The following is a 70,603-nucleotide window of genomic DNA, read 5'->3' as shown; positions in this document are numbered from 1 at the left end:
CAGTTAGGTTAGGTCATCTAATTGGAATAAAGTTACGTCCTACCTGTTTCAAAAGAAGATAGAATTAGCGATGTGTTTTTATATATATATATATTTTTTTTTTAAAAGATGAGTGTTTCACCGCCGTTTTTATTTCGTAGCGATGAAACAACTGCTACATTGGACGCTTGTGGTCTGTGTCGTAGCATGCCCATCCCGTAGTATGCCTCTCATCAGATAGGCGAGAAGAGACACAATACTTCCCATTTAGGTGCTGGGTCAACACGAGAACACCAGAAAGTAACCAGTTGAAATATTTGCAATCGAAAAACGAGTACAAATTTTTGTCGATGGTGGGATTCGAACCCGGGACCTTCTGCATGGCAAGCAAGCGCGTTACCACTGGAGCAACCGTGCCGTGGTCTCGGGTTTGATTCCCGGGGCGAACTTTATCCTAATCGTCTAAGGTTCGTTTTCGGAACGACTGGCTTTCTCTTATCCAGATCCTATGCCTCTTCTCTTCAATTTCGGGACTCCATTGTTACTGTTCAAAGGTTTGACCTTTGAAAGAAAAAAAAAGTTTTAGGAAAATTTACTTGCCTTAGGTAGTCAATATCATCTCTGTCTCTGTGCTACCTATTTTTGTGAATAGCTGATTAGTTCTCAGTGAAGTCAACAAAGTATTACCTACTTGAATCCATTTTCACATGCAAATCACAAATGTTACCAAAACAACGAAGACTTCACCTTGTGTTAGTGCGTTATAGTGATAATGATTAGTTAGCCTGATATCTCTCACAAATTATAAAGATGACAAAGACCTCAATTGAAATCACTAGCTTGGGCTAATTTTCATAACTTCATTAATTCCGTCTACGTAATTATGTAGTTCTGTTTTAAACATAGCCTTCTGTTTGACAACTATAGTTCTTCAGGGAATTTGCGTGTGTGTAATGTCAAATTTATAATATTGCACTGGTGTGGGATTTCTAAGTTTGTAATCGTTCAAGTTCCTTTTAAAAAATATTGAGAACCAAGTTTAAACATTAGTTTTATGTGAGCACTGCTTTCAATTTATGTTACTAACTTTAACTATCAGGAAGGAAAATAACAAATAAATATAACACACCTATCATTAAAAGAACGGTTGTAAAATCGCAAAGTTACTAATCCAATTGCTTTCTTCTTGTTCACAGGTAAGTCAATTTCCCATAACAACTTATCGCTCGTGCTGATTTCTAAAATAGTAAGTGACCTTTGCATAAACTTCGTCAGGTTTCGTATTTCCAAAAAGGGTATAGAAATCTATTAACATCTTAATGAAAAACAAAAATCTCTGATCCACCCTATAAAAAACTTGACGAGTAAATAAATTAGACTTCAACTATCAGAAGATGGACCTCTCCAAATAGCTGATGGTCTAAAAAGTTAGTCCAAATAGCTGATGGGTGCTTAGATGTGCTCACAGATCTGTAATAGGACTCAAATAAATATGTAAATAAAGTGCGTGCGCCCAGATGGTCTTGTTTTTCGAGCTTGATTAGAGAATAGCACATTGTTTACTCGAAATAAAAGTATCCATTTATGTATTTCGAATACATATTTTAACATGAAAAGCCCATTCATAAATAAATAAAAAAAAATCCAGTCATAACACCTCTACCTGTCAAGTTATAGGAGGAGGACTTACTTTTTCAAGATGAGAATTTAGACTGAATTTCCTATCGTCTCATTCCAGTAAGCATTAACAGCCATGGAAATTTACCCAGTTTTTTGTTGTATGTTACCCAATATGTAAATCTCGTGAATTGTTTATGCGACTTCAAACCACCGGTCTCCAGATTAAAAGTCCCGATCCAAACCGCGAAACAGTTCGTTGGCCGTGCTACCTAAAATTCGTTTGAATATTCTCTTGTAAAAGATTATAAACCTCTCTTGGAAAGTCCCTCTATTGTCAAATTACCTTATCTTTAGATTTAGAATGATTGTAAAAGCCATGCCACCATGATGATATGCTTACATACATATGAGTGTATCCCGATATTTTCATTTTCTCCATTATAAATCTGAAACGCGTCAGCTTATACCACTGTTGAGACGAAGTAGCGTACTCACTAGGAAGCTAGAAACTATAACTATATGGATTCAGAGATATATATATATAATTATTACAGCATTAAACTTTCTGCGGACATACTCGAACAAAGCCGAAGGTTCTATTCTCATAACTTGTCAAGTTCTCTTAACCTTCACCCTTTCCCAATGGGTGACATAAAACGGTACATCAAATCTTCTCAATAATCTCTATAGAACGATGTCCACCTATGTCAAGCATAAATAAACTTACTCTATCGATCATTAAGCATATACGAAGTGCTGTCAACGTGTTAACTCCGTTGATAATGAGGCTTAACACACACACGTTCAGGTATTGTTTACACTATTGGATATTTAGACCATTAGAATCGAAGAAAATACCTTGTTAGAATGAGCTTAGAGAGGTCTATTGGAATTATTGTACGAATTAGGCCTAGAAGTAGTCGAAGGATATTATAGAAGCGTGTTATCACTAAGCCTGTTCCAATTGCCCCGTTATGACGATAAGGGCCTTGTTAAAATCTGGTCTCAACATTAAGAACATAATTCTCAAAAGTGTGACATGCGACTTGCATTAGAAGTTGAAAAATTTAACGTCAATTACTTAAACAAAAATATGAAAAGATGATTGAGGTTGAGAATCAACAGTATTAAGATGGCGGGTGTTAAGTAATGCAATATGATATCAGGAGAAAGATTAAAGTGATAGTTTTGTAGAAAAAGCAAGCTTCACCGAAATCGATTCTTGTCGTGGTTACAAAAAAAATTGATAGAACTGATAGAAGCGATCTGATTTTGCCTACTGTCACCAAGAAGCAGAGGATCTTGTAAGATCTTGTGACCATTGTGACAAAAGCATTATCTGTCATCTTTAAAATCCCATTAAATCTTGAAATGAAATAAATTGGCCCAAGCCAAATCGGCTTTGGCTCAGTCCAACAACTAGGCGAGCCTGAAAAAAATAGTAGAAAGATAGGTTCAAACTTGGCCCAAAAAGCAAAGCCTACAGAAAGAATAGAAAGCCAACAAAAAATGGTCATATACGCATTAGATAAATTCTAAACCAATCTAAAGGAAAAGAGCTCCTAAAGCAAATAAAGTAGGTAAAGTAATCAGTGGTAAAGTATTCGTCCAAAAACAACAACCTAACACCCCGCAAGACATAACTCACAGGGCGTATTTTCAACAACCAAATCTGACTTCCTCTTCCTTGGAAATAAATTTCGGCAGACAAGTCAAACAATTAGATGATAGCTAGATAGACGAATTTCGAGCACCTGTAAAAAAAGCACAAGAAATAAGCAATTTAATAATGACATTAACAAACAATCAGAAAAAAGAAGAAGAAGGAAAGAAGAAGAAATAATAGTAATAAAAATAAAGAATCATAAGAAGAAATTTGTTATTTATTACTTACTTCTTACTTTCTTTCTACTGACATCTGACCAAAAATCACCACCTATTCTATGTATGTGCCTAAGAGAGGGAAAACAATAATATTGTTCTAACATAAGAAGAAGAAACAACAATAAACAACATAATAACAGTGAGCGGGTGCGAATTAAAACTGAACCATTAAAAATAAAGCCCTAATTCCTTTTTGAGAGCAGTCTTCTCAGGATCAGCTGATTTTATCTGTGACAAAATCTGAAAATACATAGGTTCATTATACCTTATTTTATTGTAACATATGTTTTACTTAGCCTTAGTAAAATGGTCACAACAACATTGTTGATAAAATGGGACTTTTGTATTGGTAAAAAAACAAGCTGTCGAATTAATTTCAAGTTTAATTTATCTCGAAGCTGTCCCCCGGTCCAGAGTACTACTATTAATAGTACTACAAGTGGGCGGACTTGCGCCAAGACTTGCTGCAAGCCTAGATATAGAACCAGTTCCAAGGTTCATTGCACCTCGGGTGCCCTGTATGGGCGGACTTGCGCCAAGACTTGCTGCAAGTCTAGATATAGAACCAGTTCCAAGGTTCATTGCACCTCGGGTGCCCTGTAGGGGGGGGACCAGATTGGTCCACAAAAATATAGAAAGATATACAGTGTGACTGGGACATTGGGTGCCGAATTGGGCTGCTGGATATGCTGAGAAATACTTACCAATATCATTGTAAGGTGGGTCCACATTAATTTTTCTTCTATCCTGTCCTCTCTAGCTCTTCGATTTCGGGATGATGAGACCTCCTCTAACATCTTTCCAGAGGGTCCAGAGCATCATGAGCACGTTCAGGGTGATCAAACCTTCGTTGTTACGTCGTTTGTGTGAGAGATTTTTTCAAAATTAAATGACCATTTTTTTACTCAAGTAGGGGTCCACATTGTTGGAAATATCGGACGATGATGTTTACGACAATGTGTCCTAAATGTGGACATGATACGACAGTTTCCAATATTAAATTGACCAGCAAAGTTTGCTAGGAAGGTAGGGCGTCTGCCTTGTAAGTGCTGGTCGCGGGTTCAATGCCCGCCCGGGGCGAACATTATCCTGAAGTTTCGTTCCTGGAAAGTCAATTTTTCTTCTATCCTGTCCTCTCTAGCTCTTCGATTTCGGGATGATGAGAACTCCGTCTAACATCTTTCCATAAAATCAGTGGATATTTTTCCATTATGCACTCAGCCTCATATTGATCTATATGCTGATCTAATGATAAGATTAATAAGTAATAGTGATAATGAAATTGATAAGAAATACTTAGTACATAATAATAAAATTGATATGATGATAGTTATAAAATCTATTACATCCGATTCCAACCTATTGGTGATATTCTCAAGCGCATCCCATTATCATAATTATGTACAAGTGTTTACATAATATTACTCTACTATTATGTACAATAAAATTATTGTTTACATATAAGAACATATTACATCAGTATTAGTATTGTTTACATAATTCTACTCGACTATTATGTATTATGTACAATTGTTTACATAATATTGCCGTTGTTCACCGGTAAAATATTGATCAAATAAGAAAACCATCGGAGAGGCAATTAATAAAGAGAAGACGAAGAGAGATAAAACTAGAAGCTGATAGAGAAACAAAGGACTTGGCCATTAATTGCGCACTATATCTACCAACATGACTACTATATCTTACATGACTATATCTTGTAATAAATTAAGCGTAGTCTTTGCTTGGTTTAATAAATAATTGTGGAGTATGTAGCTGAAGATTATAAAAGTTACATATGTACTAGCTACAATCATTTTGCAGTGATAATAATTTACGTCTTTGGGTTTATACAGGGTGAGAAAAGAAGTTTCCTTCTGCATCCATGTAAAATCCATTCATCAGTATTCATCACTAAAGTTCATTCCGTCTGGGAATTCTGGGATTCGAACCCGCAACTTTTGACATCCCAAGTCTCTGTTGACTTTTCCATGATTTGTTCATTGTGCTTACAAATTTAAGTGAGATGTCCATATTGTCCATGATAACCTTAAAGTTGCTCTGAGAACAATAGCAAATTAGTTTGCTAGAGGCCATTTTATTCGTTTCTCGCCGACTTTAAGGGATCTGACCTACCCCCTACCCAAACTTTAAATGAAGCCCAAAACTACAACACGTTTTTACGAGAAGAAAAGTTAACTGTTCGTACGACTCGTATGTATAACGTACATTATACTTCGTACATATGTTACGAGAAGTACTATCCACGCGTTTAGTCTAAGTAAAGTATAAAGGACTACTACATAATTATGTGAAAAACTTTTATACTCCCTTTAGTGGCCATATTAAAGGGCGAGAATTAGAAGAGAAGGCTGGGATATTGAAAGAAGATCTTTAAGGTGATTATTATCTTGTAGAAAAAAGGAGACCAAGTATCCTATCTCGTCCATATTTATCATGAGGTTTTTTTCCTCCTCTTCTTCGTCTTCTTCCTCCTCCTCCTCTTCCTTCAGGACTTCCAGGAGTATTATTTTCCTAATTTCCCTAGTCTCTCCACGCTTGTTGTTACAAGTATCACATATATCACATATTGTGTTACACGTACCAGACCTCGTGGTACTTGAAACGATAGAAGAAGCTGTTGTTACTCTTGTAGTGCATGTCTCAAGATACTGTATCAGCTAACCCGTTCAAATCATTAGGGTCATTCTCCCAGAAGCTCCCAGATCGGGTCCAAAATTTCCTAGGCTTGTTGTGTTCGAAAACTTTTCCATATGTGTTTTTTCTAGAAGTTTGATAGAGGGAACGGAACAGTAACAGCAGAGCTCTTTATCGTCCCGAAATTGAAGAGAGGAAAGGGACGCACTGCTCGGAACAAAATTTATTTATTTATTTACGGGACTAACCCTTTTTACAAAAATGACAATAGAAAAAAATACACTAAAACTAAACAAACACAAACAACAATCAAATACAGTAGAAAAAAAAAAAAATAATAATAAAATGAAATATAAAAGGAAAGTAAAAAGTAATAAAGAGTAATAATTTCTCGTAAACAGATGAGATTCGATCTCAGAACGACTGGCTTTCTCCTATCCTGTCCTTTCTTCGAATTCGGGACGATAAGACCCCCGTTGGTACATTTCCCTCTATCAAACCTCTTTAAAGGAAAAATAAGAACTTGGAACTTGTTTCGTTCGATTTGGATTATGAAGGGGTTAATTTCTACTACACTGTTTATACTGGTGCAACTCCTTGGAACACGTGTGTTGGGTTAAAGAGAGAGAGAAGATAGGGTTTTACTAGCGGAGAAAGAGAGAAAGATGCTAGTTTCTTCAAGAAGAAAATACACTGAGATGGGATTTTACTAGAAGAGAAAGAGAGAAAGATGCTGGGTTCTTCGAGAAGAAAAGAGACAGAGATGAGAGTTTTACTAGCAGAGAAGGATAAAGAAGATGCTGTTCTTTGAAAAGAGAGACAGAATGATTGGGTTTTCACAGGAGAAAGAGAGAGAGAGAGGGGTAGTCTAGGAGCGCGGGAGATTCGGTCGTGTCCAAGGGGTTATCTTGGATCGTGTTAGAAAGAGATGGAAAAATTAGTAGTAGAAAAGGACAAAAAGAATTACACTATTAGAAAAGAACAGAAAGGATTAGACTACATTAGAAGATAGAAAAGGACAGAGAGGAGCTGAAGATGCTGAAGATTATAAAAGTTACATATGTACTAGCTACAATCATTTTGCAGTGATAATAATTTACGTCTTTGGGTTTATATAGGGTGAGAAAAGAAGTTTTCTTCTGCATCCATGTAAAATCCATTATTCACTAAAGTCCATTCCGGCTGGGATTCGAACCTGCAACTTTTGAGATCCCGAGTCTCTGTTTAAATACTCTGTTATTTGTTCATTGTGCTTACAAATTTAAGTGAGATGTCCATATTGTCCATGATAACCTTAAAGTTGCTCTGAGAACAAATAGAACAATAGCAAATTAGTTTGCTAGAGGCCATTTTATTCGTGTCTCGCCGACTTTAAGGGATCTGGCCTACCCAAACTTTAAATGAAGCCCAAAACTACAACACGTTGTTTGACTTTTTAAAAAAGCTCCGCTAATAAATACTGTCAGAAGGATCAAAAGTTTTTTTTTACAATACAATTTTACACGTTTGCCGACATTGCAAAAAAAAAAACTAAAAGTGCAGATATGCCGTTTCTTGCAATCAATTATGTATCAATGTGCGATACAAAAAATCATAAATCTTTTTCCACAATAGCGCTTATTAGCAGTTTAAGCCAGTCTTATCATATCATGTTCTTTGTCATATACAGGGTGGTCGTAATCGGATAATATGACAACATTGGAAGCAATGTGGCAAAAAACTAGCAACATTACAAACAAAACAGAAGTTAGGCTTAGCTTAGGAGATTTTTATTGTATTGTTTTTAAAGTTTGACCTTGAAATACTTCGTAATATTGTATAAATTGACTGTCATATAATATAAGAACATTCAATTCAATACTACACAAGCTAGGAACATTGAAAACAACAATAACAACACCATCAGCATTTATCCAGATCCTCACTGAAACCCTATGACACCCTGTAAAAAGTTCAATCCTAGGGTCTGGACCATCCATTCTCAATTAAATCTCCTAACACGGTTTGGTGAGCCGTGACCAAGTGGTTTTTTATGGTATCAATTAATCAACCAAAACTTAAACCTGGTACACTATATGGAGAATAATTATCATGAATAATTAATACGCACGGGGGATCTGAATCGTGGACCATCTACTTAATTTACTATGTACATATATTAACCTGGAAAACTGTGAAGACCTAATGGAACATAGAAGAAATAAAGAGAGCATGATGATATGGACCTACCATTTACCAGAACATACAAAGCTGTGGGTCTACATTTGAAAAGAAAAACTGAAAATAGTGAAAACTGAGATCAGAAAGTGTAGGAAATAAATATTTAATCTACCAAATATAAAAATTCGAGATATAGTTAAAGAAGAATATAAAATGAAACAACTTTAGAAGAAAAAGTGATAGCAAAAAACAATAGAGAATTGTTGAAAAAAGACAATGATTCCATAGAAGAACATGACTTTAGCACCTAATTTGCAAAGAGAAATCCGCACAAACATTAGGAAATGCAAATCTGGCATAGCCCATCCTTAAAAATAGTGTTCGACTTTCCAACTTTCCATAGATTACTGTCAATTCTTGTTAGGATTTCTTTTTACTGTATCTACAATTATTATACCTAAAGGGAATTTAGCTGAAAATTAAATTACAGCTTTAACCTGAAAAAAGACAATGATTCCATAGAAGAACATGACTTTAGCACCTAATTTGCAAAGAGAAATCCGCACAAACATTAGGAAATGCAAATGTGAAAATGGTATTTTCAGCACAAAGAATACTCGGGTGTTAACTTTTCCATGGAAATATTATTGTTTGTCTAACCTTGACCTAATGCATTTTAATACATTCTTGTGTTTGTTGTGAAATTTAATTTTATTCTTATCTTTGGTGAAATTTTTGTTTGATGACTCTTTGTTTCTTTCTCTTGCAAATATTAGCTATGTTATATAGGTTCCTGCCAACAATGCCAACTTACCATATGAGGTACTTGAGGAAGTCCCCAAAGTTCCTAAGTGCTACCTCCCTATCTGTTTCGTTTCTATTTACTATTCAACTAAAAGTTAAACTTTGGCATAGCCCATCCTTAAAAATAGTGTTCGACTTTCCAACTTTCCATAGATTACTGTCAATTCTTGTTAGGATTTCTTTTTACTGTACAATTATATACCTAAAGGGAATTTAGCTGAAAATTAAATTACAGTCAGCACAAAGAATACTCGGGTGTTAACTTTTCCGTGGAAATAATATTATTGTTTGTCTAACCTTGACCTAATGCATTTTCATACATTGTGTATGTTGTGAAATTTAATTTGATTCTTATCTTTGGTGAAATTTTCGTTTGATGACTAATAACTAGTAAAGCAAAATGTATTTCCATAGGAGTTATACTGGTAACTCTGTACTTTTTATTACATAACTATAAAGTGACGGCAAAAGTACTTCACTTTTTGCGGTTTTATTGACTCGAGTGACTGTCAATTACTAAGAGAGGAGGTGTATTCCACCATACAATAGCATCTAGGCGATTAATTAATAAAAGCAGAAAATAATTAACGTTGCATCAATGTAAATTTTAATTGATGAAGTGCCTCTCTCGAGTGCTTGTTGAGACTTCTATTGACAGTAACTAGTTTGACCTAGTAGTACATTAACCTATGATAAGTCCTAGGGTCATGTCATAACTGTTAGGCGGGGTCGGGTCGGGAGGTTATGTTGTCAAGCGTGTTCAGTAACATACTGCAAGGGTTAATGATGTAATAACTACATATGTAGTGATGTAGAGAATTAAAAAGAGATGTAATGATGGAGAAAGTGATGTATGAAGAAGAATTGATGTAATTATTGATATAATGATGAAGAAATTGATGTAATGACGAAGAAACGAAGAATATAATGATATAGAGAAGTAGAAAGTGATGTATGAAGAAGAAAGTGATGTTATGAATAAGAAAGTGATGTAGAGAAGTATAAAGTGATTCCTGAGTTCCGCGAAATCACCGAGATACTCAGCAATCGTAAGTGTGAACAATTGTGTTCAGAAGGGGTCTTGGAATTTAAAAGGTCACCTTAAAAAAAAGCATAGAAGTCGAAAAGAATAAAAACCACCAATTGTACATAGTAATAACATCACGTGCTTTTCCTGTTTTTAATATAAAAGGGTAGTTTAACGTCACTATCTAACTGCTAAGGATCAACCTCAGTGGTGTAGTATTTTTCACGGTGAGCTTTGAACTGGAGGTTGTTGGTTCGAGTCCAAGTCAGGTAGCGTAATATGTACATAAAATTTAGCGTAATATATCAAGCGGAGAACGACGTAGACATTTTGACGCTGTAATGTGGATGCTCCAAATTTTTGGAGCCTATCCTACAGTCAAGGAGAAAAACAGCGAGTACCCAGTCCACCTTTTGTCTCCTAAAGTCATAAAATAAATAAATAATCTGACGTTCTGACGAAGTTTATTTTTTTACCTAATGAATGAAGATCATTCAGCCAGCCTAGTTAGCTTGGTTCGTAGCGCGTCTGCCTTGTAAGCGCTAGGCCGTGGGGCGGATTTTATCCTTAACTGATAATGTTCGTTATCGGAACGGCTGGCTTTCTCCTATTTTACATAGGTTATTTATGGGAAACAGTTTCCCTTGAAAATGTCTATGAAATAGACGAAACTCCGAGTCGGGAGAAATAACCAACCCGTAAGTAACCATTTTCATAAATAACCCGAGAGGATAGACTAAACATTACATTCGGAGGATAGAAAAGGACAGAAAGTATAGACTTAACATTGGAAGGATAGAAAAGAAGAGAGATAGGATAATGTGTCCATATCATGTTCTTTGTCATATACAGGGTGGTCGTAATCGGATAATATGACAACATTGGAAGCAATATGGCAAAAAACTAGCAACATTACAAACAAAGCAGAAGTTAGGCTTAGCTTAGGAGATTTTTATTGTATTGTTTTCAAAGTTTGACCTTGAAATACTTCGTAATATTGTATAAATTTTTCAATATTCAATACTTCACATTCAATTCAATACTTCACAAGCTAGGAACATTGAAAACAATAACAACAACAACAACAGCATTTTATGAAGTGTGCCCCATGTATTACAGCTTGTTCTTCTAAAGTCCTCCTGTACTTGAACTAAGTTGTACTTGGTTCTCAGCACGTACCAGTGTACCTAATGTGTTTGCTTGTTAGTACTTAAAGATCTCTGTTTGACTTGTTTGAGTACTTGCTTTACTCGGAAACTGTGATATATCAGTTTTATGTGGCTTAAATGCAGGTTGATAGGTAAAAAACTTCGTAGAAGCATAACCCATCCTTTAGGGCTGTGGCTGTTTGCCCCTACACCTAAGCCTCGGAGTGGGCTTTAGGTTATGAACAAGGACTTGGAACCTTCTTCGTTCGTTCTTCACTTTTTAACAGAAATCCAATCCGGTATAAACTATCTATCATTTCTAGCACGCCCTTAAACAAGTAGCAATCGAAGCTATCTCCATTACAGTTAATATTATTACTTCAGTTAGTTCAGTTCATAACAAAGGTTCGTAAACTTTCTCAAGAACGGACTGAAAAAAGTAATGGGGAAAACTGCACTTAAGTACCTTACTTGACTATCTAAGTTCAAGTTAACCTTGGGAGCAAGTTTTAAAGTTTAGAGTGCAGATTAGAAAAGTGCATTTTTAAAAAAAATTCAATGTCGAAATTATAATGTCCACTGTGCATTTGTGCAATTTAAAGTTCATCTGTTTAGATAGAAGTGTCGGAGTATGGAAAATAAAATGGGGAATTTTATAATAACGTCTACTCACTAGTACGTAGCTCTTGTCAATGCCAATGTTATTCAATTAATAAATAAATCTATGCAACTAGGTATGAAATACTTGCAAATATGTAAAAAAAATCGTCCATTTAAATTTATTAATTATAAGACCTTCTCAGCACGTACCAGTGTACCTAATGTGTTTGCTTGTTAGTACTTAAAGATCTCTGTTTGACTTGTTTGAGTACTTGCTTTACTCGTAACTGTGATATGTCTGTTTTATGTGGCTTAAATGCAGGTTGATAGGTAAAAAACTTCGTAGAAGTATAACACATCCTTTAGGGCTGTGGCTGTTTGCCCCTACACCTAATCCTCGGAGTGGGCTTTAGTTTATGAACAAGGACTTGGAACTTTCTTCATTCGTTCTTCACTTTTTAACAGAAATCCAATCCGGTATAAACTCTCTATCATTTCTAGCACGCCCTTAAACAAGTAGCAATCGAAGCTATCTCCATTACAGTTAATATTATTGCTTCAGTTCACAACAAAGGTTCGTAAACTTTCTCAAGAAGGGACTGAAAAAAGTAATGGGGAAAACTGCACTTAAGTACCTTACTTGACTATCTAAGTTTAAGTTAACCTTGGGAGCAAGTTTTAAAGTTTAGAGTGCAGATTAGAAAAGTGCATTTTTAAAAAAATTCAATGTCGAAATTATAATGTCCACTGTGCATTTGTGCAATTTAAGGTTCTTCATCCTACAGGCATGTCGCGGTACCAAGTTAGACGGCGGGGTACGTCTAGTCTCTCGTGCCAACACAGAAACTGATGCCGGGGTCAACGCCTACAAGATACCCTCCTACGCTGACTTTCTCATTGCCTACAGCACCGTAGAAGGTAAGCCACACCCCTGTCTGTATGTTTATTAGATAAGCTCCGCCCCCTAATCTCCGTTATGTTCTATAGACTGTAAGCTCTGCCTCTATCCTGTAAGTTCCAACACTTGATACCCCTATATTCCGCAGACTGTAAGCGCCCTACCTCCTTTTCTGTAAGGTCCAACTTCTAATCTCCCTCCTATTATTCGGTAAGCTCCACCCACCAGAGTTTCTAATGTCCTGTGTTCTGTCCCTTAAAAGGATCTCTTTAATAAAATGTCTTTTAGATAATTCCTCTATTCCTCTTCTTTTTTTTTTTTCATACCTCTTTTGTGTATTGGTTAAAATATCTTAACCAAAACTTCATGGAGCTACCCATGTTCCTTGAAATCTATTCACGTAGGGGGCTATCTGCTTAGTTATATGTGTCTTTTACTTACGCTCTCTTCTCCAACTATATTTTTAATTTTCATACTTTAGGTAATAAGGTGGTTCACCAAAAGCAAAGAGGTTCACCATAAACTACTTTATCTTCCTCATTAATAACATCTGCCTTTTCATATTTATTTATAAAATGTCATTAAAAACAAAAAAATCGACCGTAAAAACCATACGGTGCATCATTTATAAGCTACTTTTTTAATTATTATTATAAATTTTTCCGACGATTATTTACAGAGGGAAACTTTAATTCCCCCCGCTTTTTTTTATTTGTTCTGTGTTCAGATGAGAAATTGTCTAAGATGAGAGAGTCTGAGACAGAGGAGGAGAGGGAGAGGGAGGGGTTCTGTCAGGTCTTGCTTCCCACCACCATGCCTCTACATACCCCGTACAAAATACCTACCATTGCCGATTTCCTTATTGCCTACAGCACTGCCGAAGGTAATACCATCGCACTGCAAACCAGTGCCTTTTTATATATTTTTGTACAGAAAAGGTGTATTTTCCTCTTGGGAAACTGATCGCTGACCATTGCTCCATTCAGTTTCTATCAATTCGCAGGCAATGTTCATGTACTAAAGAGTGAAATGTATTATGAGGAAACATTGGAGCAGTGGTCAGTTTCCAGAAAGGAAAATACACTCGAAAAAAATCCCCTTTCCCTCTCTCCCCTCTTGACTAATGTAACATTTTTTACCTCTTTGTATATGACTCCCCTAATTTAACGTTTAACATTTTTTAACTCTTTGTACATAACTCCTCACTTAAATTTAATTTTAAACCTTAAATTAATCGTCGATATAAATATATTTTTTTGCGTTAACCTTTTTTATCGATGATGAATTTCTTCTTCTAATAATCATTGCACACAGTCCCCTCTGTCTCACGCTCTCTCACTTTGCAGGCAATTTTCATGTACTAAAAACTAAAAAGTGAAATTTATATATTATTAGGGCGGTAATTGGTTGATTTTTTTCTAAAATTTTTATTTATAAAAAAATGAAATTTTTATTTTTTTTGGGGGGTAATTTTTTTTTTTTTTTTTTTTTTTTTTTTTTTTTTTTTTAATGTTCTTTTGATATTAGTTTTTTGTGTTGAAAATATATTGGTGAAGGATTCTCTTGCTAGCTTTTTTAGTTCACCATACACTCCACGATTAACTGTGCTTAACACTGGAGTAGCAAGATTCTCCTGAAGAAGCTCTTCCACCCAACCACTGACCTTTTCTTTCACTGTGAGCCCTATTATTTTACCAGGAAGATAGAAGGAAGATAAGATAGCAAGCGAGCCTTTACGAGAACGAACATTATCAGACCAGGATAAAATCCGCTCGGGCGGGAATCGAACCCGTCACAGCGCACTCGTCGTGTTTCTGACGTCATAGATTCTCTCAACACCAGCCTTAGTCCCACTAGTCCTCACTTCAAGCGCCACAGTCTAGCCGAGTTTCCGTTTCCATCCACCAGAGTGAGTGGCGGTACTCCGCCCGGATTACATCAGGTATGTCTTGTCCCTTTAAACATCAGGTAATAATCCTAGTGAGCTTGGATCTTCTTTATCCTGATCTGATAATGTTCGTTCTTCGCTTTGGGGACAGTAAAACCTCAGGAGTTACAATCCTCTCTTTAAAAATAATAATAATAAAACCACTGTTCTAACGATTCTGTTTCCATGTGAGCTTGGAGGGCAGCGCGTCTGCCTTGTAAGCGCTATGTTAAGGCGGTCTCTTCTTGATCCCTTGTGTGCCGCGTCCACTTTTGTTTAGGACTATTGCACTGTTATAAGCGCTAAGTCGCAGGTTCGATTCGTGTTCGGAAGAACTTTATCCTGAACAGATGAAGTTCATTCTCGAACAGCTGGTTTTCTCCTATCCTGTCTTCATTCTCTACTCGCTTTCAGGACGAAAAGACCTTCGCAGTTACAGTTTCCTCTCAAATAACCAATTGCTGTCTAAACCATGGTTTAAATGGCTTTCTCCTATCCTGTCCTTCTCTCTTCGGTTTCGTGACGATAAGGCTTTAGTTACAGTTCCCTCTAGAAAACCTCTTCAAGGGACAAGGACTCTGAGTGTTATAATTTCCCTCTGTAAATAACTCTCAATAAATCAAAAATAATAATAATCCCTCTTAGCTCTCGATATGGAAAGCTACAACGATCTGTTGTCATGGCAACATCAGCAGAAACAGGTAAGTGTTTTCTCTTCCTTGTCGGTGGTCAATACGCTCGCCTAGTAAACAGGAGGGTGTGGGTATGGAATTTTATCCTCGATAATTTGACCACAGTGATAGTACCTAGTAGCCTACTGTTGGAGGTCACAGTAATAGTAGTAGCCTACTGCTGGAGTAAAGGGACTTTTCAGTCCTATGAGAGCAGTATAAATATGCACTATCATTATTCCTTTCTTTTCAAATGAAAACAGGAGTTTCACCGCCGTTTTTATTTCGCAGCAATGAAACAACTGCTACATTAGACTCGTGTGGTATGTGTCGTAGCATGCCCATCCCGTAGTATGTCCCTCATCAAATGGGCGAAAAGAGACACAATACTGGGTTAGGTGCTGGGTCACCACGAGACCACCAGAAAGTAACCCGTTAAAATATTTGCAGTCAAAATACGAGTGCAATTTTTCTTGTCAATGATGGGATTCGAACCCGATCCCTGACTTACCATGACATAAGTTAAGGGAATGTCACAAAATATGTATCTAACCAGGTCGCAGTGACAAAGGGCTTTTATTAAAGCCGATGGCCCTACTTATACTGATAATATTAAATAGTGATAGTTTGTGTGCTGTAACTAACAAACTCCTTATCTCGCTTCCACAGGTACCAAGTATCAACAGTATGCTCATTCGAGATGTGATCTTCAAACCCAAAACCAATACTAGTTGAGCCATAACCCAGCCTCACATTGTCACTCCAGAGGGTAACTAACAAACTCCTTATCTCGCTTCCACAGGTACCAAGTATCAACAGTATGCTCATTCGAGATGTGATCTTCAAACCCAAAACCAAGACCAGTTGAGCCAAAACCCAGCCTCACATTGTCACTCCAGAGGAATTTCTGGAGGAGAAACAAATGAAGAAGATGGAAGGAAAGCCACTGGTGTTGTACTTCCTGTCTCTGTCTACTTGCCTTGGTCTCTTTCTATGTTATTACGATTGGTCTGCAGAACTGTGCTTGCCATATCGCGTGCCATGGGATTTTGGGGGTGATGGGTAGTTTTCTAGATCAGACAAAGTACCATTTCAAGCCTTAGAAAACAACGTCAGGTTTCTAAATTCTTAATAGTTGTTCTATTCAACAATTCGATCAAACTCTATTTAAATATAAATACAATTGAAAACCAAAAATAATTAAAATAAAGTTTGGATAAAATAAAGCTTGTTCTATCTATGTTTATTTTTATATAAGAAAAAGATAATAATAAAAGATTCAATATTGAATCTTTGAATCTTTTATTATTATCTGTTTCTTTTCTGTTTTTCACCTGCCTTAGGCCCGGATTCAAAGATAAAATCGATCGGACTGTATGATGAAGGGGGGGGTATACCACGATTCCGCGCATGTGCCCTGCGTAGATAGAAAGTATCAGAGAAGAGTCGGGAGTCAAAGAGCGAGTTGAAAAAAAGAGTAGTTCCTTTTACTGAGTAGCTCAGTTGGGATTCAATCCCAAAGATGAGCCAAAAGTCGCATCTCTAGTTTTTAATGACGAGAGTTTTATACCTTTCGGCGACAAGCTACCTTCAGAAGTTTTCATTAACCCCTTGGAGGGAGGAATCAAACGCGCCTATCTCCTATTTCTTCACTCTCATACACTATACACCTCTGCAATCTTCTATCATAACAGCGAGTTGAAAAAAAGAGTAGTTCCTTTTACTGAGTAGCTCAGTTGGGATTCAATCCCAAAGATGAGTCAAAAGTCGCATCTCTAAGTTATACTGAACCCCTTTGAGTGGGGGAATGAATCAAACGCGCCTATCTCCTATTTCCTCACTCTCATACACTACACACCTCTGCAATCTTCTATCATAATGTCGCCCTAGCCCACACGGGTCGGTAGAGTTGCCTCCACAGCGAGAGGCCCGGGTTCGATGCCCGTTGTTGGAAGAAGTATCCTGGTCGGGGCACCCCGTCTGCGAAGAGAAAAGGACATACGAATGAAGTGGGTGACAATTTATTTCATTTGGTACAAAATAGTTTTACAATTTTTCATATTTTGCTGGGACAGATTAGTGTTTCCAATCCAATGTTTTGTTTACTCAGAATGATTAAATGCGAATCGGTTCAAATTGTTTTTCTACGATTTTAGGTGGCAGATAATGTATTACTAGTACCTATTAGTTACTTACGGTATAAACAAAAGTTAGAAGCAAGCTCGTTACTATAAAAACTATCAAAACACATCTCGTCACTGAAATCATTGTGATTAACTTAACTTTAATAAATAAATAAATAAATATTTGAAGATTATACAATAACTTAACTTTAATAAATAAATATTTGAAGATTATACAATTTTGCAACGTGTTATCGTGAAGGAGCACAGTTTATGATAAAACTGCTATCTAGTTATTTGGTACCTACCTATGTTTGATGACCTTAGATAAGAAATTGAATGAAGTGGGTGACAATTTATTTCATTTGGTACAAAATAGTTTTACAATTTTTCTTATTTTGCTGGGACAGATTAGTGTTTCCAATGTTTTGTTCACTCAGAATGATTGAATGCGAATCGGTTCAAATTGTTTTTCTACGATTTTAGGTGGCAGATAATGTATTACTAGTATTAGTTACTTACGGTATAAACAAAAGTTAGAAGCAAGCTCGTTACTATAAAAACTATCAAAACACATCTCGCCACTGAAATCATTGTGATTAACTTAACTTTAATAAATAAATATTTGAAGATTATACAATAAGTTAACTTTAATGAATACCTAAATATTTGAAGATTATACAATTTTGCAACGTGTTATCGTGAAGGTGAAGGAGCACAGTTTATGATAAAACTGTTATCTAGTTATTTGGTACCTCCCTATGTTTGATGACCTTAGATAAGAAATGAAGCAGTTTTGGCACGATCTGTCTGTTTTGCCCATATAACTGTCCTGTGTCCTTCTAAATTATGCAAATTCACAGGTCACCCAAACAAGGTCCCTTAGTTCTCTCTATTTCGATGTTGGTTACCAAAATTTGTCTAATACTCAGGTATACCTGGTGTAATAAATAGGTAGGTTTTAGCCAGTGACATATGGGATACGGAATTTCCCAGTTCTTTTTGGATCGACAAAGTTTACTAAATACCTTCTATATGAGGAGATATCTACATAAGGAGTTATAGACAATAAAAGAAGAAGTTTAAAAATCGATTTTATTCAGAAAAAAACTACTAAATGCCGTTCCCACAGAGAAGTGTCGAACCCGTAACTTTTCAACTGTAAGTCCAATTGTGTTGGAAGTTGCACCATTCATTTACCTACATACCTAATATCTTATCTCAGGTGAGTACCTACGTCATAAAGAAATTCAGAGTATTTTAGAGAATCAGAGCATGCTAATAAGATCGCTAAAGACAAGTGGTAGAAACCTACGTTTTCTTCAGGCAATACCTACAGTCTATGGGTTTTTACAAGAACGTAGCTATTTTCAGAAAATGCCTTATTCTCGAAAAACTGGAAGCGAAAATCCCGCAGGACTTTCACAAGAAAAAATATCGTCACCAAGAAAAATAGAATCGTCATTAGAAAAATAGAAAGTGATGGAACAAAATAGGTAGGTATATTAGGTAATCTGATAAAATAGGCACTCCGAGATTTGAAAAAACCCTCAAAGTGGGTATACCTACAACAACATAATCGAGGGATTACGTATGCCTATAAAGCACGTGCCTATAAAGTACCTACACCACCTACTGGATACCTGCACTCGATTCTCGATACCTCACAAAAGTTCTGTAAAATAGGTACCTAGGTATAAGTCCTGTATTTTTTTTTTTTTTTTTTTCCCCCAAAAGTTCTGTAAAATAGGTACCTTTATTTTCAAGTCCTTTTTTTTTTTTTTTTTTTTTTTTTTTTTTTTTTTTGAGAATCCCCCTTCGAAAGAAAGAAATTTACTCTGGTAAAATTCAAAGCTACAACAACAAAAAATATAAAATTTTTCAATTCAATTCAAACATCATGCCAGTACATTATGTTCCTTGAAGTAATACGAAAACGGTTCTAAGATACATAGATACAATCTTTTTCTTTTATTTATTTATTTTTTATTCAACTTTTATAATGGTAGCATAATAGTTTGGAGCGTAGTGCATCTGTCTTGTAGGCGCTATAGGTTGCGGGTTCGATCCCCGCTCGGGACGAATATTATGAAACAAAAAAAAAAAAGTTTATAATCATTGTACAAATTGTAAGGGAATTTCCGTGCTAGGTAGGTATATTATAAACAGGAAATTTATAACGACCTCGGGCACCCCGTATATAAAATAAAATCAATTAATTATCTATCTACATGAAACATCAATTAATTATTTATCTTGTGTTTTCTTTATCAACACGAAATAGAGTTTCCGTTGCTCAGTGCCTGTTCAAATTGACATCACTGGCAAAACCTCATACCTCATATCAGCAGATTTACCTGTGGGCGATTTTTGGCTGCCGCCTAAAAATCGGTTCAGTTTTTGAAAGTGTTCAGTGTTCATTTTGAAGTCTATAAGTTCGAAATTTTATTGACTGTTTCTCTCTAAGACTAAAATTTAGTACGTAACAAATGTGTCATAGCTTTTTCTCTTCGAAAGTTGTGCTTTTTCTTATTACTAAAGAAAGTAAATAAAAGAAGGTAGGTTTTGGTTGGATATTTGGCTGGAAAGGAGAGCTCACCAAGTTACAAGAGTAATATCAATTCCGCCTGTGAATTATAAAATATTTTGTCCAATAAGTATCGGTTTATTTGCCTATTTGCCCACACATAGGCGACGGCCGTCAATCGACGGCCGAGCGACGATCGATGTGAATTTTTGTGAATCGATGTGGATCAACGGTCGGTCGACTATGTTTGGACACCACCTTTACATAAATTTTTGCATTATTTAGGTACGTACCTATCGGCCGGCGACCGCTAGATTTTTTTTTTAAGGATAGACACTAGACAGACGTATACGTACAATACATCCTACATTCATTATTGTCTAAATATAGCTATTCTGTTATTGGTTTAGGTAGGTACCATCTCGTGGGCATCAGATCACATGCTCAATGCTCATATGCTCATACACACGCATACACAATTACACATACACATACAATGCTCATACACAAATTAATTAGGATGTTTGTGTGGGTACTCTAGGTACATAGTTTTCAAAACACTATCCCAATTAGGATGTGTGGAAAAGCTGTTATGTGCCTATATACATATCTGTACACAATTACACATTAAAATGGGCGTTTATTCAAAAAGTAATCATTGAAAGATGTGAGCGCATGTGGTATAGGTAGGTATGTACAGACATACCTAGGTATTTTTTTTCTATATAGGTATATTTTTTTTTCTTTTTTTTAAGATCTATTCTGTTATTGGTTTAGGTAGGTACCATCTCGTGGGCATCAGATCACATGCTCAATGCTCATATGCTCATACACACGCATACACATACAATGCTCATACACAAACTAATTAGGGTGTTTGTGTGGGTACTCTAGGTACATAGTTTTCAAAACACTATCCCCATTAGGATGTTAGAAAAGCTGTTATTTGCCTACATATCTGTACACAATTACACATTGGAATGGGCGTTTATTCAAAAAGTAATCATTAAAAGATGTGAGTCATGTGAGCGCATGTGGTATAGGTAGGTATGTACAGACATACCTAGGTACTTTTTTTCTATATATTTTTTTTCTTTTTTTTAAGAGGAAGGAAGCCAGGCGTTCCGAGAAGAACATTATCCCTTCAGGATAAAATCCGCCCCGGGCGGGAATCGAACCTGTGGCCTAACGCTTACGAGGCAGACGCGCTACCAACCAAGCTACCTAAGCTGGCGTGTACCAAGGTTCTATTTACCTTCAAAATCACGAACATTGGTAGAGAATGCCATAGGCATTAACTCCATCCTTGATCAAACTTTATTTTGTACTTATATGTACATTATGTCACCATTTGTAAATATTTATTCTGTAAATAAAGTTTGATCTAATCGTTTAATAATAATAACATTGACTCTTTGAAAAATCAAACTATAAAACGGTAGGTACCACCCATATAGGCACCTATTAACCTATTATACCTACCTATGTACAAATACGTACAGCTTATTTTTATAGAGCTATATTTATGTAGCTCTACAATTTTGTACGTTATAATTAGGTAGGTACACTTATTTGCCTACCATGTATTAGGTATTATCTCTAATTATATCAATACCTACCTACCTAGGTTTTGATTGAGTTTTGGACTAACCTCACAGACACTCTTAGTTTATAGCAAAGTTTAGTTTGTTTACGTTCAGTGTCTACTACCGTGTATAAATCCATTAAATTCAGTAATTAATTCAATCAAAATCAAGGAGCCTGGTAGGTAAGGCAATAACTACAGAGTGGACGCTAAATCTCGAATCGTCTAAGACTCTAAGAGGACTGACATTTTTTTTTATGGATTTTCGACAGAAATCTATAATTCCAGAGAACATTTTCGTCCCTTAAATGTCCCTTGAATGTATAAAAGAGTATGTATTTTATACTATTCTACTTTTCTACTCTTCAATCACCGATCAATTTTTTTCAAGAGTTTTATTTTTCGTTTTTATCCGCGAATTTAAAAAAAAAGAAGACGTTATAAAAAAGCCTTTCTTGATGGACTTGAAATTTTGCTTTTTCTTTTCAATTGAAAGATAGAAGGTAGGCTAGTACGTACACATAATAATAATAATTTACCTACATACGTGTGTATTGACATCCATCCCCCATAAGTTACCTTATTTTCAGACAATGTTACTCGTATGGAAATTACTAGTCAGTGCAGTCAGCATTTTGTCTCTACTAGCACTATGTCAAGCTGCAGGATCCAGACCCAACTGTGACTTCCCGCCCATTGATATACCATCTCAAAAGATCGGTAAGAAAATTTTCAAACCCTACCAGCTTTTTTTTTTTTTTTTTAAGGAGGTTTGACAGAGGGAACTGTAACTGCCAAGGTCTTATCGTCCCGAAATCGAAGAGAGAAGGAAGACAGGAGAGGAGAAAGGCAGCCGTTCCAAGAGCAAACATTGTCAGGATAAAATCATCCCCGGGCGGGAATCGAACCCGCGGCCTAGCGCTTACAACCTTACTTACATTTAACACTTTCAACCAAGCTAACTTGTTTTCGAACGGAGGGAAAACTCCCTCTCACTAAAGACTAAAGACCTCTATCATACAAAAACACCTAACATATGGTCTTTTCTCTATGTACTTATTCAAAATTTGTACTGAACTTGATAAAATATTCACTTAAGTTTTAGTAAATTATCTCTGTACTCTCTAGTCATTTTATGGTTTTATACCTACTTGAAATCATTGCAACTAGGGTTAAAATTAGTTAGTAACTCATTAATAAGATTGGAAATAAGAATTTATTGTATTTGTAAATTGTGCATAATGTGTGTTAACAGCATAATAAATTAATAAATAATAAATGATTCCTTCTTCTTCCTTACAGACGTACTAGGAGACTTGGAGAAGACCCACGTCTGTCAGCAACCCCGACCCAACAAGCTCTGTACCCGAGTCGGCCCACCAGACCGGGCATGTAAGGCCATCGCCCGCGCGGTCGGCGGTGTTCGAAACGTCACCTGTTCACACCCGCACACCTGTGCCTTCCAGGTCATTTTACGAGTGTTATTATTTTTAAAATGAAAGAATATGTCTGGCGGGGGGGCTGGGTTGAACAGGGAGTAGACCAGCTTAGTCTGGCTGGGGGACTTTGAACAGGGAGTATACCAGTCTGAATTTCCCTTGCTAAAGAAATAGCAAAGGTTGAGTGCGAAAGGTATCCACTCGTAAAATTTTGCCAAAACCAAATGTAGGCGCGCTAACTAGGCTGGCCAAGGGGTTAAACCCCTTTCAAACAAAATTATTCGGCCTGAATTCAGAATTCCTTACCTTGTATACCCCTTCAAACTAACTAGGCTGACTTTGCTAACTAACTTTTTCCAGGTCAAAGCACCCATTCAACACCCTAGTCGCCCGGGCTACGCGTTCATATCCCTCTGTGTCCCGGACTTCATTGGTGTCATCTTCCCCTGCCGGGAGAACAACCTGATCATAGCCAATCCGTTCTACAAGGGAGTGTACGAGAATGACAATCCTGAACCTGAGGGTGAGGAAGAGGGGGAGTTCGATATTGATATCCGTTCTAAGAACCAAAAGAGTCAAAGCACTCAAACCCCGAAATAGGTTTTTTTGAGCTAAATCCCCTTTAGGGGTGCGCTATTTTTCTTTTTTTTTTCAAGAGGTTTGACAGAGGGAACTGTAACTGCTAGGGTCTTATCGTCCCGAAATCGAAGAGAGAAGGAAGACAGGATAGGAGAAAGCCAGCCGTTCCGAACCTTATCCCTTCAGGATAAAATCCGCCCCGGGCGGGAATCGAATCCGCGAACCCAATCCAAAAGTTAATTCACCCTGAATACATAACTAGTAGGTAATCAGTACAAAATTTCTAATCTACAAATTTATAGGTAAAAGCAGAAATGTAAAATCAAAACCTAATAACTAATAACTACTTTACTCCCATGCTAAGGTGAATGATTCCAAGGAAACTAACCTGTAGTCTTAGTAACTTAAATTGGATGCCCTTAACAATAATCAGAACAAAAGCTGTCAGAAAGTTAATTTTTTCTTTACCTTCATTGAATTCCAATTGGACTCCAACTCAGCTGACAGCCTAAACTTTAAAATCTTCTTCTCACCTTCCCATTATTTTAAAGTCTGGCTGGGGGACTTTGAACAGGGAGTATACCAGTCTGAATTTCCCTTGCTAAAGAAATAGCAAAGGTTGAGTGCAAAAGGCATTCACTCGTAAAATTTTGTAGCCAAACCCAAATGTAGGCACGCTAACCTCCAAGCTTACTAGGCTGGCTAAGCTGTAAACCCCTTTCAAACAAAAAATTCCTGTGTGCGGAGTCCAGTATGTAGGACTATTGCACCCTTCTTAGCTAACAAGGCAGTTGGCCTCTTTCTTTATTGTATCACTCTCCATTTACCATTCTACCAGGCACGCTACCCTCCAAGCTAACTAGGCTGACTTTGCTAACTAAGCTGACTTATTAGGCTGACTTTGCTAACTAAGCTGACTAATTAGGCTGACTTTGCTAACTAAGCTGACTAACTAGGCTGACTTAGCTAACTAAGCTGACTAACTAGGCTGACTTTGTTAACTAAGCTGACTAATTAGGCTGACTTTGCTAACTAGGCTGACTTTTTCCAGGTCAAAGCACCCATTCAACATCCTAGTCGCCCAGGCTATGCGTTCATATCCCTCTGTGTCCCGGACTTCATTGGTGTCATCTTCCCCTGCCGGGAGAACAACCTGATCATAGCCAATCCGTTCTACAAGGGAGTGTACGAGAATGACAATCCTGAACCTGAGGGTGAGGAAGAGGGGGAGTTCGATATTGATATCCGTTCTAAGAACCAAAAGAGTCAAAGCACTCAAACCCCGAAATAGGTTTTTTTGAGCTAAATCCCCTTTAGGGGTGCGCTATTTTTCTTTTTTTTTTCAAGAGGTTTGACAGAGGGAACTGTAACTGCTAGGGTCTTATCGTCCCGAAATCGAAGAGAGAAGGAAGACAGGATAGGAGAAAGCCAGCCGTTCCGAACCTTATCCCTTCAGGATAAAATCCGCCCCGGGCGGGAATCGAATCCGCGAACCCAATCCAAAAGTTAATTCACCCTGAATACATAACTAGTAGGTAATCAGTACAAAATTTCTAATCTACAAATTTATAGGTAAAAGCAGAAATGTAAAATCAAAACCTAATAACTAATAACTACTTTACTCCCATGCTAAGGTGAATGATTCCAAGGAAACTAACCTGTAGTCTTAGTAACTTAAATTGGATGCCCTTAACAATAATCAGAACAAAAGCTATCAGAAAGTTAATTTTTTTTCTTTACCTTCATTGGATTCCAATTGGACTCCAACTCAGCTGACAGCCTAAACTTTAAAATCTTCTTCTCACCTTCCCTGACTTTTCTCCTGGGCCAGAATTCAAAGTACACACTGTACCTACTACCTACTTTGTTTTTGTTGGCAGCTAACCAGTAACCAATCAACCAGTTTTTACACGAAAGCAATTTGAATATCTGCTTGAATCTTAGGTATCACGTGATTAACTTGTGTAAAGTCCTCTGATTAAGTTCTGGGTTTAGGGTCCATAACCTCAGCAGGCGACTGATCCTCTAGCTTAGGGCAAAACTGTAAGGTGGTCGTAGCCAGATTTTGGCATTTTGATATTTTTGATACTCATTCAGTCATTCCCAAATACAGAAAACCTCTCACTCTATGCAGTTTAGTGTATTTTTATTTCTTGATAGTTACCTACCTCTGTTTATCTAGTCTGAAAAATAAACGAGATTTTGACATACGTAACAAAAATCTATAGTCTTCAATTTATTATGAGGTAGGTTTCTCTTTTATTTTTTCCAATTTCTCTTTTCTCTTCCTATTGGTTCTTTCCATAATCTTTTCTTTCTTTATCTTCCTGTATTCTTTTTCTCCCTATCTCTTCCTTCTCTTTCTATTCCTTCTTACTTTCCCTATCCCCTTTTTTACTTTCTATTATTTTTAAATTTAAACAGGTCTTGTTTATTGTTCCATAAAATGTAATGTTACTACCAATCAAATATATAAGACCTTGTTTAGACTGCGAGAGTAAAGGGACTTTTCAGTCCTATGCTGGTAATATAAACAAGGTATATTCTATTCTATTCCATATTCATAGACCATCTCCAGATATGTAGATATTGTAGATCAGAGGTAAAAAAAAATAAAACATAATTTCGAGGTAGGCATTCGTAAAATTTTGAACAAATAAAGAATATATTATTTAGACTGCGAGAGTAAAGGGACTTTTCAGTCCTATGCTGGTAGTATAAACAAGGTATATTCTATTCTATTCTATTCTATTCTATCCGTTCATCTTCTTCATCACAAATAGCTCCTTAGATGTACTATAGGACACCATAAATTCTGAAGATACCTACTCATTTCGCTCGAAATTAATTTCTGTATCTAATGTGAAATTCCACAAAATCCGGTGTCTGCATTACCTGTTTTGCGGTTCGTATGGGTATTTATGGGTAATTGATGCCAAGTATAAACCCAACCTTGACTGTGCATCTTAATTTCACCAAGTATAGTGCAATTCAGACAAGATGAGACTGACAGAGGATTAGGGGAGAGGGCGAGGGCAATGTTGTCAGACTCTCAACTTTCATTTTAAAATAACGTCTTTTCCGTGTAAATATGGCATCAGTGTAACCTCAAATTGGCGTAATCACAAGCTCATGATTCTGGCAATCTTTTTAATGATTACACTAGTTACCTAGGTACCTACCATTAACATTAACTATTATCATTAATAATTAGTTTTATACATATTAAAGAAACAAGGAAAAACTTTTTATTCCTAATCGCTTTCAAACATGGGTAGAGGAGGGGGCTATGTTGCCAACTTTGTAATTTTTATTATTTTGAATTAATATTTAGCGAATTTTGCAACACTGTTTTATTTTCTTTCTTTGACCACTGTAAGGGGTATCCATTTTATAACTCTATACATATTTATTCTGGCTAATCATGCATTCTCTTTTCCTTGCAAATGTAATAATATAATAGCAATACTTCTTATAATAGCTAATATAATAGCAATATTATTGCTTCATATGAGAACAGTGTGAAGACCACATAGGAATACGATTATAGTGCTAACTTACTAATTTGCAGACTGCAGTTAGGAGAGTTAACTCATAAGGTAGTGCTTTCTTTAGTCCGTTAACTTAGAACAAGATGTCATAGTAATTTCTAGTTTCTTTGGAGGTCCAGCAAGCAGGAGAATTAGGCTTGATTCCCAGATATTTTATGGCTGATACATAATTTCATTTTTAGGTTCTCCGCATGCTTTTTTTCTACATTTTCAGCGTACATTATGGTAGGCCTTTTTCACTGCGATTAGATCTTGTGGGACGTTCCCTTACACTCATATTTAAAGTAGGCTATATTTCAGTCTGACTTGAGAGCTCCCTTACTTTACTTTTACACTGTTGCCAAATTATTTTCAGCGTACATTATGGTAGGCCTTTTTCACTGCGATTAGATCTTGTGGGACGTTCCCTTACACTCATATTTAAAGTAGGCTATAATTCAGTCTGACTTGAGAGCTCCCTTACTTTACTTTTACACTGTTGCCAAATTCCCGTCTTATCAGATGTGTTGGGAGATAGGGAGAAGGCCAATGTATGCTCGTTACCCCGACCCGCTCAATTGTGCGAGAGAGGTAAAGGCCCGGCTGATGAGTTCTGCAAGAAGATAGCCAGAGCTGTGGGCGGAACCAGTGATGCATCGTGCTTCAGGAAGCGAACGTGCAAGTTCCATGTCAAGCGACCTGTACAACATCCTAGCGAACCAGGTAGGTACCCAACATAACGATCTAGTACAATTTAGGTATAAATTGTGTAGGCTGAGGATCCAGAGGTGAAATAGAAGGCAGAGGAGAGAAAAAGCCCGAATGGGGCAAGGATAGGTCTGCAGCACGCGATTGTCCAGATGGTCATCCATCCTCGTACCAACCACGCAAAACGTTGCTCAAGTTCAGTGATCCATTGGGAACTGATGTAGGTAATCAACGTGTTATAACCGCAGGCCAAGAATCGGAAAGTAGATGAGTCAATAAGACAACAATGATTAGTGTACTTCAATATTAGGTGTGGAGGTTTAGGTTCTATGTACCAACATGATAGGAAATCCCTTTTACTATTCATCGGAAATTTTGTATCCTCCAAAACAGGTGATGCCTATGTGAGTCTTTGTGTGCCCGAATTTGCCGGCGTCATCTTCCCCTGCCGGGAGAATAACCTGGTAGTGGTAGACCCGTTCTTCAATAGCATAGAAGAGGAAGATGGAGGCCCGCCCACTGAAAATGCACCTAACTGGGTGAGAACCACATTGGATTATTGGATCTTCTATTTCTTTCCTTGGACAACCTGAAAATAGACCTTCCTATGGACAACCTGGAAATGGGGCTTCCTATGGTCAACCTGAAAATAAGCCCTCCTATGGACAACCTGAAAATAGACCTTCCTATGGACAACCTGGAAATGGGGCTTCCTATGGTCAACCTGAAAATAAGCCCTCCTATGGACAACCTGAAAATAGGCCTTCCTATGGACAACCTGAAAATAGACCTTCCTATGGACAACCTGGAAATGGGGCTTCCTATGGTCAACCTGAAAATAAGCCCTCCTATGGACAACCTGAAAATAGGCCTTCCTATGGACAACCTGAAAATAGACCTTCCTATGGACAACCTGGAAATGGGGCTTCTTATGGACAACCTGAAAATAAGCCCTCCTATGGACAACCTGAAAATAGGCCTTCCTATGGACAACCTGAAAATAGACCTTCCTATGGACAACCTGGAAATGGGGCTTCCTATGGTCAACCTGAAAATAAGCCCTCCTATGGACAACCTGAAAATAGACCTTCCTATGGACAACCTGGAAATGGGGCTTCCTATGGTCAACCTGAAAATAAGCCCTCCTATGGACAACCTGAAAATAGGCCTTCCTATGGACAACCTGAAAATAGACCTTCCTATGGACAACCTGGAAATGGGGCTTCCTATGGTCAACCTGAAAATAAGCCCTCCTATGGACAACCTGAAAATAGGCCTTCCTATGGACAACCTGAAAATAGACCTTCCTATGGACAACCTGGAAATGGGGCTTCTTATGGACAACCTGAAAATAAGCCCTCCTATGGACAACCTGAAAATAGGCCTTCCTATGGACAACCTGAAAATAGACCTTCCTATGGACAACCTGGAAATGGGGCTTCCTATGGTCAACCTGAAAATAAGCCCTCCTATGGACAACCTGAAAATAGACCTTCCTATGGACAACCTGGAAATGGGGCTTCCTATGGTCAACCTGAAAATAAGCCCTCCTATGGACAACCTGAAAATAGGCCTTCCTATGGACAACCTGAAAATAGACCTTCCTATGGACAACCTGGAAATGGGGCTTCCTATGGTCAACCTGAAAATAAGCCCTCCTATGGACAACCTGAAAATAGGCCTTCCTATGGACAACCTGAAAATAGACCTTCCTATGGACAACCTGGAAATGGGGCTTCTTATGGACAACCTGAAAATAAGCCCTCCTATGGACAACCTGAAGATAGACCTTCCTATGGACAACCTGGAAATGGGCCCTCCTATGGACAACCTGAAAATAAGCCCTCCTATGGACAACCTGAAAATAAGCCCTCCTATGGACAACCTGAAAATAAGCCCTCCTATGGACAACCTGAAAATAAGCCCTCCTATGGACAACCTGAAAATAAGCCCTCCTATGGACAACCTGAAAATAAGCCCTCCTATGGACAACCTGAAAATAAGCCCTCCTATGGACAACCTGAAAATAGACCTTCCTATGGACAACCTGAAAATAGACCTTCCTATGGACAACCTGAAAATAAGCCCTCCTATGGACAACCTGAAAATAAGCCCTCCTATGGACAACCTGAAAATAGGCCTTCCTATGGACGACCTGAAAACAAGCCCTTCTATGGACAACCTGAAAATAAGCCCTCCTATGGACAACCTGAAAATAGACCTTCCTACGAACAATCTAACAGGCCCTCTTATGGACAACCTGAAAGAAAGCCTTCCTATGGACAAAATAATAGGCCTTCGTATGGGCAAGCTTATAGGCCCTCCTATGGACAACCCGAAAACCGACCTTCTTACGGACCACCTGGAAATAGGCCCTCTTGGAATACCGACCTGCCTGATGGAACTATTATAGTAGTATACGAGGTATAGGTCAAATAATATGGAGAGCTATTTTATGTGATTTTTCACGCTGAATCGAATTGTGCAACTTCTAGCACTATCCAACTTACAGTTGAAAAGTTACGGGTTCGATACTCCCCCTGTGTCATCGACTTTCACTCTTCTTTGTGAACTATTTACAAATGAGCATGTGAATAGTCAATCCTATGTGATTTTTAACGCCGAACCGAATGATGCAACTTCTAACACTATTCGACTTACAGTTGAAAAGTTACGGGTTCAATACTCCCCTGTGTGAAGGGATTTTACTAGTAACGCAGGTATAGCTAGATAGGCAACACATAGTTGGTAGGCCACTCTAGGCTCTAGGGAAACACAACAAAATACCCGTTGTAAAGAAGACGTGCAGAAAAAATAAATATGAGATGTATCCACCAGGCAAGAGGAAATTGCAGAGAACTTGCAAATTTTATAACCAAGAAATAAGTACCAAATTACAAGTTACGTGCTAACAACATGGAAATAATGCTCATTAGATTTAATGATTATTCTATTCAAGTAGAAATCAGTGGCGTCATTTAGCCAGCTTAGTTAGCTTGGAGGCTAGCGCATCTGCCTTGAAAGCCCTAGGGCGCGGGTTCGATTCCCGCCCGGGTTAGGACTCTCATGACGAGTTTCGCCAATGAGCTAGGTAGGTACCTATAAATAATCACAAATTTTAAAAATGAGAGATTTTTTAACAATAATGATTTAAAAGCACATAGGTAGGTACCTATATAGGTAAATAAACAATTTTTTTACTGTACATTAGTAAAATACAAAAAAAAAAAAATCTTTGACAGCCCCTTGAAATGTAGAATTAGGTACCTATTATTTTATTTAGATTTATTAGAAAAAGAAAAATTCCGTTGGTCCTCATTTTTCCTGCTCTATGACTTTGAAACATCACCCAAGTAAGCGCAACTGATCTATTAGGTACCTATTTATTTAATTACTCCTTCTTCGGCAGTTAAAAAATACCTAGGTAGGTATCACATTATTGAAGATCATTACCTACTTGTAACCGTCCTTAACCGGTGAAAATCGTTCTTATTATTACCTACTTGTAAATATTTTATTTTTATTTGTTTTTCACATAGATCAATAATTATTTCATTATCTGCTTTGATACCTGTTATTATCTGTGCCACGAGCACTCTGATCTAACGGGACTTTGTGCATTTCTACGAACTAATAGGTACAATATATAATAATTCTACTTACTTACTTACTTACTAACACTTAGTAAGTACAATAGATACTTCTGCTTTGATACCTGTTATTATCTGTGCCACGAGCACTCTGATCTAACGGGACTTTGTGCATTTCTACGAACTAATAGGTACAATATGATTATAATAATTCTACTTACTTACTTACTAACACTTAGTAAGTACAATAGATACTTAGGTTAAAACCACACCTACAAGGTCGTATTAAACCCCCAGTGATACATTGACGGGGGGAAACACCACGGTTTTAGCTTCTCTGAATTTATATCACCTTCATTATTAAGTATATACTCTATCCACAGTTTAGCTTCCCTGAATTTAAACCACATTATTAACTATAGTTCAGGTTCCCTGAATTTAAACCACCATCATGACCTTTATTACTATCCATAGTTTAGTTTCCCAACTCCATTATCCTCACGAGTCACGGACAATGGGGAGTAAGTGAAAACCCCCGTTATGAGTAGGTATTAATAAGGTCATATGAGTAAAAAACCCCCGGTAATACCTAATAGTAACTAAGAAGCACGTGTTAGCTGTATGGTTCGGCCTTAGACCAGCCACTACCAAGTAGACCTGACAGGTACACCTGATCAGGTCCGCCTGTCAGGTCCACCTGATAGTGTGTGTGCTCATCAGGTAGACCTGACGGGCGGACTTTTTCAGCCGTACCTGATGTGCGGTCTACCTGATAGTATGTGTGCTCATCAGTTATCAGGTGGATCTGATGATCAGGTGTACCTGTCAGGTCTACTTGATAGTGAGTGGCTGGCCTTAAGACCATTTCGCCAATGCCAAGATAGGTACTAAACTTGTCTATACCTCTTTGTATGGTTCGGCTGGCCTTAAGACCATTTCGCCAATGCCAAGATAGATACTAAACTTTTCTATACCTCTTCTTCTCCTTCTTCGCCTTTTCCCGTCTTCAGACGAGGTCGGCGTTTTTCGTCAGCCTCTCAATCAGCCCTAGGGTGATTGCTTTTGGGCTGACATTTGGTTTTGGCTACAAAAAGTCTAAATTCTTTGACCTCATCAACAATTCAACATACCCCATAATATTCGCAAATTAATTTAACCCCAGGACTATCTTCTTCTCCTTCTTCGCCTTTTCCCGTGTACAGACGGGGTCGGCGTTTTTCGTCAGCCTCTCAATCAGCCCTAGGGTGATTGCTTTTGGGCTCACATTTGGTTTTGGCTACAAAAAGTCTAAATTCTTTGACCCCATCAACAATTCAACATACCCCATAATATTCGCAAATTGATTTAACCCCGGGACTGCACGTGGTATTCGCGTCTGAGATTTTCGGTGGGAATTACCCAGTCTGCATAACTTGCCTGGTACTTTGCCCCTTGACTCTGTTGATCATATGTATAAGGTATTGACGAATTAATTCTTTTATTTCAATATAGTGGGATTAGTGGGTGCCATCACTAACGACAAAAAACTGACATTCTGAGAGTTACTTAACTTCAGTGAAGCATGGTTACCATGGGGAATTAGTGTATTCAACATACTATCGCCGCTGCTAGCTAAGAAGTGATTGAAAATAAGAAGCGGGTTCAAATCCCGCCCGGGGCGGATTTTATCCTGAACAGATAAGGTTCTTTCTCGGAAGTTCTGGCTTTCTCCTATCCTGTCTTTCTTCTCTGTTAGCTTTCGGGACGATAAGACCTTAGTAGTTACAATTCCTTCTATCAAACCTCTTGAAAAAAAAGTAGGTACCTACCTACCTACCTACCTATGTCTCATTGATGAGAATCATGAGTGTTTGCACATGTTAGGTATATTGTTTACCTACTGATGATTCAAAATTGTCAAGTTTGAATTTCCTCCTTGGAAATTAATAACTTGCCTGGTACTTTGCCCCTTGACTCTGTTGATCATATGTATAAGGTATTGACGAATTAATTCTTTTATTTCAATATAGTGGGTGCCATCACTAACGACAAAAAACTGACATTCCGAGAGTTACTTAACGTTACTTAACTTCAGTGAACCGAATGTATTCAACATACTATCGCCGCTGCTAAGAAGTGATTGAAAATAAGAAGCGGGTTCAAATCCCGCCCGGGGCGGATTTTATCCTAAACAGATAATGTTCTTTCTCGGAAGTTCTGGCTTTCTCCTATCCTGTCTTTCTTCTCTGTTAGCTTTCGGGACGATAAGACCTCAGTACTTACAATTCCTTCTATCAAACCTCTTGAAAAAAGTAGGTACCTACCTATGTCTCATTCATGAGAATCATGAGTGTTTGCACATGGTTAGGTATATTGTTTACTTACTGATGATTCAAAATTGTCAAGTTTGAATTTCCTCCTTGGAAATTGGTCAGATTGGTAGGTGAATGGTATTTACCTACATACCTAATATCTTATCTCAGGTGAGTACCTACGTCATAAAGAAATTCAGAGTATTTTAGAGAATCAGAGCATGCTAAGATCACTAAAGACAAGTGGTAGAAACCTACGTTTTCTTCAGGCAATACCTACAGTCTATGGGTTTTTACAAGTACGTAGCTGTTTTCAGAAAATGCCTTATTCTCGAAAATCTGGAAGCGAAAATCCCGCAGGACTTTCACAAGAAAAAATATCGTCACCAAGAAAAATAGAATCGTCATTAGAAAAATAGAAAGTGATGGAACAAAATAGGTAGGTACATATATTAGGTAATCTGATAAAATAGGCACACCGAGATTTGAAAAAACCCTCAAAGTGGGTATACCTACAATAGAACGTATAATCGAGGGATTACGTATAATACGTATGCCTATAAAGCACGTGTAGGTAATAGGTAATAGGTACCTACACCACCTACTGGATACCTGCACTCGATTCTCGATACCTCACAAAAGTTCTGTAAAATAGGTACCTAGGTATAAGTCCTGTATTTTTTTTTTTTTTTTTTTTTTTTTTTTGAAAACCCCCCTTCAAAAAAAAAAATTGCGTCACCCTAGGTATAAGTCCTGAATTTTTTTTTTTTTTTTTTTTTTTTTTTTTTTTGAGAATCGCCCTTCGAAAGAAAGTAATTTACTCTGGTAAAATTCAAAGCTACAACAACAAAAAATATAAAATAGGTAACACTGACTTTCAATCCGGAGGTGGTGGGATCGATTCCCAGCAGGGCGAAAATTTTCTGACCAAACTGTTCCGTTCCTGGATGGACATTGATAAAATAATATTCCTTGAAGTAATACGAAAACGGTTCTAAGATACATACAATCTTTTTCTTTTATTTATTTATTTATTTTTTATTCAACTTTTATAATGGTAGCATAATAGTTTGGAGGGTAGCGCATCTGTCTTCTGATGGTTTAACTTATAGCTCTATCCGACCAACAGTTAAGGAATTACAGGTTCGAGTCTTTCCTTTGTCAATAAATTTAAATATAATTATGGATAAATTCGCATATGAATGGGCTATTTCATGTAATTTTTCACGCTGAATCGAATTGTGCAACTTCTAGCACTATCCAACTTACAGTTGAAAAGTTACGGGTTTGATACTCCCCCTGTGTCATCGACTTTCACTCTTCTTTGTGAACTATTTACAAATGAGCATGTGAATAGTCAATCCTATGTGATTTTTCACGCCGAACCGAATGGTACAACTTCCAACACTATTGGACTTACAGTTGAAAAGTTACGGGTTCAATACTCCCCTGTGTGAAGGGATTTTACTAGTAACGCAGGTATAGCTAGGTAGGCAACACATAGTTGATAGGCCACTCTAGGGAAACAAGCTATTTTATGTGATTTTTCACGCTGAATCGAATTGTGCAACTTCTAGCACTATCCAACTTACAGTTGAAAAGTTACGGGTTCGATACCCCCCTGTGTGAAGGGATTTTACTAGCCATGCAGGTATAGCTAGGTAGGCAACACATAGTTGATAGGCCACTCTAGGGAAACAAAACAAAATACCCGTTGTAAAGAAGACGTGCAGAAAAAATAAATATGAGATGTATCCACCAGGCAAGAGGAAATTGCAGAGAACTTGCAAATTTTATAACTAAGAAAATAAGTACCAAATTACAAGTTACGTGCTAATAACATGGAAATAATGCTCATTAGATTTAATCATTATTCTATTCAAGTAGAAATCAGTGGCGTCATTTAGCCAGCTTAGTTAGCTTGGAGGCTAGCGCATCTGCCTTGAAAGCCCTAGGACGCGGGTTCGATTCCCGCCCGGGTTAGGACTCTCATGACGAGTTCTGCAAATGAGCTAGGTACCTATAAATAATCACAAATTTTAAAAATGAGAGATTTTTTAACAATGATTTAAAAGCACATAGGTAAATAAACAATTTTTTAATCAATTTTTTTATTGTACATTAGTAAAATACAAAAAAAAAAAAAAAAAATAGAGAGCAAGTTAAGTTGAGAAATATCAGATATGAAAATAAAGTTATTTTTTTTTACATTTAGATCAGTGGTCCTAAGGTGTCTTCTTCTTTTTCTCTTGTCATATAGAGGTCAATATTAAACAAACTAAGCATCAGCTCCCATGGTGTAGTTATCACTGCACTCGCCTTGCATGTGGGAGACCCGGTTCGATTCCTGGGGGAGTCAAGAAATTTGTATCGTGCAAATGATTGATTCCGTGACTGGCTGTTGCGGGGCCCACTCAGCCTCGTGAGGAAAATGAGTAGCTATGACACATAGCGACTGGTGCCAGCATGGTAGGTAAATATTGGATTTTAGGATTATTGAGATATTGGGAAAAATCCAATAACACAAAGAAACTGCATTTACATTACATTGAACAAACTAAACCTGCTGAGCCAGCCTAGTTAGCTTGGTTGGTAGTGTTGAGTTGGAGTTCTAATGTAGTAAGAAAAGATCACTTTGAAAATAGAACATTGGAACGAATTTATTTTGTGTAGACTCACCAGAGTGAAAATCAAGACTGAGGATTGAATCAATTCACTCTAGCCAATATTGGATATTGGAAAACCGAAATACACTGGTTCGAAACCACCATCATACACAACAATTATAGTGCCCTATTTATTTAATTACTCCTTCTTAGGCTGCTTAGGCAGTTAAAAAATACCTAGGTAGGTACCACATTATTGAAGATCATTACCTACTTGTAACCGTCCTTAACCGGTGAAAATCGTTCTTATTATTACCTACTTGTAAATATTTTATTTTTATTTGTTTTTCACATAGATCAATAATTATTTCATTATCTGCTTTGATACCTGTTATTATCTGTGCCACGAGCACTCTGATCTAACGGGACTTTGTGCATTTCTACGAACTAATAGGTACAATATATAATAATTCTACTTACTTACTTACTTACTAACACTTAGTAAGTACAATAGATACTTAGGGTTGGATGGCAGAGATTGCCTAAGGCAATAATCCCGCCTTTTGTTAAATTTGTACTTTATGTATTGTATGAATTTTCAACAATAAAGAGTTTATTATTATTATTATTATTAGGTTAAAACCACACCTACAAGGTCGTATTAAACCCCCAGTGATACATTGACGGGGGGAAACACCACGGTTTAGCTTCTCTGAATTTATATTACCTTCATTATTAGGTACTCTATCCATAGTTTAGCCTGAATTTAAACCACCTTATTAACTATAGTTCAGTTTCCCTGAATTTATATTGATCACCTTTAATTACTATCCATAGTTTAGTTTCATAACTCCATTATCCTCACGAGTCACGGACAATGAGGAGTAAGTGAAAACCCCCGTTATAAGTAGGTAATAAAAGGTCATATGAGTAAAAACCCCCGGTAATAATAGTAACTAAGAGGCACGTGTTAACTGTATGGTTCGGCCTTCGACCAGCCACTATCAGGTAGACCTGACAGGTACACCTGATCAGGTCCGCCTGTCAGGTCTACCTGATAGTGTGTGTGCTCATCAGGTAGACCTGACGGACGGACTTTTTCAGCCGTACCTGATGTGCGGTCTACCTGATAGTGGGTGGCTGGCCTTAAGACCATTTCGCCAATGCCAAGATAGGTACTAAACTTTTTTATACCTCTTCTTCTCCTTCTTCGCCTTTTCCCGTGTACAGACGGTGTCGGCGTTTTTCGTCAGCCTGTCAGTCAGCCCTAGGGTGATTGCTTTTGGGCTGACATTTGGTTTTGGCTACAAAAAGTCCAAATTCTTTGACCTCATCAACAATTCAACATACGCCATAATATTCGCAAATTGATTTAACCCCGGGACTACACGTGGTATTCGCGTCTGAGATTTTAGGTGGGAATTACCCAGTCTGCATAACTTGGCTGGTACTTTGCCCCTTGACTCTGTTGATCATATGTATAAGGTATTGAAGAATTTTCTTTTATTTCAATATAGTGGGTGCCATCACTAACGACAAAAAAACTGACATTCTGAGAGTTACTTAACGTTACTTAACTTCAGTGAACCATGGGGAATTAGTGTAGGTATTCAACATACTATCGCCGCTGCGGGCTAAGAAGTGATTGAAAATAAGAAGCGGGTTCAAATCCCGCCCGGGGCGGATTTTATCCTAAACAGATAAGGTTCTATCTCGGAAGTTCTGGCTTTCTCCTATCCTGTCTTTCTTCTCTGTTAGCTTTCGGGACGATAAGACCTTAGCAGTTACAATTCCTTCTATCAAACCTCTTGAAAAAAAGTAGGTACCTACCTATGTCTCATTCATGAGGATCATGAGTGTTCGCATAATTATGTTAGGTATATTGTTTACCTACTGATGATTCAAAATTGTCAAGTTTGAATTTCCTCCTTGGAAATTAATCTATCTACATGAAACATCAATTAATTATTTATCTTGTGTTTTCTTTATCAACACGAAATAGAGTTTCCGTTGCTCAGTGCCTGTTCATATTGACATCACTGGCAAAACCTCATACCTCATATCAGCAGATTTACCGCTGTAACTGCCAAGGTCTTATCGTCCCGAAATCGAAGAGAGAAGGAAGACAGGAGAGGAGAAAGGCAGCCGTTCCAAGAGCAAACATTATCAGGATAAAATCATCCCCGGGCGAAAATCGAACCCGCGGCCTAGCGCTTACAACCTTACTTACATTTAACACTGTCAACCAAGCTAACTTGTTGTCGAACGGAGGGAAAACTCCCTCTCCCTAAAGACCTATGGTTTTATACCTACTTGAAATCATTGCAACTTAGGGTTAAGATTAGTTAATAACTTATTAATAAGATTAGAAATAAGAATTGTATTTGTAAATGTGCATAATGTGTGTTAACAGCATAATAAATTAATAAATAATAAATGATTCCTTCTTCTTCCTTACAGACGTCCTAGGAGACTTGGAGAAGACCCACGTCTGTCAGCAACCCCGACCCAACAAGCTCTGTACCCGAGTCGGCCCACCAGACCGGGCATGTAAGGCCATCGCCCGCGCAGTCGGCGGAGTTCGAAACGTCACCTGTTCACACCCGCACACCTGTGCCTTCCAGGTCATTTTACGAGTGTTATTATTTTTAAAATGAAAGAATATGTCTGGCGGGGGGGCTGGGTTGAACAGGGAGTAGACCAGCTTAGTCTGGCTGGGGGACTTTGAACAGGGAGTATACCAGTCTGAATTTCCCTTGCTAAAGAAATAGCAAAGGTTGAGTGCGAAAGGTATCCACTCGTAAAATTTTGCCAAAACCAAATGTAGGCGCGCTAACTAGGCTGGCCAAGGGGTTAAACCCCTTTCAAACAAAATTATTCGGCCTGAATTCAGAATTCCTTACCTTGTATACCCCTTCAAACTAACTAGGCTGACTTTGCTAACTAACTTTTTCCAGGTCAAAGCACCCATTCAACACCCTAGTCGCCCGGGCTACGCGTTCATATCCCTCTGTGTCCCGGACTTCATTGGTGTCATCTTCCCCTGCCGGGAGAACAACCTGATCATAGCCAATCCGTTCTACAAGGGAGTGTACGAGAATGACAATCCTGAACCTGAGGGTGAGGAAGAGGGGGAGTTCGATATTGATATCCGTTCTAAGAACCAAAAGAGTCAAAGCACTCAAACCCCGAAATAGGTTTTTTTGAGCTAAATCCCCTTTAGGGGTGCGCTATTTTTCTTTTTTTTTTCAAGAGGTTTGACAGAGGGAACTGTAACTGCTAGGGTCTTATCGTGCCGAAATCGAAGAGAGAAGGAAGACAGGATAGGAGAAAGCCAGCCGTTCCGAACCTTATCCCTTCAGGATAAAATCCGCGCCGGGCGGGAATCGAACCCGCGGTCTAGCCCTTACTCACTGATACAATTTTCTCTCATACTTAATAAATAGGTAAATAAGGAACCAAGGGGAATTCCTTATATGAAACCCAATCCAAAAGTTAATTCACCCTGAATACATAACTAGTAGGTAATCAGTACAAAATACTAATCTACAAATTTATAGGTAAAAGCAGAAATGTAAAATCAAAATCTAATAACTATTTTACCCCCATGCTAAGGTGAATGATTCCAAGGAAGCTAACCTGTAGTCTTAGTAACTTAAATTGGATGCCCTTAACAATAATCAGAACAAAAGCTATCAGAAAGTTAATTTTTTTTCTTTACCTTCATTGGATTCCAATTGGACTCCAACTCAGCTGACAGCCTATACTTTAAAATCTTCTTCTCACCTTCCTTGACTTTTCTCCTGGGCCAGAATTCAAAGTACACACTGTACCTACTACCTACTTTGTTTTTGTTGGCAGCTAACCAGTAACCAATCAACCAGTTTTTACACGAAAGCAATTTGAATATCTGCTTAAATCTTAGGTATCACGTGATTAACTTGTGTAAAGTCCTCTGATTAAGTTCTGGGTTCTGGGTTTAGGGTCCATAACCTCAGCAGGCGACTAATCCTCTAGCTTAGGGCAAAACTGTAAGGTGGTCGTAGCCAGATTTTGGCATTTTGATATTTTTGATACTCATTCAGTCATTCCCGAATACAGAAAACCTCTCACTCTATGCAGTTTAGTGTATTTTTATTTTTTGATAGTTACCTACCTCTGTTTGTCTAGTCTGAAAAATAAACGAGATTTTGACGTACGTAACAAAAATCTATACCTAGTCTTCAATTTATTATGAGGTAGGTTTCTCTTTTATTTTTTTCCAATTTCTCTTTTCTCTTCCTATTGGTTCTTTCCATAATTTTTTCTTTCTTTATCTTCCTGTCTTCTTTTTCTCCCTATCTCTTCCTTCTCTTCCTATTCCTTCTTACTTTCCCTATTCGTTCTTCATCTTCATCACAAATAGCTCCTTAGATGTACTATAGGACAGCATAAATTCTGAAGATACCTACTCATTTCGCTCGCAATTAATTTCTGTATCTAATGTGAAATTCCACAAAATCCGGTGTCTGCATTACCTGTTTTGCGGTTCGTATGGGTATTTGATGCCAAGTATAAACCCAACCTTGACTGTGCATCTTAATTTCACTATAGTGCAATTCAGACAAGATGAGACCGACAGCATTAGGAGAGAGGGAGGGGACAATGTTGCCAGACTCTCAACTTTCATTGTAAAGTAACGTTTTTCCGTGTACATATGGCATCAATGTAACCTCAAATTGGCGTAATCATAAGCTCATGATTGTGGAATCTTTTTAATGATTACACTAGTTACCTAGGTACCTACCATTAACATTAACTATTATCATTAATAATTAGTTTTGTACATATTAAAGAAATAAGGAAAAACTTTTTATTCCTAATCGCTTTCAAAGATGGGTAGAGGAGGGGGCTATGTTGCCAACTTTGTATTTTTTAATATTTTGAATTAATATTTAGCGAATTTTGCAACACTGTTTTATTTTCTTTCTTTGACCACTGTAAGGGCAACGTAGGGGCATCCATTTTATAACTCTATACATATTTATTCTGGCTAATCATGCATTCTTTTTTCCTTGCAAATATAATAATATAATAGCAATACTTATTATAATAGCTAATATAATAGCAATATTATTGCTTCATATGAGAACAATGTGAAGACCACATAGGAATACGATTATAGTAATCGGCAACACTGGAACACGGTATAATCCACCTATAATCATAATTATATAGCATGGTTGAAGAATCTATAGATATTTAGGAAGAGCGTTCGTTTAGCATGTCTGCATGTCCAAGCAGTTTCGCAGAAGCATGCAGGTAACCTGCATGACGAGTGCCGCGTGTTTTCAAATTGTTAAAAAGGAATAAATTAAAATAGTTCATTATTATTTTAATGACTAAAAATAGCATTAAACCAGCTGAATAAATAAATTAGCAGGCGTTATAAAAGATACTAACTTTTCCTAAAATAATACAATATCAATGTGTGGAGGAATCGTATAACAATAGTAGGTATAATATCTATTAACGTGATATGTATATCAAGATGTTAATTTTCCAATAATTATATTATTATACTATTATAAACTGTTATGGTCTCTATGGAAGCGGGCCCTCTCCAACACCGGCAAACAGTGGGCTGTATGGAAATGGGCCATCCGGCTACACCCCGACTGAAAAAAGACCCCCTTATGGACAACCTGAAAACACACCTCCTTATGCTCCTGCTGAAAATAGGCCCTCTTATGGACAATCTGAAAATAGTCCCTCCTATGGACAACCTGAAAATAAGCCCTCCTATGGACAACCTGAAAATAGACCTTCCTATGGACAACCTGGAAATGGGGCTTCTTATGGACAACCTGAAAATAAGCCCTCCTATGGACAACCTGAAAATAAGCCCTCCTATGGACAACCTGAAAATAGGCCTTCCTATGGACAACCTGAAAATAGACCTTCCTATGGACAACCTGGAAATGGGGCTTCCTATGGTCAACCTGAAAATAAGCCCTCCTATGGACAACCTGAAAATGGGGCTAAGGTCATCATGATGTGATTAACTCAGGGAAACTGGGAATACCAGAATCATCTTTCTTTTTACTATAGATTATAGATGCTTTGATTTAACTTGGGTTCGTTTGTATTTATGGGTCAAATTTTGTAATTAACTTTACTTTTGAGCCATCACTTTCACTGGAGTAATCTGTCTTGGGATTATCCCTTTACTTCCTCTCTCTCTCTCTCTCTCCTTCTCTCTCTCTCTCTTGCTAATCTCAATGAAGCACCATCTGACCTTGAACTTTTTATATAGGTAATCTAATAATATTCATCATAATAAAAGCAAGCACTTCAATAATAAAAAAACTAAAATCAAAGTTCGTTTTCTTACAATTTCACAGATTTCCTATACAAAATCAATGCACAATAACAAAATAATGCACTTATGTTCAGTTGATTCAGACTAATTCAAGTTGTAAAATCTAGAAACGTGGTTTCGAGCTCTTGACGTTCGCGCGCCTATCGGCACGTTTGAAATGTCCTCTTCCAGTACTTCGAGTGTTTTACTAACATGTTTGTTTTGTTTTGGTTCGGTGTGGACTCTAGTGCCTGGAGATATTGCTTCGAATCCCCTCTGTGAATTCCCCCGGCTGGATGTTGATGCCCTTGCCATTGGTAAGTGAGAAAAATACGCTGATTTGTGCTAACTTACTACCAATTACCTATTTCTATCATTTTATGTATTTTTATTTTCTACCATAAATTACAAATTATTAGGAAATTACAATGTAATACAGACTTGGTGTCTTATTGTGTATGGGTACTTACCTTCTTAAAACGTATTTCTTTGATTCTTCTTAATATTTCACAGTAGCCTGACGCTGAGCAAATTTTCAGTGGCCAAATGCAAATGGAGCCCGAAAAAAGCCTCCTACGGGCATTTTACGTATCTGGGTGGGTGATCAGGTCCTCATCTGCTACGAACTAAATGGGAATATGTTCCATCTAACTTACTAATTTGCAGACTGCAGTTAGGAGAGTTAACTCATAAGGTAGTGCTTTCTTTAGTCCGTTAACTTAGAACAAGATGTCAAGAGTAATTTCTAGTTTCTTTGGAGGTCCAGCAGGCAGGAGAATTAGGCTTGATTCCCAGATATTTTATGGTTGATACATAATTTCATTTTTAGGTTCTCCGCATGCTTTTTTTCTACATTTTCAGCGTAATGTCCAATACTCGTACAAGTTTATTTTCCTCGTGTAAGGCCAAGTTTATAACTTAAGCCCTAATAAGGATCGAGCTTATCAACCGGCCTTACCACGAGGTTTGAAGGTTATCATGATGTGATTAACTCAGGGAAACTGGGAATACCAGAATCACCTTTCTTTTCACTATAGATGCTTTGATTTAACTTGGGTTCGTTTGTATTTATGGGTCAAATTTTGTAATTAACTTTACTTTTGAGCCATCACTTTCACTGGAGTAATCTGTCTTGGGATTATCCCTTTACTTACTTTCTCTCTCTCCTTCTCTCTCTCTCTCTCTCTTGCTAATCTCAATGAAGCACCATCTGACCTTGAACTTTTTATATAGGTAATCTAATAATATTCATTATAATGAAAGAAAGCACTTCAATAATAAAAAACTAACATCAAAGTTCGTTTTCTTACAATTTCACAGATTTCCTATACAAAATCAATGCACAATAACAAAATAATGCACTTATGCTCAGTTGATTCAGACTAATTCAAGTTGTAAAATCTAGAAACGTGGTTTCGAGCTCTAAACGTTCGCACGCCTCTAATGTCCAATACTCGTACAAGTTTATTTTCCTCGTGTAAGGCCAAGTTTATAACTTAAGCCCTAATAAGGATCGAGCTTATCAACCGACCTTACCACGAGGTTTGAAGGTCATCATGATGTGATTAACTCAGGGAAACTGGGAATACCAGAATCATCTTTCTTTTTACTATAGATGCAAGAAGATAGCCAGAGCTGTGGGCGGAACCAGTGATGCATCGTGCTTCAGGAAGCGAACGTGCAAGTTCCATGTCAAGCGACCTGTACAACATCCTAGCGAACCAGGTAGGTACCCAACATAACGATCTAGTACAATTTAGGTATAAATTGTGTAGGCTGAGGATCCAGAGGTGAAATAGAAGGCAGAGGAGAGAAAAAGCCCGAATGGGGCAAGGATAGGTCTGCAGCACGCGATTGTCCAGATGGTCATCCATCCTCGTACCAACCACGCAAAACGTTGCTCAAGTTCAGTGATCCATTGGGAACTGATGTAGGTAATCAACGTGTTATAACCGCAGGCCAAGAATCGGAAAGTAGATGAGTCAATAAGACAACAATGATTAGTGTACTTCAATATTAGGTGTGGAGGTTTAGGTTCTATGTACCAACATGATAGGAAATCCCTTTTACTATTCATCGGAAATTTTGTATCCTCCAAAACAGGTGATGCCTATGTGAGTCTTTGTGTGCCCGAATTTGCCGGCGTCATCTTCCCCTGCCGGGAGAATAACCTGGTAGTGGTAGACCCGTTCTTCAATAGCATAGAAGAGGAAGATGGAGGCCCGCCCACTGAAAATGCACCTAACTGGGTGAGAACCACATTGGATTATTGGATCTTCTATTTCTTTCCTTCTCTGGTGACGCTTTTCCTAATAGAAATGCTGATAGAAAAACCTTTTCCAAAAGATGAGGCCCAAATTTTCCCCTTCCCCCCAAAAAAACCCTTGTCGCATTTAGGACTTGCCCAAAATTCCCTTTTTTGTCCTTGCAAGAAGATAGCCAGAGCTGTGGGCGGAACCAGTGATGCATCGTGCTTCAGGAAGCGAACGTGCAAGTTCCATGTCAAGCGACCTGTGCAACATCCTAGCGAACCAGGTAGGTACCCGACATAACGATCTAGAACAATTTAGGTATAAATTGTGTAGGCAGAGGATCCAGAGGTGGAATGGAAGGCAGAGGAGAGAAAAAGCCCGATTGGGGCAAGGATAGGTCAGCAGCACGCGTTTGTCCAGATGGTCATCCATCCAGATACCAACCACGCAAAACGTTGCTTAAGTTCAGTGATCCATTGAGAACTGATTTACGAGTATTCAACGTGCTATAACCGCAGGCCAAGAATCAGAAAGCAGATGAGTCAATAAGACAACAATGATTCGTGTACTTCAATATTAGGTGTGGACGTTTAGGTTCTAGGTACCAACATGATAGAAAATCCCTTTTACTATTCATTGGAAATTTTGTATCCTTCAAAACAGGTGATGCCTATGTGAGTCTTTGTGTGCCCGAATTTGCCGGCGTCATCTTCCCCTGCCGGGAGAATAACCTGGTAGTGGTAGACCCGTTCTTCAATAGCATAGAAGAGGAAGATGGAGGCCCGCCCACTGAAAATGCACCTAACTGGGTGAGAACCACATTGGATCTTCTATTTCTTTCCTTCTCTGGTGACGCTTTTCCTAATAGAAATCCTGCTAGAAAAACGTTTTTCAAAAGATGAAGCCCAAATTTTCCCCTTTCCCAAAAAAACCCCTTGTCGCATTTAGGACTTGCCCAAAATTCCCTTTTTTTGTCCTTCACCCAACCCTTAGAAAATCAGGAGAATTCTGTGTATGGGTCCTCTCCATTTTCTTTCTTTTTTCTTTGATGCATAGCAAAGGTAATAGATCGAACATTTCTTACGACATTGATAGATATCTACAATGTTGATTTGAATACAGGATGTCTCATCATCTGTTTACATTTACACGTAGGTGTAAAGGCTTCTGACATCCATTTGTTCAGAGTTTTTGAAGTCATATTCCCGGTTCCATTATCCCTAGTAGGTATGGGGTCAGGCCGTCAGGCACTTAATTCTTGTTATAAAGGCAGACTTTAGGCCATTCCAACTAGGCAAATCCTAGGTCGTCCTGTACAACCTGTAAAAATTGCCCGATTTAGATTTGCTCCCTTTCACTTTGCCAAGGTGTAAAGGCTTCTGACATCCATTTGTTCAGAGTTTTTGAAGTCATATTCCCGGTTCCATTATCCCTAGTAGGTATGGGGTCAGGCACTTAATTCTTGTTATAAAGGTAGACTTTAGGCCATTCCAACTAGGCAAATCCTAGGTCGTCCTGTACAACCTGTAAAAAATTGCCTGATATTAGATTTGCTCCCTTTCACTTTGCCGTAAAATTGAAAGATTGTATTTTCAAACAGCGTTTCCAGCACCCCAATGATGTTGATGCAAGGAAAGAACTATTACCGCCCGTAGCAGAACCTGTAGCATTAGATCTACGGGGTGGCACACCATGGTCCACAGAGGGAGAAACATACTCGAGACCGCAATGTGACCAATGCTATGGAAGTGATGAGGATATACCGTATGTCTCATATCACGATGATAGACCCGTCTGGGGAGTGGGTGAAAGCAGGCCCTCCTATGGTCTCTATGGAAGCGGGCCCTCTCCAACACCGGCAAACAGTGGGCTGTATGGAAATGGGCCATCCGGCTACACCCCGACTGAAACAAGACCCTCTTATGCACCACCTGAAAACGCGCCTTCTTATGCTCCTGCTGAAAATAGGCCTTCCTATGGACAACCTGAAAATAGGCCCTCCTATGGACAATCTGAAAATAGGCCCTCCTATGGACAATCTGAAAATAGGCCTTCCTATGGACAACCTGAAAATAGGCCCTCCTACGGACAATCTGAAAATAGGCCCTCCTATGGACAATCTGAAAATAGGCCTTCCTATGGACAACCTGAAAATAGGCCTTCCTATGGACAACCTGAAAATAGGCCCTCCTATGGACAATCTGAAAATAGGCCCTCCTATGGACAACCTGAAAATAGTCCCTCCTATGGACAACCTGAAAATAGGCCCTCCTATGGACAACCTGAAAATAGTCCCTCCTATGGACAACCTGAAAATAAGCCCTCCTATGGACAACCTGAAAATAGACCTTCCTATGGACAACCTGGAAATGGGGCTTCTTATGGACAACCTGAAAATAGGCCCTCCTATGGACAACCTGAAAATAAGCCCTCCTATGGACAACCTGAAAATAGGCCCTCCTATGGACAACCTGAAAATAGTCCCTCCTATGGACAACCTGAAAATAAGCCCTCCTATGGACAACCTGAAAATAGACCTTCCTATGGACAACCTGGAAATGGGGCTTCTTATGGACAACCTGAAAATAAGCCCTCCTATGGACAACCTGAAAATAGGCCCTCCTATGGACAACCTGAAAATAGACCCTCCTATGGACAACCTGAAAATAAGCCCTCTTATGGACAACCTGAAAATAGACCTTCCTATGGACAACCTGGAAATGGGGCTTCTTATGGACAACCTGAAAATAAGCCCTCCTATGGACAACCTGAAAATAAGCCTTCCTATGGACAACCTGAAAATAAGCCCTCCTATGGACAACCTGAAAATAAGCCCTTACGAGAATGACATAGCTGTCGTCAAAATTAGGGGTACCATCACATTCGGCATGTATGCTCAACCTATCTGTCTACCAGCGCAAACCTTAGCGTACAGGGATAAATATGATTGCCTCATCTCAGGATGGGGGAGGACTTGGGATAATGATCTCGGTAAGTAACGAACAGCTCTTATAGTCAATTGAAAATAATATAAAGTTCCAAATATTAGTAAATAAATGTAACACTATACCTGCCTGGGTGGTGTAGTGGTCAAGGGGTCGCCTGGTGAACAGGAGGACGTGGCTTCAATCCCAACCGAAGCATAGAATCTTATCATTTTACTTAAAACGTTAACCATGAGTTAGGGGGTAGAGAATGCCTGTGGCAATAGCCTCGTCTAGTGGTTAGCACAATATTATTCAAGGGACAAATAGAAAACTGCCAGGTTAGGTTTGGAAATATGGAGAGCATGAGAAAACTTGATATACGTACTTAAATGAACCTGTACAGATAAACGAGTACGTAGATATATGAACCTGAGAACATAACATGCACGGGATAACCGATCAGTTCCTAAACTTGCACCTTTATCACACCCTAACCCATTCAAATTTATAATCATAAAGCAAATCAATGTAAAAAGTATTACAGACGATGAAGATCAGGCATTGAAGGATTCTGAAACACACTCTTGAGTCAGATGCAGCAAGAAAAGGAGAAGGTGATGATGGATATTACCGAGAGACAGATATCATACATACATGGATCGAAAGAGAAAAGGGAATTCGGAATTCCTTACCTTGTATATCACACACAATAGGCCCCCCAGAATCGCCCTGACAGCTGTCCGCCCCACCTTGGAATGATCCAGCACAGAACATGCTGTCTTTGATTCGGGTTCCATAGGCATCTTCCTTCCTGCAGCTCTCTTGACTCAGAGTACCCACACGGGCTGCTTTCAAAGTGAGAGCGTTGCTAGCTGTTGAGGCAGTCAAACAAAGTACGTAGTTTACAGTCCATCCCAAACCGAACCTGGCAGTTTTCTATTTGTCCCTTGAATAATATTGTGCTAACCACTAGACGAGGCTATTGCCGCAGGCATTCTCTACCCCCTAACTCTTAGAAGTTCATGGTTAATGTCTTAAGCAAAATAATAAGATTCTATGCTTCGGTTGGGATTGAAGCCACGTCCTCCTGTTCACCAGGCGACCCCTTGACCACTACACCATCCAGGCAGGTATAGTGTTACATTTATTTACTAATATTTGGAACTTTATATTATTTTCAATTGACTAATATGGAGAGCATGAGAAAACTTGATATACGTACTTAAATGAACCTGTACAGATAAACGAGTACGTAGATATATGAACCTGAGAACACAACATGTACAGGATAACCGATCAGTTCCTAAACTTGCACCCTTATCACACCCTAACCCATTCAAATTTATAAACATATCAGATGCAGCAAGAAAAGGAGAAGGTGATGATGGATATTACCGAGAGACAGATATCATACATACATGATCCAGTATAATACACTAACACGAGAAACATAATTTGGTTCAGTTTAATACATCAACTCCAGAAACGTCAAACAAAACCAAAACAATGAAACAAATAACACGATATAAAAAATATAAAAGATCGAAAGGATTTGAGAATTGTGAAGGTTTGTATGGAAGACAGAACGATGGACATTTGAAAACCCCTTTTATCGCTGTTTCAGGATGAAGATTTTCCGTCTAACAAATCCACGAGTTCTGTCAGACCAACTACACCCACATACATGATCCAGTATAATACACTAACACGAGAAACATAATTTGGTTCAGTTTAATACATCAACTCCAGAAACGTCAAACAAAACCAAAACAATGAAACAAATAACACGATATAAAAAATATAAAAGATCGAAAGGATTTGAGAATTGTGAAGGTTTGTATGAAAGACAGAACGATGGACCATTTGAAAACCCCTTTTATCGCTGTTTCAGGATGAAGATTTTCCATCTAACAAATCCATCAGTTCTGTCAGACCAACTACACCTCGTCTGCCAACTTCTGATACCAGGACATCACCAGGCAACAGAGGCGATCGACTGTTTGGACAGTATGTAGCTCACAAATTAACCCACATGGATCCAATCCAAGCAAGTATAGCGGAGAAACTCATCAGTGAGGTTTTGTTCGAAGCTGAATCAGGCAGACTCAATAGATATTGGAAAATCTTGGAAGTGACTCCTCAGTTCCCAGTATTACCACTTCAGCCCGGCAACTCTGACAAGGTTTTACAGCTGCAAGCTCCACCCATACTGGTGCAAGCACAAAATTCCTCACAAGAGTCAGATAATTCGAAACCAAAGACTCCTAGTCCCTCTAACCACAATAACCCACCGATTGTTCAACAAGAATTTACCGAGTCTTCAATAATGTATCTACCTATTCAATAACTACATATTTTAAGTACTATTAGCACTCTTCTTATTTAATCACTTTGTTTATTATGAACTACAATATGTCTGTCTTAATTTGAAAATCTAGACTGTACAAGTATAATATGTATAGATTTAGAATTTATTATCTTTTCCTAGAACTATTTCTGACAAACAACTTAAGCAGGTAATAGGTATTCTAACATTTCATTGATGCAATAGTGACGTCGTTCGAAGCTAAGTCAGTTTGTTAGGTTATTCTTTGGAACTGTGATAGAATTGCATTTATTTTTCTTTCTTTAATTCCTATTTTAAATAGATATATTCCTATGTTTAAAATTATACATGCCTATTAAATTTAATTTGTTATTTAGTGTAATTATTAGAGTACCAATTATTTCTATCATTTTATGTATTTTTATTTTCTACCATAAATTACAAATTATTAGGAAATTACAATGTAATACAGACTTGGTGTCTTATTGTGTATGGGTACTTACCTTCTTAAAACGTATTTCTTTGATTCTTTTTATTATTTCACAGTAGCCTGACGCTGAGCCAATTTTCAGTGGCCAAATGCAAATGGAGCCCGAAAAAAGCCTCCTACGGGCATTTTACGTATCTGGATGGGTGATCAGGGTCCTCATCTGCTACGAACTAAATGGGAATATGTTCCACTGTCCCCCCTCGTGAGGAAGATTGAGATGGTTTGAAATATTGAAATCTAAAGAAAGGAAAAGAGGATAGAAGTTAGATAAGTGTTGAACAACGACAATAAAATCAAAATCAGATGTCCTTCCTCATAATAAGATCATATTCAAAGCTACCTTGAGAAGTTAAGAATAGGTTGGCGTAAAGGAGAAATCGGGAAAAATGATTTTCATCAGGAAATCGAAACGACATATCCATTTACCCACGGTAACTGAGATTCTATGTGGAAACCCGGTAGGAGGTTATAATATGACAGGTTCATGGTATAACCTGCTGAAGGAATTTCATCAATAGGTAGGACCTTTATGTCTAGCATTACTAACACGGTATAGTGCTGAACATCAGCTGGTCTATCCATAGTGATAAAACCACTGGAAACTATTGGATTGTCCAACAGTATCCAGTCGTTGAAAACATATTTGACCTTTAACCTGCCCCTTTTTGGCCCTCATGTCTCAAATCAAGCACGTTAGGTAGGACCTTTATGTCTAGCATTACTAACACGGTATAGTGCTGAACATCAGCTGGTCTATCCATAGTGATAAAACCACTGGAAACGATTGGATTGTCCAACAGTATCCAGTCCTTGAAAACATATTTGACCTTTAACCTGCCCCTTTTTGGCCCTCATGTCTCAAATCAAGCACGCATAACCTCAGATTTCCTGATGCTCATTACACGGGAATTAAAAAGCTGGGAATTAAGTATACGTGAGTCACATGTAAGCAGTTACTACGATTAGTCTCGTTAATTAATCACAAAGTGGCTTTTGATGTTAATAATTTCGAAAATAAAACCTGTAATAGAGGATGAGACACCAATGTACATACTTACAGCATACATGACATTGTATGTTTCCAAGCAGGTAATTTTCTCCCAATTGTCTTGAATTGAAGGGACATTGGAAAGACGGATAAGGAAAAAGGTTGCAAACACTAGCTAGCATTATCTGCAACAAAAAAATTAGGCATAATTAAGGCTGGTAAGTCTACGATGAAGTATATGCGCTAATATGCATCCATGTAGGTACTACAAAGTATATGGTATTTTGAACTGATAAGAACCTACTGCAAGGTAACCACTACAAATAAAGAATGATTATATCCACCAACATATCACAATATCATTACCCCCATATTACTGAGTTTTACAACACATGATCTCATTATGATGAGAAGATGTTGCTCATAGGCAGATCACATGTTCAGATTTACATGTGGACAAGTGGACATGTGAGTCGTACAATTAAGTTTCTTCCGAAGATCATCTAAATGATGTACATATGTTATTACCTCATTGTAATGGACGTAAGTAACTTGCTTGGGCCTTAGCTGATCAGGTGTACCTGTCAGGTGTACCTTGTAGTGATTGGCTGGCCTTACATACCTACCTTATTGTTGTCCTCTGGCTCTAGGGTTAGATAATCACAGAACGACTAGCAAAAGTGGTACGTCACGCGTCGCGTCGTCGTAAGAAATGTTCGGCTACTTATATCTATCTATCCAAGCTGGGTAACCTGTGGTGGGGATAAAAAAAGTGACCACAGTGGAATATTTTGGATTAGGAAAAATTTCCATTTCACATAAATAAAATACCCCTTAAGAGAATTGCCTGATGTGAGAAGAGTCAGGTTCGATTCTAGCTGGTTTGAAATTTTTTGTTTACCCAGCAATATTTCCGACCTAAAAAACCTCAGTGGTGCAGTGGTTAACGCATTGGACTTTGGATCTGGAGGTTGGATAACGATTGGAGGGTAAATCCCCCGTCACTAAAAACTTTAGCAGTGCTTTTGTTTGATAAGGTTTAAATCTCCTTTTTTGGAACTATAGGCCTTATCGTATCGAAAGAGTCGTGAGGAAGATTGAGATGGTTTGAAATATTGAAATCTAAAGAAAGGAAAAGAGGATAGAAGTTAGATAAGTGTTGAACAACGACAACAAAATCCAAATCAGATGTCCTTCCTCATAATAAGATCATTTTTAAAGCTACCTTGAGAAGTTAAGAATAGGTTGGCGTAAAGGAGAAATCGGGAAAAATGATTTTCATCAGGAAATCGAAACGACATATCCATTTACCCACGGTAACTGAGATTGTATGTGGAAACCCGGTAGGAGGTTATAATATGACAGGTTCATGGTATAACCTGCTGAAGGCATTTCAGGGAAAATCTTGGAAGTGACTCCTCAGTTCCCAGTATTACCACTTCAGCCCGGCAACTCTGACAAGGTTTTACAGCTGCAAGCTCCACCTATACTGGTGCAAGCACAAAATTCCTCACAAGAGTCAGATAATTTGAAACTAAAGACTCCTAGTCCCTCTAACCACAATAACCCACCGATTATTCAATAAGAATTTACCGAGTCTTCAATAATGTATCTACCTATTCAATAACTACATATTTTAAGTACTATTAGCATTCTTCTTATTTTCAGACGAGTTCAACAAACATTACCTGATTCAGCTAGGGATCGTCAGCTTTGGAATCGGTTGTGGAAAAATCAACAAACCAGGGGTCTACACCAAGCTGATGAACTACCAGGGCTGGCTTGAACAAACGTCAGTGGCCAAATGCAAATGGAGCCCGAAAAAAGCCTCCTACGGGCATTTTACGTATCTGGGTGGGTGATCAGGTCCTCATCTGCTACGAACTAAATGGGAATATGTTCCATTGTCCCCCCTCGTGAGGAAGATTGAGATGGTTTGAAATATTGAAATCTAAAGAAAGGAAAAGAGGATAGAAGTTAGATAAGTGTTGAACAACGACAACAAAATCCAAATCAGATGTCCTTCCTCATAATAAGATCATTTTTAAAGCTACCTTGAGAAGTTAAGAATAGGTTGGCGTAAAGGAGAAATCGGGAAAAATGATTTTCATCAGGAAATCGAAACGACATATCCATTTACCCACGGTAACTGAGATTGTATGTGGAAACCCGGTAGGAGGTTATAATATGACAGGTTCATGGTATAACCTGCTGAAGGCATTTCAGCAATAGGTAGGACCTTTATGTCTAGCATTACTAACACGGTATAGTGCTGAACATCAGCTGGTCTATCCATAGTGATAAAACCACTGGAAACGATTGGATTGTCCAACAGTATCCAGTCCTTGAAAACATATTTGACCCTTAACCTGCCCCTTTTTGGCCCTCATGTCTCAAATCAAGCACGTATAACCTCAGATTTCCTGATGCTCATTACACGGGAATTAAAAAGCTGGGAATTAAGTATACGTGAGTCACATGTAAGCAGTTACTACGATTAGTCTCGTTAATTAATCACAAAGTGGCTTTTGATGTTAATAATTTCGAAAATAAAACCTGTAATAGAGGATGAGACACCAATGTACATACTTACAGCATACATGACATTGTATGTTTCCAAGCAGGTAATTTTCTCCCAATTGTCTTGAATTGAAGGGACATTGGAAAGACGAATAAGGAAAAAGGTTGCAAACACTAGCTAGCATTATCTGCAACAAAAAAAAAAATAGGCATAATTTAGGCTGGTACGATAAAGTATATGCGCTATGCGCTAATATGCATCCATGTAGGTACTACAAAGTATATGGTATTTTGAACTGATAACAACCTACTGAAAGGTAACCACTACAAATAAAGAATGATTATATCGACCAACATATCACAACATCATAATAGGGTACCACAATATCATTACCCCCATATTACTGAGTTTTACAAGACCTGATCTCATTATGATAAGAAGATGTTGCTCATAGGCAGATCACATGTTCAGATTTACAAGTGGACATGTGAGTCGTACAATTAAGTTTCTTCCGAAGATCATCTAAATGATGTACATATGTTATTACCTCTTTGTAATGGACGTAAGTAACTTGGGCCTTAGCTGATCAGGTGTACCTGTCAGGTCTACCTTGTAGTGATTGGCTGGCCTTACATACCTACCTTATTGTTGTCCTCTGGCACTAGGGTTAGATAATCACAGAACGACTAGCAACAGTGGTACGTCACGCGTCGCGTCGTCGTAAGAAATGTTCGGCTACTTATATCTATCTATCCAAGCTGGGTAATTTCTTTTTTCAAGACCTCATACAACCAAAAGAGGAGGAGCATAGACAACCAAGAGTTCCAGAGGTACATGAATTTCAACTTTTTTTTTCTATTTAAATAATTTTAGTTTTGCTGAATTGAAGCAAGGCTAATAATTTTATTATACCCGCTTACTCTCTGTAGTCTGTAGCAAAATAAAGTTGCGTTTTAATGTTGCTAGATTTTTCTAGTGCGGCATCTATTGTTGATTTGTGATTTTATTATCCGAAATGGTCGAGTTCCCAACATTAGTGTCCGTTTTCTCTAAAGGAAAAGCAGTACCTGTGTGTAGATATCTATCTACATATCTATCCATATCTTGGTTGTCTATATGAATTCTTAGGGAATGAAAAATACGCATAGGAATTACACTGGTAGAGTAACTATAGAATGGAAAGCAAAAAATACAATACGTACATGAAATAGAAAATATTAATTTAAAAAACAAGATGGACGGTGCACTGAAAAACAATTTACAACGTTTTCAATCAAAGATACATAGTAGCAAACTAAAGAGGTTTACACACTCAAGCCATTTGCACAAACTGGCTTGCGCATGCCACTTTTTTCGGTTTGCACAAAACTGTGAGAGGAACCTGGATTTTTTTCGGTTTGTGCAAAACTTCAGGCCTGCCTTCACGCTACGATTCACTTGGGCAAACCGGCTTGCGCAAGCCAGTTTCTGCAAATGGCTTGAGCGTGTAAAAACCTTGCTAAAACAACATCTAAGAGAATTGCCTGATGTGAGAAGAGTGAGGTTCGATTCTAGCTGGTTTAAAATTTTTTGTTTACCCAGCAATATTTCCGACCTACAAAACCTCAGTGGTGCAGTGGTTAACGCATTGGACTTTGGATCTGGAGGTTGGTGGTTCGAGTCCAAGTCAAGTCAAAAAATTTATCTAGGTGTAATAATTGGGGAACGATATTTGAGACAAGCATTTAAGTATGCTTATTTGCTTAACACAATTAAAAATAGATGTTGTTTAAAACAAGGTATAATGAACACGCAATCTGCAATGTATTTCATATGAATAGCTAGATCACATGTATTATAACAAATTATATCCATCTAATTAGGTATATTAAGGCCAGCTCTAGTGAGGCCCCTACATTCATCGAAGTTGGAAATCCCTGCTTTAGAGGGTCCTTGAGTCTTCCTGCGTCTATATTTGAGGTCTACCTATCTATTTGGACAAGGAATGCTTCTTACAACCTACTTGCTTACTTTCCGAGTCAACATCACAATTGTAAGTAGTCTACATGACCATTACAAGTAGTTCTTAAGGCCAGCTCTAGTGAGGCCCCTACATTCATCGAAGTTGGAAATCCCTGCTTTAGAGGGTCCTTGAGTCTTCCTGCGTCTATATTTGGAGTCCACCTATCTATTTGGACAAGGAATGCTTCTTACAACCTACTTGCTTACTTTCCGAGTCAACATCACAATTATAAGTAGTCTACATGACCATTACAAGTAGTTCTCGCTGTTTGTCCTTATTTCAGCATCCTCTGGAAGTCACCCGTTGTGGCCAAGTGGATGAATCTATCACCAGCTTCGAAATCAAACATACGAAGATCACCAAACCTGAGGACACCAAACGAGGACAATTCCCTTGGCAGGTGAGAAGGCTTCCTAGTTAGGGAAAGAAAATAGAAAAGCTGCCTGAAAGCTTGTCTAGATTGGAGGGTAGCGCGCCTGCCTTGTCAGCTGTAGGTCGCGGGTTCTTTTACCTTTCTGGGCGGACTTCATAAAATAAGGTTCGTCCTCGGAACGGCTGACTTGCTCCTATCCTATACTAGCTGAATTCCGTCGCTTCGCTCCGGAATCCCGCTAGTTCATCCCGAGGCATGGTCAAACTTGTGGAAAAGGCATGGCCGAACTTGTAGTTATCAAACTAAAAACATAAACGAAACTCAAATATTAGGCGAGCGAGGAAAAGTTTTCTCTCCCGCAGTCTCTGCACTCTGTGTATTTCTTATGGTGATTTTAGCGATCAAAAATTGATCATATCTCAGGACCGGTTTAGATTTTCGCAAAATCCTTTCTTATTGCACACATAGACCATAAAAGGAATATTCCTACCAAATTTCAGCTTTCTAGGTGTTGTGGTTCTAGAGATAGAGCGATCAGTGTGTGAAATGTGAACTGTGAATGGATCTCGTTCTTATAATATAAGATTTCTCTCTTTGATTTCGGGACGATAAGGCCTCAGCAGCTACGGTTTCTTCAACGAACAGCTTAAAATAATAGTAAAAACTGCTAATGTGGATCTCGTTCTTATAATATAAGATTTCTCTCTTTGATTTCGGGACGATAAGGCCTCAGCAGCTACGGTTTCTTCAACGAACAGCTTGAAATAATAATAAAAACTGCTAATTTAAGGTTCGCTCTCAGAACGGCTGGTCTGCTCCTATCCTGTACTTAGTGTACTTCTCTCTTTGATTTCGGGATGATAAGACCTCAGCAGCTACGGTTTTCTTTATCGAACCGCTTGAAATAATATGTAATGAAAACTGCTAATTTGGTTGTCATAAATTCTGGCCACAGGTGTCTCTATACAGAAAGAGAAAGACTGATGGCGATCAATTTCTCGACCAATTTTGTGGCGGATCCATTATAACACGACAACATGTGTTGACTGCTGCTCATTGCTTCAAGGACAAGGATTACACATTCAACCTTCACATAGGAGATTTTGACCGTAAGGTGAGCATAAATCAGGGATTCAAGGGTCATCCAGTATTGACCCAGCTAGCACGGGTTAAGTCGGTGAGGTAGTGGTCAAGACGCTCAATTGATCATCTGGAGGGCGAGAGTTTACCCTCAACATGTTTGATAAATTGACAATAAAAATAGTAGTAGCTGAAATAAAGGAAATTTTCAGCCCTTTTTGAACACTCTAAACATGACTTTGCTATTAAAATCATGTACCTAATACTACAATTGAGAGTTTACCCTCAACATGTTTGATAAATTGACAATAAAAATAGTAGTAGCTGAAATAAAGGAAATTTTCAGCCCTTTTTGAACACTATAAACATGACTTTGCTATTAAAATCATGTACCTAATACTGCAACTAATTTTCGCCAGGCAATAGAAGATAAAGAGGAGGTGTTTCCATTCAGTGATCGTGATATTGAGGGCGAGAGTTTACCCTCAACATGTTTGATAAATTGACAATAAAAATAGTAGTAGCTGAAATAAAGGAAATTTTCAGCCCTTTTTGTCTAAACATGACTTTGCTATTAAAATCATGTACCTAATACTACAACTAATTTTCGCCAGGCGATGGAAGATAAAGAGGAGGTGTTTCCATTCAGTGATCGTGATATTTACATGCATAAGGAGTACAACAGCTTCAATGACGAGAATGACATAGCTGTCGTCAAAATTAGGGGTACCATCACATTCGGCATGTATGCTCAACCTATCTGTCTACCAGCGCAAACCTTGGCGTACAGGGATAAATATGATTGCCTCATCTCAGGATGGGGAAGGACTTGGGATAATGATCTCGGTAAGTAACGAGCAGCTCTTATGTCAATTGAAAATAATATAAAGTTTCAAATATTAGTAAATAAATGTAACACTATACCTGGCTGGGTGGTGTAGTGGTCAAGGGGTCGCCTGGTGAACAGGAGGACGTGGCTTCAATCCCAACCGAAGCATAGAGTCTTATTATTTTGCTTAAGACATTAACCATGAACCTCTAAGAGTTAGGGGGGTAGAGAATGCCTGCGGCAATAGCCTCGTCTAGTGGTTAGCACAATATTATTCAAGGGACAAATAGAAAACTGCCAGGTTCGGTTTGGGATGGACTGTAAACTACGTACTTTGTTTGACTGCCTCAACAGCTAGCAACGCTCTCACTTTGAAAGCAGCCCGTGTGGGTACTCTGAGTCAAGAGAGCTGCAGGAAGGAAGATGCCTATGGAACCCGAATCAAAGACAGCATGTTCTGTGCTGGATCATTCCAAGGTGGGGCGGACAGCTGTCAGGGCGATTCTGGGGGGCCTATTGTGTGTGATATACAAGGTAAGGAATTCCGAATTCCCTTTTCTCTTTCGATACGATAAGGCCTATAGTTCCAAAAAAGGAGATTTAAACCTTATCAAACAAAAGCACTGCTAAAGTTTTTAGTGACGGGGGATTTACCCTCCAATCGTTAACAAGCTTAAACCAAACCGTTTTAGATTTAGAGGAAAAATAGTCATTTTAAAACTGACAAAAACTCACTTCATTCAATAACACACAATTATACTTTTCTTCTTTCAGACGAGTTCAACAAACATTACCTGATTCAGCTAGGGATCGTCAGCTTTGGAATCGGTTGTGGCAAAATCAACAAGCCAGGGGTCTACACCAAGCTGATGAACTACCAGGGCTGGCTTGAACAAACGCTGACGGACTCCGTTAAGAATATTGGAGGCGTCGTTCAGAAGAAAGTCGGAGGATAAGGTCTGGAAATATTTGAAGTGGTTCTGAAAATAAAGAGAATCAGGATTGTAAGCATTGTCACGTGTGTAAGACCTTTCTACTTTTTCTTATTTTTCAGATGAGAATAACAAACATTACCTGATTCAGCTAGGGATCGTCAGCTTTGGAATCGGTTGTGGCAAAATCGACAAGCCAGGGGTCTACACCAAGCTGATGAGCTAGTGATGGGATTTCATAGCTACAATTAAGAATAACCTGTAGAAATCTTGGGTAAAAATTTTGGAGGCGTCGTTCAGAAGAAAGTCGGAGGATAAGGTCTGGAAATATTTGAAGTGGTTCTGAAAATAAAGAGAATCAGGATTGTAAGAATTTTTTTCACGTGTGTAAGACCTTTTGCATATGGAAAGCGTAGTCGCGTGACAATCATCATAATAGACAATCATACTCATACTTTTTCTTATTTTTCAGACGAGTTCAACAAACATTACCTGATTCAGCTAGGGATCGTCAGCTTTGGAATCGGTTGTGGCAAAATCAACAAGCCAGGGGTCTACACCAAGCTGAAGAGCTACCAGGGCTGGCTTGAATAAACTCTGGCGGACTCCGTTAAGGATATTGTAGGTGTTGCACACCCGTTTAGATCCGTTAATAAGAATACTAAGCATATTGAAGTTGTCGCGACAACGTACAAGAGAGCTTATACCCTCACAGGAAAATCGGGGAATACACGTTTTCGTTTTATTTCTTTGAATAATTCTTTCTATTTGTTTAGTGATGTGATTTCATAGCTACAATTAAGAATAAACCTGTAGAAATCTTGGGTAAAACTAGTTAGGGGGTAGAGAATGCCTGCGGCAATAGCCTCGTCTAGTGGTTAGCACAATATTATTCAAGGGACAAATAGAAAACTGCCAGGTTAGGTTTGGGTGTCTGTCTTAATTTGAAAATCTAGACTGTACAAGTATAATATGTATAGATTTAGAATTTATTATCTTTTCCTAGAACTATTTCTGACTAACAACCAACAACTTAAGTAGGTATTCTAATATTTCATTGGTGCAATAGTGACGTAGTTAGTAGCTACGTCAGTTTTGTTAGGTTATTCTTTGGAACTGTGATAGAATTGCATTTATTTTTCTTTCTTTAATTCCTATTTTAAATAGATATATTCCTATTTTTAAAATTATACATGTCTATTAAATTTAATTTGTTATTTAGTGTAATTATTAGGGTACCAATTACCGAATATTTTGTTGCAGGTTATAATTACTATTTTATAAATTAAAAATAAATCTAATTACTACATAAAAATTCCTTTATACATTTTAAATAATAGTTTACTATTCCATGATCAAAAGCACGAATTATTCCAATATTTATACACGAAGGAATTAAACAAAAAAATATTTGTAATACTTTTATTGCACAATAGAATATTGAAAATGTTAATTCTTAGTATCTACTTATTTATTAAAAAGCCTTTTAAGTAAGCACATGAATCAGGCTTAAACAATTAAGTACCAAGTTTAAGCTAACCAAAATGGACCAAGATTAACGAAAGCTTTTTTTCCGCTGGTGAAAAACTTGGTTAGCCTTGTCAGGGGACGAACTATTTTTCGGTTCTATTTTGTTTCGAAATGGAAAATTGGAGGAAAGCCAAAAATTCGGTAAGGCCAAAACAAAAATGGACTTTCGAATGTATCTACTTTGTACTTCAATGTGAAGTTATTTAATACATATATTTATATTCTAAATTCAATACCACCTGAAAATATTGGTATTGAATTTGAGGTACCTAATTACAAGGTGCCAAAAAAGCCATGGTATTTTCTGGAGTTCAAATCTAACAGAGGTAGGCATGATAACTGAGGATTTTTCCTGAAATGAAAAGAAAAAAAAAAAATAAAAAAAAATCGAAGAGTTCTTTTTTCAAGACCTCATACAACCAAAAGAGGAGGAGCATAGACAACCAAGAGTTCCAGAGGTACATGAATTTCAACTTTTTTTTTTCTATTTAAATAATTTTCGTTTTGCTGAATTGAAGCAAGGCTAATAATTATACCCGCTTACTCTCTGTAGCAAAATAAAGTTGCGTTTTAATGTTGCTAGATTTTTCTAGTGCGGCATCTATTGTTGATTTGTGATTTTATTATCCGAAATGGTCGAGTTCCCAACATTAGTGTCCGTTTTCTCTAAAGGAAAAGCAGTACCTGTGTGTATATATCTATCTACATATCCATCCATATCTTGGTTGTCTATATGAATTCTTAGGGAATGAAAAATACGCATAGGAATTACACTGGTAGAGTAACTATAGAATGGAAAGCAAAAAATACAATACGTACATGAAATAGAAAATATTAATTTAAAAAACAAGATGGACGGTGCACTGAAAAACAATTTACAACGTTTTCAATCAAAGATACATAGTAGCAAACTAAAGAGGTTTACACACTCAAGCCATTTGCACAAACTGGCTTGCGCATGCCACTTTTTTCGGTTTGCACAAAACTGTGAGAGGAACCTAGATTTTTTTCGGTTTGTGCAAAACTTCAGGCCTGCCTTCACGCTACGATTCACTTGGGCAAACCGGCTTGCGCAAGCCAGTTTCTGCAAATGGCTTGAGCGTGTAAAAACCTTGCTAAAACAACATCTAAGAGAATTGCCTGATGTGAGAAGAGTGAGGTTCGATTCTAGCTGGTTTAAAATTTTTTGTTTACCCAGCAATATTTCCGACCTACAAAACCTCAGTGGTGCAGTGGTTAACGCATTGGACTTTGGATCTGGAGGTTGGTGGTTCGAGTCCAAGTCAAGTCAAAAAATTTATCTAGGTGTAATAATTGGGGAACGATATTTGAGACAAGCATTTAAGTATGCTTATTTGCTTAACACAATTAAAAATAGATGTTGTTTAAAACAAGGTATAATGAACACGCAATCTGCAATGTATTTCACTCACATGAATAGCTAGATCACATGTATTATAACAAATTATATCCATCTAATTAGGTATATAATATCTACAATTATTAATATTATATTCTATGGTTTGTTTCTTATAAAAGCAAAATTTGGAATGGAACTTTCGAATAAAAGCAAAGATAAGGTCAGTTAGTTAACAGCAATGGAATAGAATAAGGTCAGTTAGTTAACAGCAATGGAATGAAGCTCTGAGCTTAGCAGGGGAAGTAGATAGCTTTAAAAGCCAACGGTTGTCCAAGCTATTTGTAAGTTTAACAGGAGGACAATATCTATAGGTATCCACGGAACAGACTTACTCTTAGGTAATACGTACATATGCGTCCATTAAACTTTGGTTTTCTTTAAAAAAAGACTGAACAGTCCACAACCCACACTGATAATATTGTCAGGAGTTCTTAGCATTTACAATAAATCCTTAGATAAATTCTCAATAGAGGAAGTAGATAGCTTTAAAAGCCAACGGTTGTCCAAGCTATTTGTAAGTTTAATTAACAGATGGACATTATCCATATCCACGGACAGATATAGGTAATACGTACATATGCGTCCATAAACTTTGGTTTTCTTTCAAAAAGGACTGAAAAGTCCACAACCCACAGTGATAATATTGTCAGGAGTTCTTAACATTTACAATAAATCCTTAGATAAATTCTCAATAGAATAAAAAAAAATCTTATTGACATAAATTACGAAATAAAATAACAACCTAGAACTATGTGGATTTCTCACACTATAGTGACAAAAGACCATTTTCCTCTGGGGTAAACAAGATGGGACTAGTTGTTCTGAGAACAAGTAGTCAGTCCAAGCGTTCTGAGAACATCCTTGCTCATCCTGCTTGAATGAGAACAGAGGAAATCCTGGAAAGATTAAGCTTGTTCCATCTTGATTATCCAAAAGAAAAGTGATCTTAGAATGGGTCTAACCAACCTTTCTGTATCCCCTAACAGCCCTGTTAAGCCGTTCTGAGAACATCCTTGCTCATCCTGCTTGAATGAGAACAGAGGAAATCATGGAAAGATTAAGCTTGTTCCATCTTGATTATCCAAAAGAAAAGTGATCTTAGAATGGGTCTAACCAACCTTTCTGTATCCCCTAACAGCCCTGTTAAGCCTATACAAATCAAATGGAACTTAACAGGCTGTTAGCTTAACAGGCCTTCTAGGGGCTGAAAAATATTGGTGAAACCGACCATTAGACTTATCTATAATTTCATAAAAAAACCCATCAATTAAAAAATAAATTCAACTTGGCAATACTGTACTTTTCACACAGCATAAAATAACATTTCATTTCTCACTCATAATCAAATGGAACTTAACAGGCTGTTAGCTTAACAGGCCTTCTAGGGGCTGAAAAAATATTGGTGAAACCGACCATTAGACTTATCTAACTTCATAAAAAACCCATCAATTAAAAAATAAATTCAACTTGGCAATACTGTACTTTTCATACAGCAAAAATTAACATAGCTCATTTCTCACTCATAGGTATTATTGTAGGTACAGTACCTACATACCAACCTATTATTAGGTTATCTGCCTGCCCCCCTCAATCAGGGCCGTATTTAAGGGGGGGGGGACTGAGGGTGCCCGGGCTCAGGTCTACCTGACAGTGTGTGTGCTCATCAGGTATAAGGCAGACCTGAGAGGCGGACCTGATCAGGTGTACCTGTCAAGTCTACCTGATGGTGAGTGACTGGCCTAAGATTCGATTTACCCTCAGCCACACTACCAGGCTGTCAGTCTACGGGTCACGTGTTCGAATCCCGGAGCGAGGAACATTTTAGTAGCGTTGTTGAAACTCAAATCAAATGGAACTTAACAGGCTGTTAGCTTAACAGGCCTTCTAGGGGCTGAAAAAATATTGGTGAAACCGACCATTAGACTTATCTATAATTTCATAAAAAACCCATCAATAAAAAATAAATTCAACTTGGCAATACTGTACTTTTCACACAGCAAAAATTAACATAGCTCATTTCTCACTCATAGGTATTATTGTAGATACAGTACCTACATACCAACCTATTATTAGGTTATCTGCCTGCCCCCCCCCCAATCAGGGCCGTATTTAAGGGGGGGACTGAGGGTGCCCGGGCTCAGGTCTACCTGTGACAGTGTGTGTGCTCATCAGGTATAAGGCAGACCTGACAGGCGGACCTGATCAGGTGTACCTGTCAAGTCTACCTGATGGTGAGTGGCTGGCCTAAGATTCGATTTATCCTCTTCCCTCAGCCACACTACCAGGCTGTCAGTCTACGGGTCGCGTGTTCGGATCCCGGAGTGAGGAACATTTTAGTAGCGTTGTTGAAACTCGTGATGCCATCTGTTGAAGTCAATGTGGAAGACGACTACAGTTCCTGTGGCTAAACCCGCTAGCAGGAATCTAAAACAGAAAATAATAATGAAAAGTAATGAACATTTTAAAATATTAGCTTTTTCCTTTGTATTATTGTTCAACATTGTTAAAAATATAGCCTACTTTTAACCATCAAATGCATATAAAGCCAGCCGTTACGACAACGAACATTATCCATTCAAGATAAAATCCGCCCGGGGCGGGAATCGAACCCGCGGCCTAGCACTTACAAGGCAGACGCGCTACCAAACAAGCTACTAGGCTGGCACAGTGATGTTAAAGTTAAACCTGTATGAAACTTACCATATGCATGGCTGAGCTACGGGGAGGATGGGGTTCCATCAAGAGTTGCGAGGGGGTCTGTCCAAAGTTCTTGATCTGGTTTTCCACTGCCTCTCTCATAACGGGATCTGAGATAGCTTCTAGATCCACGTTACCTTCGTAGGTTAGGTAGTAAAGAACATTTTAAAATATTAGCTTTTTCCTTTGTATTATTGTTCAACATTGTTAAAAATATAGCCTACTTTTAAAATGCCTGCCTCGGTGTTTGTTTCACAACAAAATAATGACCCTTTCAAATCTTGCTCGTGGGTTCAATCCCAGCCGAGGTATGGAATTTTATCCTCAATATAATTTGAGACTTTGACCACAATAATAGTAGTAGCCTACTGCTGAGTAAAGGGACTTTACAGTCCTATGCGAGCAGTATAAATAAGCACTATTATTATTATTATTATTATTATTACTTAAAAAAAAAGATAGTCGTCGCAAATTAAAATAAATCCGCAATAGATAATTAACTCATAATCATGACCAAGTAGCCTCCATGACCATCACACTAGGCTTGCACGCCCGGAGATGCCGATTTCCGGCAGGGTTTTTCTGTTCTGTGTTTGTTTCACAACAAAATAATGACCCTTTCAAATCTTGCGTTCTTATTGGGACACCCTTTATAAGACATCTTAGTAAATTTCGTGTTGGTGTATTTTTCCTCCAATTACTATTTCCTTGAGACTTAGGCATAGATTTTGACCGTAAGGTGAGCATAAATCAGGGATTCAAGGGTCATCCAGTATTGACCCAGCTAGCACGGGTTAAGTCGGTGAGGTAGCGGTCAAGACGCTCAATTGATCATAATCTAAGAGAATTGCCTGATGTGAGAAGAGTCAGGTTCGATTCTAGCTGGTTTGAAATTTTTTGTTTACCCAGCAATATTTCCGACCTGAAAAACCTCAGTGGTGCAGTGGTTAACGCATTGGGCTTTGGATCTGGAGGTTGGTGGTTCGAGTCCAAGTCAAGTCAAAAAATTTATCTAGGTGTAATAATTGGGGAACGATATTTGAGACAAGCATTTAAGTATGCTTATTTGCTTAACACAATTAAAAATAGATGTTGTTTAAAACAAGGTATAATGAACACGCAATCTGCAATGTATTTCATATGAAAAGCTAGATCACATGTATTATAACAAATTATATCCATCTAATTAGGTATATATATTTTTATTTATTTATTTATTTTTTTTTTTTTCAAGTTAACCAAAATGGACCAAGATTAATCAAAGCTTTTTTTTTCTGGTGAAAAACTTGGTTAGCCTTGGTCAGGGAACGAACTATTTTTCGGTTCTATTTGGTTAGGCTGTTTTCTATTTTGTTTCGAAATGGAATTGGAATAGAAAAGCCAAAAATTCGGTAAGGCCAAAACGAGTTTTTTCCGCGGGGAAGGGAAGGGTCAATGACCTGTTATCACCTAGGTTAAGCTACCGTGACACTTACCTGCAGGTTATCATTATGGGACTCGTGTCGGAGTCTATTTCCGTTCATAGTGAAGGCAGCTATGTGTCCCCTCTCATAGTTGACCACTATGACTCCCTCTCTGGACATGACCACACTCTCTGGAGATGCAAAGCCACTAGGGGGATCTAGAGACCGCAGCAGATCACCGAACGTCGTATGCACCTGACGGGGAGAAGAAGGGTATGTTAGTGGGGAGATGAGTGTTTCATCGCTGTTTTCATTTCGTAGATTGTTTTGCGAACATCTGGTGTAAGAGAATGAGATGGATGTGACATGTGTTAAGAAGAGATGATGAATGTTTGATGAAGAGTGTTTGGGAAGGAGAATTAACAGGGACGAGAAGAAGAGGACGCCCAAAGCTGAGATGGAAGGACCAGATCAAGAGAGACATGGCAAAAATTAACATTACGGAAGAAGCTCAAGACCAAACAGTTTGGCGAGTCTTCTAGGCTTCAAATGGCCCTGGCAGTAAGACTTTTTTTTAGTGAGTATTTCACCACTGTTTTTATTTCATAGCAATGCAACAATCATATCAATATTGAGCTATTGATCAATAACTCACCAGCACAGGTCCTAGCTGTGATCCCGACACGACCAAGCCTAGCTCCGCAGAGATAGCCACCGAAGTCACCGGTTGTTCATGTCCAGTGAGCGTCGCGCGCGGTGTAGGCGTGTCTGTTTCACCCACTATGCTCTGCGTGCGCGCGTTCCAATGCCATAGCAGTACGGTACAGTCTGCACTACCAGAGGCGATGAAACAGTCAGCCGTGATGTTGCACTCTGAGCGAGACAGACACGTGACCACGCCGTAGTGACCGAATATGATTTGCACGATGCGAGCTGCAACAGAGAAATAGAAAGATTTTGGTATTGTTGTTTTATGAATCAATTTGATATCCCACCCAAAGAGGACCGATCAATCTTTATATTGGTAGCATAGGGATCAAACTTGCCCTCTTGTAACGCCAGGTACATAGTTGTGAACGGTTCCTGAAAAACGCAACATGGCCATTTCATTAATATTCAATCGAGGAATTAATTTATTATTAATAATATTGTTATTTACGGTAGAAAGAGATTAGAGAACCCCTTGACCTTAGCGCTAAATTCCTTGCCTCGACTGGGATTGAAACCTGCAGTCTCCTGATTACAAAATAAGCGCTTGAAAACTGATCTGCCAATAACGTAGGTACTTGATATACATACATTTTAACATTAATTAACACGATTTCAATTTGATCATAATTGCAAAATATTTCACATTTGAACTAACCTTAGGGGTGTAGTGGTTAGCGCGGTGGACTTCGGATCTGGAGGTTGGTACGTGATGTTGCACTCTGAGCGAGACAGACACGTGACCACGCCGTAGTGACCGAATATGATTTGCACGATGCGAGCTGCAACAGAGAAACAGAAAGATTATGGTATTGTTGTTTTATTAATCAATTTGATATCCCGCCCAAAGAGGACCGATCAATCTTTATATTGGTAGCATAGGACTGAAAAGTTTATCTCTACTTCTTCTTCCTCTTCTTCGCCTCCAAACACAGAGTCGAAAAAACTCAGACCCCGCCGGGAATTGAATCCGGGATCTCCGATGTTCAAGCCTAATATGATTCGGCCACGGAGGTTGTTCCATTTTATCTTAATTTATTTGAGAGAATATTTAATTTTTCAACACCTAATAATGGAGCTCTGAGGGTTAGGTGGTAGAGAACGCTCCGGCGTTAACCTAGCCTTTCGCTCAAGAGTCCATTACTGACCGAACGATAGTGAGACCTCAAAAAAAAAAAAAAAAAAAAAAAAAAAAAAAAAAAAAAAAACCAAACCGCCGGGAATTGAATCCGGGATCTCCGATGTTCAAGCCTAATATAATTCGGCCACGGAGGTTGTTCCATTTTATCTTAATTTATTTGAGAGAATATTTAATTTTTCAACATCTAATAATGGAGCTCTGAGGGTTAGGTGGTAGAGAACGCTCCGGCGTTAACCTCGCCTTTCGCTCAAGAGTCCATTACTGACCGAACGATAGTGAGGTCTACAGTTCACAGAACTACTCAAAACTACTTTACAGACTTTGTCTTCAAAATATTACTGATTTGTTTGTTTCACCAAACAAAACTCACCATTATCCGTAGAGAACACTCGGAAGCTGTTATCCCAGAAGCCGCACGCCAGCAGGAATCGACTATCCACCGTAGTGACAAAACAGTTATGTCGTACGCGTAACTTCTGACTGAAATTGTCACCCAGATGTCTCTTGGGTACAGGGGCGTTGTTATTGGACGTGGGGTGGGTAAGAATGGGGTCTAGGGTCAGGGGCAGATTGCCCGGGGGTGACCCCGGGGTCTCCGCGTAGCTTGGGGACTGTATGGACGCTGCAATGGGGACGGGAATGGTGTTACATTTAGAATAATGATAAAATAAGTTTCTTTGTGTTATTATATCACAACTTTGGTGCTTGCTGCAGCATAGTAGGATTTTCCAAATATCTTAATAATTCAGCGCTCAATGTTCAGCTACCATGCTAGCACCGGTCGCTATGCACATTTACATAGCTACCCATTTTCCTCACGAGGCTGAGTGGGCCCCGCAACAGCCAGTCACGGAATCAATCATTTGTAAATTTTCGACCTAGCCAGGAATCGAACCCGAGTCTCCCGCGTTCAAGGAGAGCGAAGTGAACATTACGCCATGGGAGCTGAGTCAAGTAAGTAAATGAATGGCAGGATTGGCAGGCAACAATTTGAATACTCTCAAGATTTAGAATCACGTATACATTTATACTGCCGAACTATTCATACTTCCTTAGGACTGAATAGTTATGAAGAAATGAAAAGATTGCCAGAAGAAAGAGAAGAATGGAAGACTGCAGCAAACCAGTTGTACAACTGATAACCCTATGATGATGATACAGTCATTCCGAATCCTGGTGGAATAAGTCACCCGAACTAGGAAATTTTGTCATATTCCGGAATCGAACCCGGGACCTTCTGTTACTCACCAGCATAGTCCGGGTTCCAGCGGTTGATGGCAAACTGATGGTTTGCAGTGACAGTGACCACGCTTGGCATATGGAGAGTGACATAGGTGTTGGCTGTGACGTGACATATGGGCGAGTTGGACGGAAACTTGAGAGACATACACACGTCGTCTAGTACTGTAGAGAACATCATTGGACTCTGCAATAGAATAGAGGTAATAGTGATTAGAATATAAACTGTTTATACTGACCCAATGAGACTGAAAAGTTCCTTTACTACCGCAGTCTATAGTCTTAAACAAAGTCTCCATGTTTAATTGGCACAGAATAAATTCAGCAATGTAATTATAAATAATGGATCTATGCTAAGGTGCCAATGAGTCAAAACTCCTGAAAAAAACCTGTAACATGAAAATAATCTTAATTTTCTTTTACAATGAAATCAATATTTGACGTCCAGGAGATACAGCCCTGATACTTCCTCCGATCCGTTTGTCGTCAAAAGAGAACTGCGCAGAAATGTGCCATCATTAATTCATATAAAGACAGCCGTTTATCACGCCAATCGAACGCGCAGGCAAAAATTGTGATTATACATTCTATAGATAAAATTTTGAGGACCGCCGCGAACAGCGGGAATACGCGAACAAAGCGCGGTCTACGCACGTACAACGCGGATACGCGAGCAGACCGGCTACCAAACCATAGCTAACAACCGCGGATAGGCGAACAAAGCTGGATACCGCGAGCACACAGTGACCGCTGTTAAGATTACGCGACACGCTGTATGACGCGAACTTACCATACGGTTGCATAGAGATGGATGAGCTACTTATGAATGAAGGGGAAGTAAAATAAATCAACTCAAACCTATGGTCACAATGTAGGAGTTCATCAATCATTCTGACTACATGTTGCGAGGGGGTCTAGTCCAAAGTTTCTTGATCTGGATTTTGTCAGAGCTCACCCTTCTGCCGCTCTCATAACGGGATCTTGAGATACCTCTCTTTCTGAGATATCTCCATCGTTCAACATGATTATTTTTTTTCAACAAGAGGTTTTT

The 70,603-nt window shown here is 38.3% G+C and overlaps 4 protein-coding genes and 2 long non-coding RNA genes across 12 annotated transcripts in view; 5 read left to right on the top strand and 1 right to left on the bottom strand.

Annotated features, from left to right (window-relative positions):
• The first annotated feature begins 12,620 nt into the window (after positions 1–12,620).
• Positions 12,621–13,951, top strand: LOC103516172. The gene is made up of 2 exons (XM_026828649.1): positions 12,621–12,798; positions 13,506–13,951. Exons 1-2 carry the CDS (start codon positions 12,621–12,623, stop codon positions 13,739–13,741), a joined length of 414 nt encoding a protein of 137 aa, XP_026684450.1. The 3' UTR covers positions 13,742–13,951.
• A 5,840-nt stretch (positions 13,952–19,791) lies between these two features.
• Positions 19,792–25,762, top strand: LOC103516168. Of its 7 annotated transcripts, XM_026828643.1 has the most exons (6): positions 19,792–20,057; positions 21,132–21,297; positions 21,433–21,464; positions 22,202–22,331; positions 22,914–23,077; positions 23,411–24,069. In XM_026828643.1, the coding sequence occupies exons 4-6, from the start codon at positions 22,205–22,207 to the stop codon at positions 23,648–23,650; spliced, it is 531 nt and encodes a 176-aa protein (XP_026684444.1). In that variant the 5' UTR covers positions 19,792–20,057; positions 21,132–21,297; positions 21,433–21,464; positions 22,202–22,204; the 3' UTR covers positions 23,651–24,069. The 7 variants fall into 7 exon arrangements, with proteins under 7 accessions (XP_026684444.1, XP_026684445.1, XP_026684447.1 ...); XM_026828644.1 differs by lacking the exons at positions 21,132–21,297; positions 21,433–21,464; positions 23,411–24,069 and adding an exon at positions 24,681–25,762; XM_026828646.1 differs by lacking the exons at positions 21,132–21,297; positions 21,433–21,464 and having other exon boundaries at positions 22,187–22,331.
• A 1,864-nt stretch (positions 25,763–27,626) lies between these two features.
• Positions 27,627–59,988, top strand: LOC103516171 (trypsin I-P1-like; the record flags this gene model as incomplete). Its single annotated transcript, XM_017446943.2, has 9 exons — positions 27,627–27,782; positions 44,320–44,419; positions 44,798–44,943; positions 56,484–56,600; positions 57,529–57,687; positions 58,268–58,499; positions 58,837–59,016; positions 59,257–59,439; positions 59,887–59,988. Coding segments are annotated over 8 exons (1,272 nt in total), but the record flags the coding sequence as incomplete, so codon positions are not given.
• LOC113470308 lies at positions 45,671–49,554 on the top strand. Its single transcript, XR_003393406.1, has 2 exons — positions 45,671–45,755; positions 49,498–49,554. It is a non-coding gene; the product is annotated as an uncharacterized LOC113470308 (long non-coding RNA).
• LOC108253273 lies at positions 48,230–49,480 on the top strand. Its single transcript, XR_001809706.2, has 2 exons — positions 48,230–48,487; positions 49,252–49,480. It is a non-coding gene; the product is annotated as an uncharacterized LOC108253273 (long non-coding RNA).
• A 4,320-nt stretch (positions 59,989–64,308) lies between the features above and the next one.
• The window catches only part of LOC103516170 (neurobeachin-like), a gene marked incomplete at its 5' end in the record, with an annotated part of 10,452 nt that continues 4,157 nt past the window's right edge, over positions 64,309–70,603 (bottom strand). Inside the window, 6 exons of the mRNA XM_026828641.1 lie at positions 64,309–64,880; positions 65,065–65,154; positions 66,537–66,719; positions 67,120–67,397; positions 68,684–68,935; positions 69,562–69,777. Of these exons, the coding sequence (XP_026684442.1) occupies positions 64,698–64,880; positions 65,065–65,154; positions 66,537–66,719; positions 67,120–67,397; positions 68,684–68,935; positions 69,562–69,777 (1,202 nt within the window). The remainder of the gene's footprint in view (positions 64,881–65,064; positions 65,155–66,536; positions 66,720–67,119; positions 67,398–68,683; positions 68,936–69,561; positions 69,778–70,603) is intronic.

This window comes from Diaphorina citri, unplaced genomic scaffold (genome assembly GCF_000475195.1).
Source record: "Diaphorina citri unplaced genomic scaffold, Diaci psyllid genome assembly version 1.1 scaffold1500, whole genome shotgun sequence".
Classification (NCBI taxonomy): domain Eukaryota; kingdom Metazoa; phylum Arthropoda; class Insecta; order Hemiptera; family Psyllidae; genus Diaphorina; species Diaphorina citri.
This window is presented reverse-complemented; position numbering and strand designations above follow the sequence as displayed.

Bases quoted from the DNA above. Each gene is read 5' to 3' on its own strand.
- LOC103516172 (XM_026828649.1), top strand. From the start codon at position 12,621: ATGTCCACTGTGCATTTGTGCAATTTAAGGTTCTTCATCCTACAGGCA. The intron at 12,799-13,505 runs GTAAGCCACACC...TTCTGTGTTCAG, and splicing joins TGCCTACAGCACCGTAGAAG to ATGAGAAATTGTCTAAGATG.
- LOC103516168 (XM_026828644.1), top strand. From the start codon at position 22,205: ATGTTACTCGTATGGAAATTACTAGTCAGTGCAGTCAGCATTTTGTCT. The intron at 22,332-22,913 runs GTAAGAAAATTT...TCTTCCTTACAG, and splicing joins TATACCATCTCAAAAGATCG to ACGTACTAGGAGACTTGGAG. The intron at 23,078-24,680 runs GTCATTTTACGA...GACTTTTTCCAG, and splicing joins CGCACACCTGTGCCTTCCAG to GTCAAAGCACCCATTCAACA.